This window comes from Hyaena hyaena, unplaced genomic scaffold, assembly GCF_003009895.1.
Source record: "Hyaena hyaena isolate Hyena2069 unplaced genomic scaffold, ASM300989v1 scaffold_14, whole genome shotgun sequence".
In the NCBI taxonomy this organism is placed as follows: domain Eukaryota; kingdom Metazoa; phylum Chordata; class Mammalia; order Carnivora; family Hyaenidae; genus Hyaena; species Hyaena hyaena.
The window spans coordinates 6,843,798-6,915,886 of record NW_024080646.1 but is presented as its reverse complement, the minus strand read 5'-3'; positions in this window follow the sequence as shown (position 1 = coordinate 6,915,886).

Genomic DNA, 72,089 nt, shown 5'->3' with positions numbered 1-72,089 from the left:
CCAAATGCTAGCAAGAATGTGAAGCAAAAATGGTAGAGTCACTTTGGAAGACAGTTGGGACAATTCCTTATAAAACTAAACATACCCTTGCAATATGATCCAGCAATTACACTTTGTTATGCACCTAAAGGAGTTGAAAACTTTTATCTACACAAAAACCTGCACAGAAATGTTTATGGCACCTTTATTCACAACTGCCAGAACTTAGAAGCAATCAAAATATCCCTCAGTAGGTGAATGAATAAACTATGATACACTCAGACAATGAAATATTATTAGGATTATATTAATAATATAATTAATATATTAATATTAATTATTAATAGTATAAGAATAAGTGTTGTGGAGTGCCTGGGTGGTTCAATCTCTTGAGTGTCTGATTCTTGATTTCAGCTCAGGTCATGGTCCCAGGGTCATGGCATCGACCCCCTCATTGGGCTCCACGCTCAGCATGGAGCCTGCCTAAGTTTCTCTCTCTCTCCCTCTGCTGCTCTCCCTAGCTCATGCTCTCTCTCTAAAAAATAAATTAAATTAAAAATAAAAATAAATAAATCAATAAAAAAGAATAAATGTTGTAATTATTAAGATTATTAAGAATATTATTTTTTTTTGACAGTTGACATTTTATTTTATTTTTTTGGTTAGCATTATTATTTTTTTTTTTTTTTACAAATAGTTTATTGTCAAATTAGTTTCTACATAACACTCAGTGCTCATCCCCAAAGTGCCCTCCTCCATGCCCATCCCCCCTTCCCCCCCACATCCATCAGTCCTCAGTTTTTGTCAGCATTCAAGAGTCTCTCATGGTTTGCCTCTCAATGAAATGAGCTACCAAGTCATGAAAAGACATAAAGAAACCTTATCTGCAAACGTGACATATTATATGATGTAAATTATATGACATTTCAAAAAGATTATACACTAAAAAGATCAGTGATTATTAAAGGTAAAATGGAATAAAAGGATGAAAAAACAGAACACAAGAGAATTTTTAGTACAATAAAACTACTGTATACAGTGATATCACAGTGGATACATGTCATTATAAATTTGCACAAATCCTACAACACCAAGAGTGAACACTAATATAAATTTAGGGACATTTTGTGATAATGATGAGTTAACGTAGGTTCATTAATTATACTAAATGTCCTTCTCTGGTGGGGGGTGTTGATAATGGGGAAGGATCAGAGGGAAATGGGAACCCTCTATACCTTTCCCTCAATTTTTGCTGTGAATCTAAAACTGCTTTAAAAAAATAATAACTAGTATGGGGAGTCTGGGTGGTTCAGTCAGTTAAGCGTCTGACTTCAGCTGAGGTCACGATCTCATGGTTCCCGGGTTCAAGCCCAGTGTTGGGCTCTGTGCTGACACCTAGCTCAGAGCCTGGAGCCTGCTTCAGATTCTGTATCTCTCTCTCTCTCTGACCCTCCTCTGCCCACATTGTCTCTCTCTCTCTCTCTTTCAGAAATAAATAAAACATAAAAAAAATTTTTAAATAATAACTAGTAACAAGAAATAAAACCTTATGTATAGAAAAACAACAATAAAAATAACATGGCACTTCTCTTCAGAAATCATAAAAGCAAGAAGTAAGTGAGGTGAAATATTTAAGTGTTGAAAGAAAAAAAACCAGCAACCCAGAATTCTGTAGTCAGTGAAATGATCCTTCAAAAGTGAAGGAGGAAAAGGAGTTTCTCAGACAAACAAACTGGAAGGACTCTGTCACTAATGGACCTGCCTTCCAAGAAATGCTAAAAGGAATTTTTCAGAAAGAAGGGAATTTTATTTTTGAAAGAGAGGTGAGGGATCCAGGGATGGGGAGGGAACACAGGACCCAAAGCAGGCTCTGCACTGACAGCCCTTAGTCTGATGTGGCATTAGAATTCACAAACTGTGAGATCATGCCCTGAGCTAAAGTCAGACACTTAACCGACTGAACTATCCAGGCAATCCAAACACACTTCTGAATAACATGTGGGTCAGTGAAGTCTCAAGAGACAATTAAATATAATTTGAACCACATGAAAATGAAAGTACAATCTATCAAAATTTTTGGCACACAGAGAAAGCAGCACTTAGAGAGAAATACATAGTATTAAATGCATATGTAGAAAAGAAGAAAGATCTAAAATCAGTAATTTCAAACTGTCACCTCAGGAAAGAAGAACAATATAAACCTAATGTAAACAGAAGAAAGAAAATATGAAAAATTGGAGAAGCTCATGAAATTGAAAAGAAGAAAACAATAGAAATTTCCAATGACTATAAGAGCTGGTTCTTCAAAAAGAACAATACATTAGAAACCTCTAGAGAGGTTAATAAACATTAAACAAAATTTTTTTTAAAAGCTTAAGGATACCTGTGTGGTTTAGTTGGTTAAGCGTCCGACTTCAGCTCAGGTTATGATCTTGCAATCTGTGAGTTCAAGCTCCACATCAGGCTCTGTGCTGACAGCTCAGAGCCTGGGTCCTACTTTGAATGCTATGTCTCATTCTCTCTCTGCTCCTCCCCCACTTCTGCTCTGTCTCTGTCTCTCAAAAATAAACGAATGTAAAAATAAAAAAAAACTTAAAAAAAAAGCTTACATAAGAATAAATCAAAAATACAAATAAATAAATACATCTGTTAAATGAATCAAAATTGAATAAATTTCCCCAAAAAACACTAGATCCAGATGATTTCACTGATGAATCTACCGAACATTTAAGGAAAAAAATATACTAGTTCTCTACATTCTCTTTCAGATTTTAGAAGCAGGAAATACTTCTTAACTCAATCTCTGAGACTAGTATCACACTACTACTAAAATCAGATAAAGACATTACAAGAAAGGAAAACTACAAGCCAATATCTCTCATGAACATAGATGCAAAAACAGTCAACAAATTATTAGTAAATAGAATCTAGCACTGTATAAAAAGCATTATACACGACAGCCTAGCAATATTTATCCCAGATATGTAAGACTAATTTAACATTCACAGATCAAGTAATACACTCTATCAGAGCAATAGGCTAAAGATAAAAAAAAAAAAAATCAAATCATCATGTCAATAGATACAAAGAAAGCACTTGAGAAAATCAAATATCCATTCGTGATAAAAACTCTTAGTAAACTAGGAGTAGAGAGCCTCCTTACAAAAATTCCACAGTTAACAATACTTTATACTAAGAAACTCAAAACTTCTGCCCTAAGGTTGGGAACAGGGTAAGGATGCCCGTTCGCCACTCCTATTCAAACATCTGGGAATTCTAGACAATGCAAAATGTATAGAGAGCTCAACAATAAGAAAACAAACAATACAATTTAAAAAAAATAGCCAATGACCTGATGGACAGGTCACCAAAGAAGACATACATATGCAAATTACACAAATGGCAAAGATGCTCACCTTCAAGAATTACTAGGGAAATACAAATTAAACCTAACTGACATACCATTACATACCTATTAGAATGAGTAAATCCATAAAACTGACAACATTAAAGACTGGCTTGGATTGAAGCAAAAACAATTCTCAATCTTTGATGAAAGGAATGCAAAATATTATATCCACTTTGGAAGGCAGTTTGGCAGCTTCTTACAAAGCAAAGCATAGTCTTACCATAAAATTATGCCACTGTGCTCCTAGGTATTTAACCAATTGTTGAAAACTTGTGTTAACACAAAAATCTGCACACAAATGTATATAGCAACTTTTTTCACATGCCAATAACTGGAAGCAATCAAGATGTCCTTCAATAGGTGAACGGATAAACAAATTGTGTACATTCCATACAATGAAATATTATTAGGCAATAAAAAGAATGAGTTATCCGGCCATAAAAAGTATTAAAGAACCATAAGTATATATTACTGTGAAAGAAACCACTCTGGAAAGCTTACCTACTCTATGATTCCAGCTATGACATTCTGAAAAACCAAAATGATAGAGGCAGTAAGGAGATCAGTAGTTGCAAGAACTCAGCAGAGTGGAGAGAGCTAAGTCTGGATAGGGATGGAAAGGTGAAGGATATTTTTAGGACAGTGAAATTGTAGGATATTATAATGGTGAATACCATTTATCAAAATCCATAGAACTAAGGAACACAAAGGTATTGATAGTGGTTCATCGATCATAACAAATGTCCCACAGTAATCCACAATGTTAATTTTAGGGGAATCTATGAGTAGGGGGAAGAGGGAGTTTAAGAGAATTCTATGATCCATATTGTGTAAACCCAAAACTGTTCTAAAAATTGAAGTCTATTAATTTTATTTTTTGAGTTTATTTATTTTGAGAGAGAATGCACAAGCATGGGAAAGGTAGAGAGACGGGGGAGGGAGGGAGGGAGGGAGGGGGAGAGAGAGAGAGAGAGAGAGAGGAAGAGAGAGAGAGAGGGAGGGAGGGAGAGAGAGAGAGAGAGAAAGAAAGAGAGAGAGAGGGATAATCCCATGCAGGTTCCCTGCTGTCAGCACAGAGCCCCACCCCCACATGGGGTGTAATTCCAGGAACTGTGAGATCATGACCTGAGCCAAAATCAAGAATTAGATGCTTAACCAACTAAGCCATCCAGGTGCCCCGAGGTCTATTAACTTTAAAAGGTATACATTCAGGGGCACCTGGGTGGCTGAGTTGGTTGAGCGTCCGACTTCAGCTCAGGTCACCATCTCATGGTTCGTGGGTTTGAGCCCTGTGTTGGGCTCTGTGCTGACAGCTCAGAGCCTGAAGCCTGCCTTGGATTCTGTGTATCCCTCTCTCTCTGCCTTTCCCCTGCTCATGATCTCTCTCTGTCTCTGAAAATTAAATAAATGTTAAAAAAAAGGTATACATTCATTCTAAAGTAATCTCTGATATAAAATGGCCACATATGAATTATAGAGTTCATATTACTTGGAAATTTGTCAATAAATCATTTATACATATAGTTTTCCACATCTGTTTGGATTATTTTTTCTCCTTAAGTAAACCACATATTTAAATGTTCGCATATTTAAATGCTAAACCAAGGAACTAATATAGCACATATTATCTCATAGTTCTGAGGTTTTGGCTAATAAATATTATAAAAGGCAGTTATTAGCTATTTCTCTATTATTATTGATTTAAAGTGAATAACATCATTTCTTACAAAACTTGAAAATCATCTATACTTTTCTAGTACCTAGGTCTTTGAACACAGAAAGATACTGATCAACTCATATGCATAACTGAAGTTGTTGTAGTGTATAATTCTGGCAAACAGAGGAAATTTAGAATACTGGAAACCACTAAAGAACTGAATTTAAAAATATAAGAAAAATAAAAGGAACATAAAAATGTGGATTATTGATGAGAAAGGGCATTAAATCTTCTGTGAGGGCACATGATTTAAGGAAATATCAATTTTAACTATTTTACATAAAATATAACACATATTTTTAATAACCTTGAAAGGAGCAAAAGTAATAAGGGGGGAGGGGAGTTCTTTTTTCCTCTAAAATTTTTGGTTTTACTTCTATCTCAAATTTATAGAAAATCTTCCAGTACAGTACAAAGAAGTTATTTTCTTCAACAAACTGAAGAAGATGCCACATCAGCCCTGAAATAGTGTATACTTCCTATAAACAGGATTTTCACCTTCACAACCATCATACAACTACCAAAAATCAAGAGGTTGATTGATCAAACACTAACATCTAATCCTCAAAATCATATAAGTTTCATCAATTATCCCAATAATGTCCTTAATGACAAAAGTACATAGTTCAAAATCCTGTTTTACCTTTTTGTAATGTCTCTTTAGTCTGTCAGTCTGGAACAGTTTCTCAATCTTCCCTTGATTTTTATGACCATGACACCTGAGAAGATCCCAAACTGGTTGTTTTGTGGGCTGTTTTTTAATTTGGACTTGCCTGCATTGTCCTTATGATTAGACAATGATAATACACTTTTGGCCAAGGATATCACAAAAGAGAGTTGTTCCTCTCCTTTCATCAGATGGCACTTAATTTTAATTTATCCTAGTCTTGATAATGTTCACTTTGATCACGTCATTACAGTGGTGCTGGCCAGGCATTTCCATTGTAAAAGCAAGATTTTCCTTCTTGTAATGAAGTATTTTGTGGGGACATGCTTTGAAACTATGTAAGATTTCTGTCCTCACCAAACTTTCAGTGTATTCATTTATGTCATTATGGGCTTATGGTTTTCTATTCTATTCAATGGGCACTGATTACTATCATTGCTTTTAATCAATTTCATTAAGGAATCATTTATATGTAACAAAATGTGGCCATTTGAAATGAATAGGTTGAGAGGTTTTTAAGAATTTGTGCACCCATATAATCACCAGTACAATCACAACAGGAAAACATCATCACCTAAAAGTATTTCCTGGTACTCCATCTATAGTCAGCCTAGCCCTACTCAACCATTGATCTCTTTTCTGTCAAAAGACACTAAGCTTGCCTCTTCTAGAAGGTTGCATAAGTAGAATCATATATTACATATTCTTTTATGTCTAACTTCTTTCTCTCAGCATAATGCTTCTGAGATTCATCCCATGTTGTTGCATGTATCGGTTGCTCATTCCTTTTTATTGCTGAGTAACACCTGAAGATACAGATATACCACAATTTATCTATTTTCCAATAGATGGCCAACTGGAAGGCTATTTATGGACTATTTTGAATGAAACTGCTATGAACAAGTCTGTATGTGTACATGTTTTATTTTGTAAATGTGTACCAAACTTTTAAAATGGCAAGTTTTTCCAAATGAATTTTTAGTATTGTCATTTTTATAATTAGCCATTGTAGTGACTCTGTGTTATATCTCCTTGTGGTTTACTTCTTATTTCCTGTTAATTAATATTGTTGAGTATCTTTTTATGTGTATTTTTGGCCACTTATAAACCTCTGAAGAGTCTTCTTATACTATTTTGCCCATTTCCTTTTTGGGTTGTAGGCCTTATTATTGTATTTTAAAAGTTCTTTATATATTGTTCTCTATATATATACTCCTTGAAGAATTATGTGTGTATAAATAAAGGATAAATTTTTAGAATGTGGTTGCTGCATCAAAGAACAGACTTCTTAATCTTTTGATAGATATTGATTACTCTCTATACAGACTGTACCACTATATAATTCCCTTAACAATGCAGGAGAGTATAATATCAATATTATAGTTTATATTATTTTTCAAATATTATGGGTATAATCAACTTTATTCATCAGATCTATTTCTAAAAATCAGGATATGATTCATCTGAGGTAGAATTACTTCCATATTATTCATTACAACACAGCTGAAAATAAGTAAACAAACAAGCAAACAAATAAATAAATGTCATGAAGTACTGGAAAGTTTTCAAGAGGAAATGTGTTAATGTAAAACCAAAAATTATTACCACTCTGCCAAATTCCTAGTATCAAGTAAATATTTAAAAACAAAATTAGAAATGAAGTTATAACAAAAATCTAACAGGTCCTAACATAGGAGTTATTGTATTCAATGTAGCTAACATTATATATTATTTGAAAAACTTCTCCGTGTTCAAAATACTGCTAAAAGCATAATACATCACTAGTTAAAAATGAAAATATATTTCAATGTCAAAGGTAAATTTTATGAATGTGCAAAATGGATCATGTTGACAGTATACTTCAAAATATAATTCTTTAATGGGTGTGACGTTTCCATTTGAGATGATAGAAAAGTTCTAGAAATGAATAATTATAATGGCTGCACAACAGTGTGAATGTACTTAATGCCACTGAACTGAACACCTAAAAATGATTAAAATGGTAAGTGTTATATTAAATATATTTTATAACATAAAAATAGAGAAATATATATAACACATGTATTGATTCAAGATCTAAAATATCTATCTAGATTTAAATGATTTCACATCATGTGCAAGCTTTTCATCTTACTAAAATACAAAAGCCACTTTCCCTTAGTCTTGCCTGCAACTCTTAGTTTTAACTCTATTATATCAATGTATTTATTTCATTTTTCATCAGATAACATAGCTTCTGCTCAAAATCCTCCAAAGATCTTAAGCAACAAATAATTTTATGAAGTTATTATCCCAACACTTCCAACTAGTCTATTTTAAACTATGGATTTTTCATATGTGGTATTTCTTAAATAAACACCTATGTCATAAAAACATTTTGTTTGCGCTTTCTTAAAAGCAATGATTCAATTGTTTGTTTGTACACTTCTGAAGTCTTATTCAGAAAGAAGATTCATCACTTTCAAAACAAAAGGTCACTATATGAAACAGTCATTGTTCTGACTAAATAAAGATTTATAAAGACATTATAGATTTTATTTACTGCAATTATATTCAGAGTTATCTCTTGCAGAAAACAAGCTGAAGGTATTATCCCTTCCCAGTATAGCATTAAGTTTTTATCAAGAAATAATTGTATTTTACATAGCATCATTTATCAGTGCTAAAGGTTACAATGTCCAAATAAAAGAGTAATGATAGAAAAAAAAAAAGAGTAATGATAGTAATTGCATTTGTAGGTTTTCAGTCTCCAAAGAGTTTCCATATGCATTGCTTCTCTTGATGAAGACAATCTTGTGACATAATCTCATTGGGTTTTATTCACATATTTTATAGATGGGATAACAAGTTTTATAGAATTCTAACTGATTACTTATTATTTCACACTAAAAGATCTCCATTTTAAGCCAGGATTCTTTGCACCACCCTCACACCATCTTTCCGAGATCTTACGACAGGCAACATTGATCCCCAGGTCATCAATTAACAATATATAAGGCTGGCAGAAAAAGTATGTGGAATGAAGAAAACACCTAAAAGAACACCTTTTACTGTAGGCCACTGACATAATTTTTACACAATAGTAAAGAGCCACAAAGTCATACTTCTGCACACATCATCTCATTTGATCCTTACAACATCCCTGTGAGGTAGCAGATAAGACAGATATTAACATGCCCATTTAATTGGTAAATGGAGAAGTTAAAGTTAGGGAAAGCCAAGGGACTTCCCAAAACTCATATAGTCAAGTATGTTGCATAGCTGAGTTGAGATGCAATGCTCATGGTATCCAGGTTTTCTCAATCCAAACCCTGAGTTATTTTACTTCAATAATGTGGAAGATAAGTAAAAAGAGACTGAAATTTTTTCTGCCTAATGATCCCATAATAATAATAATGAGGATTTCTAATCTCAAATTTTCAAATTTCAGGTCTAGAAAATATATTTTTGTTAAAAATTATTCCCGAGTAGTTCTGCTTATTTTAAAATATTCAGCAGAGTTCAGGAAATCCTTCGTTTACACTGCAGACATCTATAATATCTAAGTTCTCCAGTAGGTTAGTGAATAAAGGATCTTGGTGTTTTTCTATTTCCTTTTTTCTCCTAAAGGATAAAAATGAAGAGTTTTCTCCTGAGAAAAGTGAGAAGCTGAAATATTTTCAGTCAAAAGGAATGCTATTAAAAAGGTAAGATATGTGCAACAGAATTCTGAGACACTGTTCCACATAGCTAGAGATTGAATTCCCCACTCAGTAATTACATAAATCATGTTTATGGGATGTTGCTTTTCACTAAATGAATAAATCATAGTTGCTAAGTGCTGAGTACAACCATGTTCCATGTACAAGTTCTGTGCTCCCTGTTGGAATCTTGTTCTCTTGAACCACACATTGCAGCCTCTCACTGCCAAGTATTTTTATGTCTTCAATAAACTAAACTGAACCAAGCTATTATTACTGAATTGCAAACTATCAGAAGCCAAACGTAGCTGTTGGTGTATCACCCTGGGAAATAAAAAATTATTATGTTCATTTTGTGTGTAACCTAGGCAGTTGCATTTGCAAGCAATCAGCATTTGCAAGGGCTGTTTCATATCTGGAGAGGTTGTGCAGGAAGGCTCATCACAATTTCTATACCTGCATTGGATTCATAAGCTACATACCACAGGATTCACTGTGCAGGAATTAAAGAATCAAAGTCATTTTCCAGGCTAAAAATGATATTGGCTCCAATTACTTAAAATAATCTGTCCTTCATGCACATAAAAGTGGGCATTAGAAACAATTATAATGATGAAATAAAGCAATGGAGGATGGACAAGAGCAGCGTAGATGAATTGCATGAGTGAAAAGCAACAATGGATTTCATGCGATAAGCATTCCATCACCAAGGAGACTATCAAAGAAATACAATTTCCAGAGAAATATTGACTTAAAAACATTTTGCTAAAGAGAAAGAAAATTGTTTTTCTCAACACAATATCTATTGAACAAATAATATGACTAGTATCCAATATCTCTATTCCCATTAAGTGAAAGACAGAAGTAGACATAAAAGCTAGACCTAGATTACAGCAATTATCTACTTAATTATTGGAAGTTTCTTCTAGCCAAAGGGCTAAACCATAGATAAGCTAAGTCTATATCAAAGCTATAACTAAGTAATCCAATATAACACAAGATCCCCAAGCTTTATAAAGTGTTCCAGAAGGTAACTACACAAATTTGGAGGCTTCTTCAAAATTTATCTTACTCTTTAGGGAGAAAATACAATTAATCTTATTAACTATTTAAAGAAAGTAAAGCATTAATCTCCCCTAATATATATTATAAATTATACAATTATAATACATTTTTCCAGTGACTTTTTCTATTGCTTCTGTGATCAAATTCTTCTACTTCAAAAAAGCAATAAACCTCAAGTAATAAAGCTTTATTTTTTCCAAACACAAAAGGGTTTGTATTCAAGCCTGCTGACCCTGTTATTCGAACAATCTGAATCTATCACTTTACAATATTAGATTCTCTCCAAAGGTCTTGTTCAAAATGACTAGTCAAAAGTCAACAAATCTAAAGGAACAGGAAATTTTACTTTCCTTTTATTAAGAAGATAAAATATTCTAACAAGGAAGTAGACAATCACAAAATGGAAAATTGAGTGTCTAGTTCATACCCAAAGAATGCCGGGATTTTCTTATCTGGCTCATGCATTGATACAGAGCCCATAGTGTTATTTCCAAATTATTTAAAATAACAATTCCTTCCTTCCTCACCTTTGGTAGGCAAAATAATAACACTTCAAAATACACATATCTGAATCCCCTGGAACCCAGAAATATGCCATATTACATTAAAAAATGGAATTAAGTCTGCAGATGGAATTAAAGAGTAAGCTGACCTTAAAGATGAAGATTGTCCTGTATTGTCCAAGTGGCCACATGGGTGTCTGAAAGTGAAAAAAGAGGTAGAAGAATTGGTCAACGATATGATGTGAAAAGAACTAGACCAAATGTTGCTGGCTTTGAAGATGGAGTAAAGGATCTGTGAGCCAATGAATACAGATGGCCTTTAGAAACTGGAAAAGGTAAGGAAATGGATTCTCCCTCTGAAACTTCCAAATAGGAACACAGGCTTCCTAACACCTTGATTTTATCCCAATGAGACCTGTGTCAGACTTCTGACCTATAGAACTTTGTATTGTTTTAAGCCACTGAGTTTGTAGTTATTTGCTACAGCACCAAATAGAAAATTAATACACCAACCAAGTTAAGATATTTTGAACATCTCTTTCTTTAAGCTGTTAGAACATTTTAAAATTTTATAACAAAAAATAGTTTTAAGTTATTCTGTCCAATATTGCTTTAGGATCTCTAAGAGATATCTGTACTCCCATGTTCATAGCAGCATTATTGACAATTGCCAAGATACACAAACAGCCTAAGAGCCTATCAATGGATGAGTGGATAAAGAAAATATAGTACACAATGTAATATTACTCAGTCTTAAAACTGAAGAATATCCTTAAAACAAAAGAATTATCATTTGTGATAACATGGATGAGCCTGGAGGACATTATGCTAAGTGAAATAAGCCAGTCACAGAAGAACACATACTAAATAATTCCACTTGCTTGGGAAATCTGAAATAGTCAAACTCATAGAAGCCAACTAGAATGATAGTTGCCAAAGGCTGGAGGGAGGGGGGAATGGGACAGTATTAGTCCAAGGGTACATAGTTTCAGTTCTATAAGATGAATAAGTCCTAGAGATCCACTGCACAGCATAGAGCTATTGTAAACAGTACTATATTGTATACTTAAAATTTTGCTGAGAGTAGATCTTGTGTTCTTACAGAAAGTAATAACAAATCAAGAGCATAGGAGGAAACTTTTGGAGGTGATGATATGTTTGCAATATATATTGTGGTGATAGTTTCATGTGTATATGCTTATCTCTAAATTAATCAACTTGTATATATTACAATTTCCTCTATGTCAGTCATACTTCAATAAAATGGTTTTTTAAAAAAAATACTAAATCTGGGAATTTAAGAGGCTCACTGATATGAGTTAATCCAAGTATCCATCAACTTTTTCCAAAATTACTGATATACTCCACAGATGCTGAAGACTATAACATGAAAGGTGAAATGAGAAGCTGAAGTGCAGAAACTTAAAGAGATGGATACTTTCTCACAAGCAAACCCAAAGCTGAAGGAGGAAAGTGGACTACTTTACATCCTGGAAGATGAACATTCATTCCTTCTGTACTTCTACCTTTGGCTCACTTCTTGTGTTATTCTGAATGTTGTTTACTAACATTTCTTGCCAACAGACTAATTCCTGTCAATAATTAGCTCATGGTTCAAAATCTAAGTTTGCAAGTTCCCATATACAAAAGTGCAGCTGTGTTTGCTCTGTGGATACTGGTCTCTATCTTCTACCTGTAGGGCCTTCTACAGTAGCCCCTGACTCTTGGTATCTCTCCAGGCTCCACTGTCAACACCCCCACCTCTTCTTTTATGCTTTGTGTGGTACCTTCCACATTACAGTTTCATGTATCTGTGAGATTGGTTATAATGTTCTTTTACCTGGAAGGTCCTTCATATGTATAATCAGTGGTTTAGCACAAAATGGTTTAGGCCTTTTCTTTTCTTTTTTCTGTTTGCTAGTTGTTTTGTTTTGTTGCCATGTTTAATGTTCCCTGTTCTACATCAAGTGGTTCTTTGGGATGGCTCTCTATCCAGATCCTTTCATCATATGGTTCCACAATCTTTTGGGGGAAGTGTTGGCAAATTTTTCTTTGTAAAGGGTCAGGTAATAAATATTTGAGGCTTTGCAAACCATGTTATTTCTATTACAACTCCTCTACTCCGACATTATGGCACTAAAGCAGCCATAAATAACATGTAAACAAATAGATGTGGTTATGTTCCAATAAAACGTAATTTACAAAAAGAAGCGATAGGCAAGATTTGACCTCAAAGCCAAAGTTTTCTAACCTATGATCCAGGGACTTGGAGTTCTTTGTTTCCTGTGTGCACTTAACTGGCCAGAACCCAATCCTGTGTTCTCACTTATATACAAGAATGAGTCAGTAAAGGATAGCTGGGAAAGGCTGTTTAACTGTGTCACTATGGAAGAAAAAATGAGCGTGGTACACTATAAAAGTCTTTTCCATATCCTATTCATCCTTTGAGAAATCTTTCTTGAGATCCCCATATGGATGGTATCATAGGCTCCATAAATCCTCCACGCATACCACTATTTCAGTACTCAATCACAGACACTCATTGGTCTATTTGCCTATCTCCCTTACTAAACCATAAGCAGCTATAGCACAAAGATCCTGACCAATTTACATTTGCCTATTCCTAGAATAAGAGACCTGAATAATTTTTAAAGAATGGGAAAATTACCCAAAGTCTGCAGACAAATGAATCGAAAACTAAAAAGCAGAGATTTCCAGTTGGTATTTTCTGTCAGTCATTCATTAATTACATAGTCCTATGTTCAAACACCTGATCAATCTCCTCATACAGTCCCTTAGAACTGTATAAATATGCACATTCTTGTTAACTCCTACCTTTTCCCTTTACAAATATCACTGTAGACCAATCTGCCTCACTTTAACAGTTCTTAATGATTTTTAACTCTGATTTATGCAATCTAAGTGATGCCTCTGCTTAATGAAGCAATTCATGATGTCTTTCAATAGAAAATATTAAGCATTCACAAGTTGTTCATCTCTGTTGTAGCCATGCTGGTTATCAATCATGTATATAGCACTACAGCACATGTCTGGATATATAAAAACCAAGACACTGCCCAAGAGGCTTATTTCTCCCTAGAAATCAGAACCTCTGGCAGAGCATGGTAGGACTTAACTCACTCATTCATTCAACAAAGTTTGCTGGCCATCCATTAAGTGATACCTACTATGTTACATACTAAGGATAAACAATGAACAATATAATCCTTTGTTCTCAGGCGGCTGCCAATATGGGGTCTAGAATCTCTTCCTCCTGAGTGCAGTAAAGGCACTTCACACTTCCTGCTACTACTCCCTCTAAAGAAAAATTGCCCTGATGGGAACTGATGGTAAAAATCTTCAAAGATTCTGTAACATCTCATCACTGTGATATTTGTGTTGCAAAGATGAGGATATTGTGGCCAACCTGCAGAAGTGGAATGGACCGCCACCCTATCCAAACTGTGGTTCAGATATAAAAACTGATAAAGCCATATGTGCACCAAGAGGTTACGAAGACATTTATTACTCACATGATGAGGCTTTCTGGGGGAGAGCAGGGCCAAATAGGCCTGAAAATGGTTTGAGAGGATGAGAGGTAATTGACTTTGGCTTTGGTTGTGATTAGAGGGTACGGTTATCAAGTTCCCATATGTGGCAGGGCCTTTCTTGGTATGAACTTCCCACTCACATCAAAAGAGAGAGTGCCTTTTCTCATCCAGATGTGGGATAAGTTGGAAGGAGGGAGGTGTCAGTCTTGAATGCTGTCAGAAGTAAAGTGTCAAAAATGAAGTCAGTCTTTATTACAAATATTCTCATTAGTTTGGGACTACAGTGATGGCCCTAATACAAATCTTCTGAAAACAAAGCTGTTTTAATAAAGCCAATCTACAGTTATGGGGGGAAAGACTCTTCTATGTCAGCAGGGCATCAGTAAGTAATAATTTTGGCCGTCAAAAAAGAGAAAACTTAGTAGCAGGGATAGAACTTACATGAGGGAAAGGTTCGTAACCTGATGAAGGAAAAAGTGTTCCCTGTGTACATGTGTCAAGGAATATTTCTGGTTCTAAACAAAGCAAGAAGGAATACACACACACACACACACACACACACACACACACACACAACCAGTGAGGATCTAAAAGGAGCAGACGAAAACCTACTCCATCTAGAAGGAAGGAGAGTGGACAGTATGTCCCAGTAAAGCAATGACAAAACCTGCCTCTAAGAAACTATTATGCTTCCAACATTAATGTTACTTCCAGTGATTTAATTCCCAATCATAAAACATCAATGGAGTGCCTGCTTTCACTATTGAAACTTTAAAACATATATGGCTCACACATGTTTGCCATGTGTCTATTGGTCAGCATTATTATTGTATCAATTAGCATAATTTGGATTATAAGGAACAGTATAGCCAACTAAAATAGGATTAAAAAATAAAACCAAGGGACACCTGGGTGACTCAGTCAGTTAAGCAACCAACTTTGTCTCAGGTCATGATCTCATGGTTCATGGTTCGAGCCCCGCATCGGGCTCTGTGCTGACAGCTCAGAGCCTGGAGTCGCTTCCATTTCTGTGTCTCCCTCTCTCTGTGCCCCTTCCCCTCTCATGCTCTGTGTCTGTCTCTCTTAAGAATAAATAAAAAACATTTTTAAAAATTTTAATAAATAAATAAAACCAAGCTTTTGTTTCAGCCCAGATGGAATAGTCTCTCTTCTTATATATAATAAAATCCTATATAACACAACAAAAAAGCATAAGAGGGCTCTGAAAGGTGGAGGGAAAAAGGGACCTCAGGCTTGAGAAATGTCATGGTGGTGAGTTCTCTGGGTTTCCTTAGTGCCCCACATAATCCAGATAGGGTGCTACAGAAGCCTCTGATCCAACACTGCCAACAAGTACAGACAAAAAGGAGCTCCAAGAAATGTCTGTTTCTTTTGCCAGAGGGCTGGGAAAAGAGTAACCTAAAATCAGAAAATGTTTTTGGCAATAGTAGCCCTACTTCAGCCAAACATCAAAAGGAAAACCACACAACTCCTACTCTACAGTTTCAGAGGGACTAATCAGGGAATTGATCATTTCTTTGCTGGTAGAAGCAGGTGTTGATCTAATTTTCCATCAGGATCGTGTCAGTGAGATCCAGTGATAAGCTGACCCTCCGGCTCCACCCACTAGCTATGAGACTTTACAAGGTGATGCAAAACAGAACTAGCTACCATTAGGCTTCACCACCACTCCCATTGACAGTAAGGTCTAGTGGAGCCTATGACATCCACAGGTGATCAAGGCCATGCAAATCAAAATGCGAAGAACTCCCTTTTCCTCCTCTTCTGGAATCAGAGAGGCTCAGAACCACTCAGCATCAATGAAACCGAGTAACGTGGTTCAAGGTGGGATATTTAACCCTCCAGCCTTCTTTCTTCACTGTGAAAGCTGGGTTGCCCGGATGGGAAGTGAGTTATTGCACTACTTTACAGCACCAAAGCAATTAAGTTAACCCTCTGAATCCTGCTTATCAAGTAGCATTGGAGTCCAACCAGGAGCTGATCACACACCTCTACATGCAAGCAATCAGGAGGTTCAAATCAGTCCCCACTTTTTACCGGGACGGAATCAGTAGGGCTGAGGTGGTTGCTGAACTTCTGATCTATCCATCTGCAATGAGATAATGTGAGTCATCACTCCACTATTGTAGGGCTGGTATTGGCAAGGCCTAGCAGAAAGCTGAACAGACAGCCCACCAGCCTCTTGGGGGCTAGATCTCAACAAGAGGACTTCCTGCTACACAGGCTCATAATGTAATATCCACAATGCCCAGGATATAATGAAAAGATCATCATCTTACAAAGAAATATGAACATGAATGAGAAAAGAAAACCTTTTTTTTTTTTCATGTTTATTTAGTTTTGAGAGACAGAAAGAGACTGAGCCTAAACAGGGAAGGTGCAGAGAGAAAGAGACACAGCATCCAAGCAGGCTCCAGGCTCTGAGCTGTCAGCATAGAGCCCTACTTGGGGTTTGAACCCAAAGCAGTGAGATTATGACCTGAGCTGAAGTTAGATGCTTAACCAACTGAGCCATCTGGGTGCCCTGAGAAAAGCAATCTTAAAAAACACCATTACCAAGATGAATCTAATATTGGAATTATCTGGCAAAGATTTTAAAGAGTCCATCGTAGAAATGCTTTAGCAAACAACTAATAATTCTCCTGAAACAAACGGAAAAAAAAAAGAATAATCTCAGCAAAAAAAATAAAAGGTTACCAAAATAACCAAATGGGAATTATAGAATTGAAAATATAGTAACAAAAATTAAAAAGTCACAGGTGCGTTCTATAGTAGATGGAGATGACAGGGGATAGAATCAATGAACTTTAGACCAGATCAGAATTTACCCAATCTAAAAATCAGAGAAATAGCCAAAAATTTTGAATTAACCCTCTTATTATCTCCCATCAAAGTAACTCCAAAAGAAGGATGTTTCTAGATTTGTTTCAGCATCTCAATGATATCAATATATCTGCTTGATTATCCTTAATTTGTAAAACTTTTCTTCAGGCTTTTTGCCTTATAGTCACAAATGGTTGCTGTAGTTCAGTTCCAGGCCTCACATGTAATAACAGGAGAGGTTTTCTTTGGTTTGTTTGGTTTTTGAGTGCTGTTCTTTCTAGGGGAGAAAAGAGTCAGAAGCTCATTATATATGACTAATTTTTGGTAATTTAAACATATATTAATGTTCTAGGTGAAAGAGAGGCTGCAAAATGAAACATCTGGCATTTTAGTTTCTGTGATGGGAGACAATCTCTGACAGTAGTTGAGGTAAAAAGCTGAGGAATGACTTTTAGATGAGAACCAACAAAGTTTAACAAAGAAATAAATTTTTTGTCACTTTTTCAGTTCCTAAAGAATATTTCATAGATTATTCATTCTTCTTCCGTTTCTAATGCAATGAAATTGTCTTAAACCCTACTATGTACCAGCTTCCCTTCCTTCAGCTTCAGTCTACTTCAATCCACAAAATAAGCCATATTTTCAGCAATACCTTTGATTACACCATTGTATTATTCCAAACTCTGCAGTAGTTCATAATTGCCTTTTTAGCCAAACGGGATAATGAATTATGATTTTCTGAAAGCTCTCCATTAAAAAAAAAGTCTCTCTCTGACATTCACAAAGTCTATTACTCAAACTCATCTCATCTCAAGGGTCTTAGACATAATCACACTAAAAAAAAACAAAAATAGCAAAAATTAACTTGACAATATAAAGACTCTGAAACTCTTCTAGTCAGGATGTTTTGTCTGCCATTCCTCATCCCTTAATTTGATGTTACCCTAGGGGGGAATTTTACCACACTTCCACACTCCTACTGACCCAGATGTCCCACCACTTCATCTGGGGTTCCAAAATGCCACAGAGGCTGCCTTTCCCACTGTATAAGTCTGAAGAAGTGAGAAGAGGTTATCTTACTTATCTCTGAAAGGTGATTTCTCCCCTAAGAAATTCAGACTGGTCAAAGCCAATTTCAGTGACTTACTCTGAACTGCACAGAAGTGATATTCTGTGAGCAGCACTTCATAGGTTTACTCGATAAATGACACAAGTTTTCTCTCACCATCTCATTTGTTTAAAAAAATATATCTCTTTTCCTTTCTCCTTCTCTATTCCATTCTCCATTAATTCTAATTATGTATTATATCAAGTATCAGATATAAGTGAAAAACGAATACCACGGACATAAGGAAGAAAAAAAAGGAATTTATCACACAATGATCTATTTCATCACAAATATATGCCACACTTCATTTTTTAAGGTCTCATGCAAACCAGCCCATATGTTCATTTCTTCATCCAACAAATATTTATTAAATATCTACTATGGATTGGCATGTGAATCTATTTCCAGTAAATGAGTCATTTGGAAGGGAAATGTTATTATACCTAAATGTCACTATTGCATGTCAATATTTGTCTGAGTAAATGTAGCCCCAGTACCATCACTGTTGTCATAGAGCTTGGGTACAGAATCAAGATACAGGCTTAGGGATGGAGGCAGGTTCATACCTTGTTCCTTGGTAATCCAAGCCCATATAACTGGGACACTGCAATCCTTTTTGGTAACTCCATAAAGCTTTGAAGAATGTCTTAAATGCATCTAACACAAAACAAATGGAACTAATTTAGATTGAACTTTGTGACAAATAACTTTTAAAAATAAGATTTCTTACTATTCATAGAAAAGATTACATAAAATATCAAATTTGAGTAAAGAAACTAAAATTACAACTCAGACAAGTATCTGGTATTTATGCTTTTGAACATCACAGATAAAATAGCATTTAGGAATTTGAAAATTCTGCTCCGGGATTGTGTGGGACAGCTTGGCGGGACAGAGGTGTGTGTGCAAACTGGGAGAGAGAAAATGGTAGTAGGCATAGGCATGTAAGGGAGAGAACCCCTTCTGTGGAGAGACAAAAGGGAAAGAATAAGAGGCTGTGGAAGTGTAGAACTATATCTGGGCAAGAGAAAAACCTCTCCAGAACATAGACTGGGGAACGAGAAACACAGAGAGAGCCAATTTTACTTTGTAAACAACCTTAGGAGCTGAAGATGGGAGTTTTCAGGGGTATCCGACTTTCTCCAGTCCGAGCCCCTATGTGCACATGCCTTGGGGGGAGGGGAGGCAGCCCCGGGGCACAGTAGCCATCTCAGGGATGCACTGGAAGAGAATAGTACCCTTACTTGAGTACTGTGGGAAAAGGGTTTATTGCCCCTGCCCCAAGGACAAAAGACCCTGCAGGTGCCAGTCAGAGGAGCTTTGTCAGCTGGTGTGAGATCCTCACTATGTAGGATCCTTTAAGACACTGGGGTTTTAATCCCAGCCAAGTGCCTAAGAGGCATGGGAGAATGGAGCAGGGCAAGCTGCACCCCAGTGCTACTCTATGAGGACTGCCTAAATAGCATGGTTTGAGACACCTGGCCCCTGGAAGGAGGGACTAGGATGTTGCCATTTTTCTCCCGACACCAACATGGTGGGGCTTCAGGGAAGAGGACAATGGCCCCCAGTGGAGGCAGGACCACTTACACCAAACACTGCCACTCCATGCCTGGCAAATGCTTATCTACTGGAGTGAGACTGATGCTGAGCTAACCAGATTGCCTCTCCTTGATACCAGCACAGCCACCGGTCCCAGGCACCAACACACAACTATTGTATGTTAGTCTAATTTTTTCCTCTTTTCTTTCCTGCTCTTCTATTTTCCCATCTTTTTCTTTCTATCACCTCTTATTTTTCCCTTTGGAATCATACCTATAGTTTCTGATTTGATTTTTGGTCAAATATATCTATATATATATTTTTTCCCCAGAGTTATTTCAACAAACAAATCAAAGCATACCTGGTGGAAAGTCTAGATAATCCACCACGATGAACAGTGGGATAGATGAGCCAAATTAGCAAAAGCAGAGTGCATGCAACACACTCCAAACATACTTACTGAAGGGCCAGGCCCTGGACAGTGTATGAGCCCTTTTTAACATGGTAGTACTTGCAGGTGCAGGACACCTAACAAGTTATCAACACATAACATAAAAGACAGAAACTTAGCCAAAATGACAATAACAAAGAATTCTCTTCAAAAGAAATTCCAGGAAGAAACGACAGAGATAATTGCTCAAAACAGATATAAATAATATATCTGAACAAGAATTTAGAATAATAGTCATATGACTAATAGCTGGGCTTTTAGCATAGAAGCACAGAAGACAGCAAAGAATCCACTGCAGCAGAGGTCAAACACTTAAGAAATAGTCATGATGAATTGAGAAATGCTGTAAATGAGATGCAAAATAAACTAGATGCAGTGGCAGCAAGGATGGAAGAAGCAGAGGAGAGAAGAAGTGAAACTGAAGATAAAATTATGGAAAATTATAAAGCTAAAAAAAAAGAGGGAAAGAACTACCAGCCCACGAGGGGAGAATTAGGGACCTAAGTGATTCAATGAAACAATATCTATATCATAGGATTTACATAAGAAGAAGAAGAGAGGGAAAGGGTAAGAAGGTTTATTTGAACAAATTATAGCTGAGAACTTCCTTAATTTGGGGAAAGAAACAGACATCCAGGTCCAAGAGGCACAGAGAAGTCCCTTCAAAATAAACAAAAACAGGTTAACACCATGACATATCATAGTGAAACTGACAAAATATAATGATAAAAAGAGAATTCTAAGAGAAACTAGCAACAAACAGGTCTTAACCTACAAGGGTAGACACATAAGAGTAGTAGCAGATTTGTCCACTGAAGCTTGACAGGCCAGAAGGGAGTGTCCGGAAATATTCAATGTGCTGAACAGGCAAAATATGCAGCCAAGAATTCTTTATCCAGGCTGTCATTCCCAATAGAAGGGGAGATAAAGGCTTTCCCAGATAGACAAAAACTAAAGTTGTTCTTGACCACTAAACCAGCCCAATAGGAAACCCCAAGGTAGACTCTGTGAGTGAAAAGCAGCGAAGACTACAAAGAATCAGAGACATCACCACAAGCATGAGACCTACAGATAACACAAGGACATTAAATCCGTACCTTTTGATAATCACTATGAATGTAAATGGACTAAATTCTCCAATCAAAAGACATAGGGTATCAAAATGGATAAAAAAAAAAAAAGATCTATCTATATGCTACCTACTAGAGACTCATTTTAGACCTGAGAACAGCTGCAGATTGAAAGTGAGGGGATGGAGAACTATCTCTCATGCTACATGATGTCAAAAGAAAGTTGGAGGAGCCATGCTTATATCAGATAAACTAGATTTTAAAACAAAGACTGTAACAAATTAAGAAAGGCATTATATCATAAATAAGGGGTCTATCCATTAAGAAGAGTTAACAGTTATTATGCCCCCAATATGAACATACAAATATATAAATCAAATAATCACAAACATGAATAAATGTATAGATAATAGTATCATGATTGTAGGAGACTTTAATATTCCACTGAAAGCAATGGACAAATCATCTAGGCAGAAAATCAATAAGGAAATAATGGCTCTGAATGACATACTGATCAGATGGACACAACAGATATTTTCAGAACTTTACATCCAAAAGCAGCAGAATACATTCTTCTCAAGTGCACATGGAACATTCTCCAAAACAGATCAATATACTGGGTCACAAAACAGCCCTCAATGAATATAAAAGGATTGAGATCATACGATGCATATTTTCAGATCTGAATGCTATGAAACTTGAAATCAACCAAAAGAAAATTTGGAAAGTCCCAAATAAATACATGGAGGATAAAGAACATCCTACTAAAGAATGAAAGGGTCAACCAGGAAATTAAAGAAGAAATTTTTTTTTTAAATTTTTTAATGTTTTATTTATATGTAGGAGAGAGAGAGAGAGCGTGAGCAGGGGAGGGTCAGAGAGAGAGGGAGTCACAGACTGAAACAGGCTCCAGGCTCTGAGCTGGCAGTCAGCACAGAGCCCAACGCGGGGCTCGAACCCACGAACCGCGAGATCATGACCTAAGCGAAAGTCGGACGCTCAACCGACTAAGCCACCCAGGCGCCCCGAAGAAATTTAAAAATATATAGAAACAACTGAAAATGAAAACACAACAGTCCAAACCCTTTGGGATGCAACAAAGGCAGTCTTAAGAGGAAAGTACACTGCAATTCAGGCCTCGCTCAAGAAGTAAGAAAGGTCCCAAATACATAACATAACCTCACACCCAAAGAAACTAGAAAGGCAGCAGCAAAGAAATCTCATACACAGCAGAAGAGAAATAATATAGATTAGAGCAGAATAATATAGAATCCAAAAAAACACAGCAGAAAAAATCAATTAACAGTTGGGTTTTTGAAAGAATAAACAAAATTGATAACCTCCTAACCAGACTTCTCAAAAAGAAAAGAGAGAAGACCCAAATAGATAAAATCATGATTGAAAGGGGAGAGATCACAAACACCACGACCGAAAACAAATAATTATTAGAGAATACTATGAAATATTATATGCCAATAAACTGGACAATCTGGAAGAAATGGACAAATTCCTAGACACCTACACACTACCAAAAGTCAAACAGGAAAAGCAGAAAATCTGAACAGAACCCATAACCAGCAAAGAAATTGACTTGCTTATCAAAAATCTCCCAACAAATAAGAGTCCTGGGTCAGATGGCTTCCCAGCAGAATTCTAACAGACACTGAATGCAGAGTTAATACCTACTTTTCTCAAGCTGTTTCAAAAAAATAGCAAAGTAAAGCCTCCAGACTCATTCTATGAAGCCAGCATTACCTTGATTCCCAAACTAGACAAAAACCGTACTGAAAAGGAGAATTACAGGCCAATATCCCTGATGAACATGGATGAGAAAATTCTCATGATATTAGCAAACCAGATCTAACAATACATTAAAGTTATTTAATTACATAAAATTTAATTATTCACCATAATCAGGTGAGATTCATTCCTGGGCTGCAGGGCTGGTTCAATATCCACAAATCAATCAATGTGATACATCACATTAATATAAAAAATGATAAGAACTATATGATCCTGTCAATAGATGCAGAAAAGCATTTTACAAAATACTGTATCCTTTCTTAATAAAAACCCTCAAGAAAGTCAGGATGGAAAAACATATCTTAATGTCTTAAAAGCCATATGTGAAAAGCCCACAGTTAATATCATCTTCAATGAGGAAAAACTGAGGGTTTTCCCCTGAAATCAGGAACATGATGGGTATGTCCATGCTCACCACTGTTGTTTAACATAATGTTGGAAGTCCTAGCTTCAGTAGTCGACAAGAAAATGAAATAAAAGGCATCCAAACTGGCAAAGAAGAAGTCAAACTTTCATTTGTCAAAGATGACATGGAAACCTTGAAAAACTCCACCAAAAAACTGCTAGAACTAATACATAAGTTAAGTTTAGCAAAGTCACAGGACATAAAATCAATGTATAGAAATCAGTTGCATTTCCATACACCAATAATGAAGCAACAGAAAGAAATATCAAGGAATTGATCCCATTTACAATTCACCAAGAACCATAAAATACCTAGGAACAAACCTAACCAAAGAGATAAAAGTTCTGTATGCTGAAAACTATAGAAAGCTTATTAGAGAAATTAAAGAAGACATGAAGAAATGGAAAAACATCCCATGCTCATGGATTAGAAAAAATATTTTTAAAATGTAGATACTAAAATGTAGATACTCTACACAGTCAAGTCCATCCCTATCAAAAGAGCACCAGCATTTTTCACAGCTAGAATAAGCAAACCTAAAATTTGTATGGAATCACAGTAGACCTCCAAGAGTAATTTTGAAAAAGGAAAGCAAAGCTGGAGGCACCACAATCCCAGATTTTAGCTTGTATTAGAAAGCTGTAATCATCAAGACACTATGGTATTGGCACAAAAACAGACACACAGATCAATGGAATAGAATAGAGAACCCAGAAATGGACCCACAAATATATAGCCAACTAATCTTTAACAAAGCAGGAAAGAATATCTGATGGAAAAAAGACAGTCTCTTTAGCAAATGGTGCTGGGAGAACTGGACAGCAACATACAGAAAAATGTATCTGGACCACTTTCTTACACCATATGCAAAAATAAATTCAAAATGGATGAAATACCTAAATATAAGACAGGAAATGATCAAAATCCTACAGGAGAAAGAGGCAGTAACCTCTCTGACCTTGGCCACAGCAATTTCTTACTTGACATGTCTCTGAAGGCAAAGAAGATAACACAAAAATGAACTATTGGGGCGTCATCAAGATAAAAAGCTTCTGCACAGCAAAGGAAACAATCAACAAACTAAAAGGCAACCGACAGAATGGGAGAAGATATTTGCAAATGATATATCAGATAAAGGGTTAGTATCAAAAATTTATTAAGAACTCAGCAAACTCAACACTCTAAAAACAAATAATCCAGTGAAGAGAAATGGGCAGAAGACATGAATAGACACTTTTCCAAAGAAGACATCCAGATGGCCAACAGACACAATGTCACTCATCATCAGGGAAAAACAAATCAAAACCACACTGAGACACAACCTTTCACCAGTCGGAGTGGCTAAAATTAACAACTCAAGAAACCATCGATGTTGGTGAGGATGTGGAGAAAGGGTAACCCTCTTGCGCTGTTGGTAGGAATTCAAACTGGTACAGCCACTCTGGAAAGCAGTGTGCAGTTCCTCAAAAAGTTAAAAGTAAAATTACTCTATGATCCAGGAATAGCACTACTAGGAATTTATCCAAACGATAGAGGTGCTGATCCGTAGGGGTACATGTACCCCAATGTTTATAGCAATACTATCAACAATAGCCAAATTATGGAAGGAGCCCAAGTGTCCATCAACTGATGAATGGATAAAGAGGCTACAATACACACACACACACACACACACACACACAAACACACACACACCACACAATAGAATACTACTTGGCGATGAAAAAGAATGAAATCTTGTCATTTGCAACAATGTGGATGGAACTGGAGGGTGTTATGCCAACTGAAATAAGTCAGTCAGAAAAAGACAGATACCATGTGATTTTACTCATATGTGGAATTTGAGAAACTTAACAGAAGAGCATAGGGGAAGGGAACGAAAAATAAGATACAGAGAGGGAGGCAAACCATAAGAGACTCTTAAATACAGAGAACAAATTGAAGGTTGATGGGGGTGGGGAAAATGGGTGATGGGCACTGAGGAGGAAACTTGTTGGGATGAGCACTGGGTGTTGTATGCAAGTGATGAATCATGGGAATCTACTCCTGAAGCCAAGACTACACTGTATGTTAGTTAACTTGACAATAAAAAAAAATGTGAAAATTCTGTTCACCAAACTATTGACCAAATATCATATAAGAAAAGAAACATATTCGATTACATTTATTGACCTCTGGCTCAGATTTTAAAGAAAATACTATGAACACTGCCAGTTTGAAACAGCTTTGTCTTGGTGCCCAGAATATAGAATAAAAGAATAATGGGTCTTTTTGATGGTTTTATTCCCCAGAAAAATAGAAGATAGCTTTCTTGTAAGAATGAATTATTATATATGATAAAATCAAATTTTTAAATTCACAAATCCATGTCTAAAAAACTGTAGCTTTTATTTTCTATATCTTCTCTGCTTTGGCATTTCTATGCCCATGACAGTAGCAGGTAAGGGATGCAGTAAAGAGAGGAATTTTAAAAATTGCTAAATAAATGTAATTCAATTTCTTTCAAGTTAACAAAGTCTCTTTCAAGCAAATATTCATTCAAATACAAGTTAAAATATTTTTCAGAGAAATTTTCACATCATCTCATTAGGTTCTCCCATACACCCTCATCCTCTTTGCGTTGGGACCTCAGAGCAAAGGGAAATATGGCAGCCAAGAAGAGATTCATAGTCTTTATTCTGTATTTTGGGGCATAATAGCATCCAGAAAGATGTCTCTTTCCCTTCTGAAGCTCTGGCCATACACAACAGGTATCCACCAAAGCGTGGTCAGTCCTGTTTCTAGGTATCAAACTGCACAGTATGCTGAGATCACTATCCTCAACCATAAACTCCCACCAGGGGCTGCCTTTACTCTATCACTTACACATCATATCACCAGTTCCCCAGTTTCTCACTACATCCTCATTCCCCCACCAGGACAAAGAGGATGCTTAGAATATCCTATAATCCACCTCCAAGTGGTGATAAGTGGAAGCAGAATAATCTCTAGACAAAAAGGGCTCTTCTCACCAGGCTACTTGGAAGGGTGTCAGTAGTCATAAATGAACAACCCCAAACCTATGAGGATATTTTAACTATCCCCATTTACCTTCTATGAGTTTCAAAGGAAAGAGCTTAGAAGAAGAGAAGCTTTCTTCTGCCTCTCTCTCCCTGGATAATTCCACCTGCAATTCAATATTACAAGTGCTTCTCTTCCTTTGCCTACCTAGCAGATACTTCCCTTGAATCACACCCTCCTCCTTCTCTAAGTGGCCTAAAACTATGTTAGAAAGTTTGCAAGAAAGGAAACAGGAGTGCTGAGAACATAAGATACAATAGATAAATTATAACTTGGTTACACCTAAATCAGAACATTGTTGGGGTTCCTGAGTCATTCAGTTGGTTAAGCTTCCAACTCTTGATTTTGGCTCAGTCATGATCTCACAGTTGTGAGATTGAGCCCTGCTTCATGCTCTACATTGGGCATGGGGCCTGCTTAAGATTCTCTCTCTCTCTCTACCTCTCCCTACCAGGAGGTGCTCTCTCTCTCTCAAACAAAACAAAACAAAACAAAACAAAAACCCAAAAAACTTTGTTAGTGAGCATTGAAAGAGTCACAAAAATGCACTCAATAAGTAGAACTATAAGTGTCCTTCAATTTTAGTGGCTTAGTGTTTCAAAGCTGGGTGTGACTATCCTCATTAAGAAATACTTCTCTGAATCCTCTGAAAGTAGAGGTCTCTTCTAGGGTCTTGGACAACTTCGTAAGGTTGTGGATTTGGCATGGCCTTGGGAGTTCACCATACACAAGACCCAAAGGGTGCAGCTTTACTAAGAGAGGTCCAGATGTCAAGAAGTTTTCCAGTAAAGGGGCGCCTGGGTGGCTCAGTCGATTAAGCGTCTGACTTTGGCTCAGGTCATGATCTCACGGTTCATAGGTTCGAGCCCCACGTTGGGCTCTGTGCTGATAACTCAGAGCCTGGAGCCTGCTTCAGATTCTGTATCTCCCTCTCTCTCTGACCCTCCCCTGCTCACACTGTCTCTCTATCTCTCTCAGAAATAAATAAAACATCAAAAAAAATTTTAAAGAAATTTTCCAGTATGATATGGAAATTTAGGTTTGATTGTCAATGATGACTCTACAGTAAACTTGATTATTAAATGGCTATATATGAAATCTCAGAGATTACAATTTATTAATTTTTTTTTAGTTTAAAAATAGAGAAAGTAATATAACAAACTCAGGTTCCTCTAAACCTAAATTCAAAAGCTATTAATATTTTATCTTTTTTTCTCTAAAGTACAGGTAAAGTTTCAATTCTTTCTGTCTGAAGTCTCATTTTTCTCCAACTCCAGAGGATGTTTCTTAAGGAATCTATGTAAGGTAATAATAACATTGCAAAACATACATGTATCAAATCAACTCAATGTACACACAGTGTTATGTGTCAATTATATCTCAAAACAAACAAACAGAAGCAGGAAGAGCCAATGTTCCAATTCAAAAGCAGTCAGACAGGAGGAATTCTCTTTTAGTAGGGGAGAGTCAGCCATTTTGTTTTCTTCAGGTTTCAGCTGATTGGATGAGGCCCTCGCTTTACTCAGTCTACTAATTTAAATGTTAATTGCATCTAAAAATACCCTCACAGAAATACTTGAAATAATGTTTGACCGAGTATCTGAGCTTTCTTAGGTATTTACCTGAAATACATAGAGATGCATGACCACACCAAAAATTCATGTAATTATTTTTACTAACTTGTTCATAGACATCAAAAACAACCAATATCCATCATGCTGGTGAAGAAATAAACAAGCTGTGGTAAAACCATCAATGCACTACTCGGGAATTTTTGAAAAATACAGATATATGCTACAATACAAACAAATCTCAAAACCATTATGCTAAGTGAAAAAGACCACATTCAAAAGGCTACATACTATGATCAACTTACATGATAACCTGGAAAAGGCAAAACTATAGGAACTGAAAGATAAGTGGTTGCAAGGAGCTGGGAATATGAGAAAGAAGTTGACTACAAAGGACTGCAAGGGAACTTTTGAGCTGGTGGGAATATTCTTCATCTTCATTGTGGTAGTAGTCACATGCTATTTGTTTGTCAAATTTCATCAGACATCAACATGTAATCAGGGTGAATTTTCCTTCATGTAAATTATACTTTAGTAAAGCCCGATTAAAATAAATGGTACAATTTGTGAAGAGAAGGAGGTCCAAATCTGTGATGCTATAAGGCTTCTTAAGACTCTTCTTCTCTTGCACCTCCAAAAGACATTTCTGCTCCTCCCTTACCTTCTTTCCCAAACTTGGTACTCCGGCTAAGACTTAAACTCTGGTTCCACATGCCTGCCAAACTCCTTTATTTTGATGTTCATGTAGCCAGTGCTCTGCTTAGACCTGTTCTGAGTATTTCCCCATTCTAACAAAGACCCTCTTCTTCAGGTAGTTTGCTCTGCAATGCTGAGATATCACTATTCTTTGCATTCTTCTATGCAATCTCAGCCATATTCCACTCTGAAGGGGACTCCAAGATAGATTTTCTGACATTCATTTATTTCCAAACTTATGTGAAAACTGGGTTTTATAGAATACACTGTTTTTGCTCCATAGGTTATGTGTGATTTTATTTGTTCTCCTTTGTTGGTTTGGGAAATGTAGAGGGATTTGGGTTATCTTAACTGGTTTCTAATTTTATTGCATTAATTTCATACATGTTGTTCTGCATATTATCTGTTCTTAAGAATTTGTTAAAACCTCTTCTTTGTCTATTCTATCATCAAAGTTGGTAACTTTCCCATATAGTCTTGAAACGAATTCAAATTATTTGGGTGTGGGGGGTAGAGGAACCATATAGTAGGTCATGTTTATTAACTGTTCTGATAAATTCATCTCAAGTTTACTAAATTTAGTCTGGCTAATGGAGACATTTCTGATATATGTGTGTTAAAATAATCCATTAAGAGTGTAGATTTTTCAAATATAATACATGGAGTTTCCAAAATAAAATAACCTATATGAAGTAATTTTGCAAAATGAGCCTAACACACCATTATTATATTAACCACAAAAACAAAATAAAATTTATGACAATGCAAGGCATAAAAATACCAATTAAAAATGTCGTGAAAAGAATTCATGTTGGATAATATAGTCAGTGTGACTTAGAGCATTACTTTTGGTTTAAACCAAAAAGACTGCCATAAAATCTTTGTGTAACAATAGTCAAAAATAGCATAACCTTGATGTCTGAGTTACCAGAAGTCTTTCTCTTGATGTCAGTTCAATTAGAATGAATACTTCTCCCGGGGCATTTCATGGATATATCATTGCTATTTCTCTTCCAACAAAGTCTTATTTGATTTCAATAAATCTCAAATAATCTTTTGGTATAAGACATAAACCTCCCAAGCTTAAGAATATTAAAGCAACTTTTGCTAGATATTCGACAGAATCTCCTGGAAATTGAACTTTGAGGTATTTTAAAATTTTGATTACCAGACTGGAAAATAGTGTGGAAGTTCCTCAAAAAATTAACAACAGAACTCCCCTATGACCCAGCAATAGCACTGCTAGGAATTTACCCAAGGGATACAGAGTGCTAATGCATAGGAGCACATGTACCCCAATGGTCATAGCAGCACTCTCAACAATAGCCAAAACATGGAAAGAGCCTAAGTGTCCATCAACAGACGAATGGATCAAGAAGATGTGGTTTATCTATACAATGGAATACTACATGGCAATGAGAAAGAATGAAATCTGGCCATGTGTAGCAACGTGGATGGAACTTGAGGGTGTTATGCTGAGCGAAATAAGTCAGGCAGAGAAGGACAGATACCATATATTTGCACATATAGGTGGATTAGGAGAAACTTAACAGAGGATCATGGGGGAGGAGAAGGCGAAAAAATAGTTGGGAAGAGGGAGGCAAACCATGAGAGACTCTTGAATGCTGAGAAAAAACTGAGGGCTAATGGGATTGAGGGGAAGGGGAAGGGGGGTGATGGGCATGGAGGAGGGCACTTGTGGAGATGAGCACTGGGTGTTATATGGAAGCCAACTTGACGATAAACTAAGAAAAATAACTTTTGATGACAGATTCTACTCACAAACAGGGTAGCTGGCAATGAAAGATTGTCAGCAGATGATTAGATAAGTTATATATATTAAAGTTCATTGTTTTCATTTGTTTCTTCTATGATAAAAGGTGTCACATTAAGATACAAGGATTTGAAACAAACCTTGCACAGTTACTGCAAGACAGTATTGGGCACCATGACAGTGGAGAAAAGGCCCCCTAGTGTTTTCCTATAATATTGTATTCTATCAACTCATGAACCATTATTAGAGTCGGAAATGAAACATTTTGTCACTTTATTAATGTTCTTTTATCCCCATGTTCACATGGAAAACAAAATCTTTCTTAAATAATAGAAGACAAATCAGCTTTTCTCTAACGAATAAAGGAACTTTCAATATATCCCAAAGGCTACAAATTGACATACTGTATAGAATGCAGGAGGGGCAATTTTTTTTAACTGTGTACCCATTTTCATTTCAAAGCCTTTCCTAACTGATTATCTTGAACAGAGGGCAAGATGGCATTCAGTTATGTTTTTAAGTTCACTCACTCTTAGATAGTTTGTGACTCCAAGAAGTTAGTAGTGGCATTAGCAGTTAAGTTTTCCTATCTAGACAAGGACATTGTGGTCATAAATTATGATTATGTGACTGCTTTAGCATTCTGTCTGAGTGGAATTAGGGTGGTGATCCAGGTCTCAAGTGGCCTGAAAACCACTTTGACAGTCTTCTCAAAGAGCATCAATAGCAAAAGTCAAGATCTGAAGAGAAAGTAATGTGTGTTTACATAAAGAAATACTAGGTAAATTCTGAAAACAAAACAACATGAGAGTACATCTACCAACCTAGTTCAATGGCTATCCTTAATTTCAGCAAGAGGACATTCTCCTATTAGCAGAGCAGATTCTATCAGTGATATCTGCACAATTTCCTAGACTTAGGGGTGAGATGTTAGGAGGAAACAGTTAGAACTAGTTTTCTTTTTTCTGAGAGTTTGAACTGAATTTTTAGATATACATCCTAGGACAAAAAGCCAGTATCAGATATAAATATTCTGTTATTTGTTCTTTCATTAATGACCAGATTCAGAAAGAACAAAGTTGTCCCAAGGAGTTCCTTCTGACATTGCTATTCTTAAGCTTTTCTTCAGCCTTGTTTGGATGGAATGTGGCCTCTCATGCCCTGTAGGCTTCACCTGGACACTTAGAATTTGCTTGATGCTTTGGGAGGTTCAGAGGGTGGCAAGGAGGAATAGCAGCATAAGTAACATATTTGCTATCGCCCTCTGCTGTTTAAAAAAACAACTTTGGTCTCATTCAAGTTTATAAAAAATGTCACTTTTCCCTTATCTAGCTCAAGTTGTAAAATATTAAATAATGAGACTATAAAACTCAACAAAAGAAATGGGGAAAGGCTTTCTTCATGAATGGACATGAAATCTTAAAGGTGAAGTTGGAAATCTTATTCCAAATAGTACATTTTTGTTTTTTTAAATGAGATGCTTTTTCTCATCTCTTGAGAATTAAAAAAGTCATTCCTACCTTGCTATTTCTCCCATTGCCTCTATTTTCATTGTCTATATTTCAATGTCATTTTACATTAACAGAATCAAGCAAGATGAGAATGCCATTCATTATTTGAGCGGATGCCTGCAAATATCAGCAGAGGTGGAAGAGTGAATACGAATATGTCATGTTGATTCTGGATTTCTTTCTTCTAGAGAGTCCATCATTCTTGAGTATAAGATATTTTTGCATATTTAGGAGATATGCAGCAAACAGCTTCATGAGGTAATGGTTATGGTTCTTCTTACTTGGAGACCAAAAGCTTTAACTATCCTTGTTAATTCAAGGCTAGCTCAATTTAGACAAGGAAAGTAGAAAAAATGCCAAGTTTTGGCAAAGTATTCAAATACTTTATCAAAGAATAGATTATCTGTGGTTGGAAGACCAAATATGAAGCTTGGAAGCAGTGAGTGAGGAAGGGAGGTACAACCTGAAGTTCTATAAAGGACTTACATAAAGAAATATAGATGATATAGATATACACATTTAACTTATATATGAAATTCTCACATACATTCTTTGAGAACAAGGGTTATGGATTAATCATTTTTGCATCAGCCTAATTCCTCTATTCCAGGTGATTTCATCCAGTCCCATTGACTTAAATGTCAATGTGCATCATGCCTAGGAATGTTTGGCATTTAAATGTATGACTTCCAAACTTGATTCTCTAACCTGGACCACTTTGTTGAGCTCTGTGCTAGCATGTCTAAGTACTTAACCTGAATATTTAACAGAAATCTGAAAATGAACATAACCACAGCAAAATTTTTTATTTTCCCCTGAAAACCTGCTCCACACAGCATTTTCCATTCCTGTACATGAAACCACTATCCAATTACCGAAGTCCTAAATACGGACTTCATCCTCCTTCTGCCTTTTCTCTTTTATCACTATCATTCAGCTCATCAGCAACTTCTATTGGCTCTATCTTCAAAAAGTTACCCTTATTCACCCACTGATTTCCATGTTCACTATTGCTACCTTTATCCAAGCACCACGATTCCTTGCCTCTTCTATGGCAGCAGCATAATTGCTATCCCAGCTTTCCCTCTTGATCTGCTACAAACTCTTCCAAATAGTTACTTCAAATATAAAGCAAATAATGTCACTACACTGTTTTCTCACTACAGAGAGAAAAAAATCCCAACTCATCACCCTCACCTACAAGGCGCTACATAATCTACCTTGACCAATTCTCCAGGGTCCCACATCAGTGAGTAAGACCACCAAGGTAGGGCTGGCAACACAAGTTAGTGGGGAAGTCAATCTAGGTTTTAAAAACATTGAAAGGCTTTCAATAAAAGAGAATGTGTTTAGGGAAAAAGAGTCCCCCTACTCATTCTTGGCTACTTTTCTAAGAGCTAGAGATTTCCACCTACAACATAATCAATTTGAGAGAGAGAAAAAAATCTAAGAAGGTGTTAGTGAAAAAATGCTAAGCATCCTAAGTTGCAAGTCCTCTTTAGTAGGGAGCATAAGATCATGAGTGGAATTAACTTGGAAATGAATAGCTATCTTGGGACCCCATAGCACACACCCCAACAATCCTTCATCCCAAAATGTTATCTCCAACCTGTGACCATTCTTTTCCAAACTGACCTTCTATAAGAAACTTGTGAAAAGTCCTGCCTCAACATTTCATTTCTCTGTAGCATCCCCTTTATCTTTACAAATCAGTTTAAATATTACTGAAAGTTCATTAAGGCGTTATCGTGGGAGCTCTTTCCAATATTAGCTATTAAATCCTCAGGTTGTAATCAAGTCCTTTGGGTAGTTTATTACCTGAACAATATTGACTGTGGCCTAAAACAGGTAATATTTTACCAAACCCAGACCAATGATGGGAGGTTTTAAGATGGGGTTCCAATGTGCCTTTTTTCACACTTGTTGATGTTGCTTTTCAGAAGTTTCAATGGTGGTTTGAATTTCTCAAGGGTTACACTATGATTTCTCCTATATAGTGCTCTACAGCATCACTGGTTAGCCATTTACAAGAGTATAAGTCACAGCACACTGTCTTTTTTTAAAAAAAATAGCATGTAGTCTCCTAGGATGTCATGACAAACTACCATAAACTAGGTGGCTTAAACAATAGAATTTCTCAGTTCTGGAAGCTAGAAGTCCAAGATCAAGGTGCTAACAGGATTAGTTTCTGGACACATCTTTCTTTCTGGCTTATAGCCCCCCACCTTCCCACTGTATCCTCACATGGCCTCTTCCTTGTGCATGCCTGAAGAGAGAGAGAAAGAGAAGCTCTGCTAACTTCTCCTCTTCTAAGGACATCAGTTCTATTAGGTTACAGCGCCAACCTTATGACCTCATTTAAACTCAATTACCCACCAAACGGCCCCATCTTTAAAGATGGTCACACAAAGGATTATGGCTTCCACATATGAATTTTGGAGGGGACACAATTCAATCCCTAACAAAGAGATTTTGCAAGATTAGGAGAAGCATCTTAACAGAAATGTCCAGTTAAAACCAAATAATCCGAACAAGTATGGACAATCCGAACAATCTGAAGTATGGACTAATAATGGTGTCACAAATCTGCCAATAGGGGACATGTAAACTGAGCTGAACTTTATAGACAGGTAAATCTAGTTAATGCCAGTCAGAGCAAAATATCACAATTTCAGTTTTAAACACAATAATGTGCTACTTTTTTTTACTTGTAGCAAGAATTACTGTCAATCTCCATTCACTGGGCCAGAGAGCCTTGTACTGTTAGCAAAAGGCATGCCCATCATGTAACACACTACCTATACTTGTGAGTTCACTGTGCTGTATTTTTATTGTTCAAATTAACTCTGATTTTAAGTTAGGTATAAATAAAGTATATAAGCATGTAAAGTTTGGGTTTTTTTTTTCTTTCAGAGAGGAAAACATTTAATGCAATATAGGAGTAATTTACTAAATAGTACTTCAGCTTCTTACTAATTAAAGAGTGACTCAGGTCATGCATTTAAGTGCATAGAGCCCCAGATGTCTCATAAGTCAACAACACTACATAAACAATACTATTTTATCCTGAATTAAGCATGTTGAACACCGGCAAAGTTCAAATTTGCTAGAACATGTGCTTTGTAACCTGCACTCCATTTCAAGTATCTTGAGCAAAGAAAGTTTGCTGGCTTACATTTTTTTTCTTTGTTGATTCTCTGGTATAACACAATTGTTCAACCATATTAATAACTTTGACAATATCTAAAACTACCTCATCAATTTGTGAAAGCAGTAGAGCTTTACCAAGCCATAATTCTTTAATTGGAGTCAAATAGCTGTTTCTTTGACACTAAGTGTTGCCCACCTAGATTTTGTAACCTAATTTGCTTAGCTAATGAGAACAGTGTGTCACAGTAGATGGAAATTGGTCTGAAAATTAAAGCAGCAAATGTAACAGAGTTTTCTTTTCCAGGGAGAGTTACTTTGAAATCCAATAAGGACACCACTGATTAAAAAGGAGGTAGTGTAAGTTTCACTAGGACTTCCAACATATATATTCTTGCATATACAAATGATGAGACCAGTACATTAAGCTACTCATAATTGAGGCTCTTCACTTATATAACCACTTTCACTCCCAGATTAATGGCATAGCTGAAAACTGCTATGTCTAAAAAGTCACTATTAAAATAATTCAGGCATCAGGTAAGAATTTAGAGCTGAGCAAAGTATAGGATAGTTGCTTCTAAAATATTCTAAATAGAATATTCAGAATTACACAAAGCTAATGACTAAGACAGTCATTTACAGGTGGAAGCTTATTGAAGCTCCCTGGGGTATTTTGTAAGTAGAATTAGGCCTTAAGTGTCTGTGAAATTATGAACCTTTGCACACATCAATTTGCTTAAGGGTAAATAACTCTCTGAATCTAGATCCAGGCTCTATCACTGCCTCTGGATTATAGTATCAATTTTAACTCATAGCAGAACATTTCAACAAACGCCATCAATGAATACTGAGGCCTTTTATGTGCCAAACATTGCTTATGTGTATGAGCTGACAGCCTAGAGGAGGAATAAGCAAAAAATAAGTAAAATAAAAACAAAAACACACAGACTAAATGATTCCAGATGGTGGGTCATGCAATAAACAATTAAGAAAGTAATAAGTTAGAGAGTAATAGGGTAGGAAGACATGCTATAAATAGAGTGGTCAAAAGACCCCCTTCTGGACATAGGACATTTAAGCTGAGAACTTTTAGTTTAAAAAGAACTTTTAGATAAGAAGGAACCATCCATGTGAAGATGATGGAAGAGTGTTCCATGCTTTTGAAAAATCTGAAATGAATTGGAACATGGCATTCTTGAAGAATAGTAAGAGGACCAGTGTGGTTCAGTGTAGAAGGTAAGAGTGGTAGAAAGGAGTTAAGGTCAGGAAGCTAATTTAATAACAAGTGGCCCAATCCTAATGTCTATAGGACGGGAGGACCCTAGGGAAGGATTTATTTCTAACTTCCTATCCAGGAATAGGGAGAAGCAAAAACAGACCTTCAAGGGTGCTAGAATAGAATGACCCCCTTTGTGTTCCCCTAATATTTTGATTATTCTTCTTTCTAGAGAAGGGGTCAGCAAACTTTTTTTATTTCACAGGCAGCGGCTGGGAAAAGAATAAGTTACAAGAATTTTAGTCTTTATGGGCATTAAAGTATCTGTCTAAAATATTCAATGCTGGTGGCACCTGAGTGGCTCACTTGGTTAAACATCAGACGCTTTGATTTTGACTCCCATCATGGTTTCACGGTTCCTGAGTTTAAGACCCACATCAGGCTCAGCATGGAGCCTGCTTGAGATTCTCTCTCTCCCTCTTTCTCTCCCCCTTTCCTGCTCACTCTCGGTCTCTCAAAATAAATAAATAAATAAACATTAAAAAAAACTATTCAATGCTGCTGTTACATATATGAATGAATGAAAGTAGCTGTGTTCCAATAAAACTTTATTTATAAAAACAGGCAGTGGGCCAGACTTAACCTTCAGGTTTGCTGATCACTATTCTAGAACCTCTAAAGAATTTCACATCTGTGCAGTTCACTTCTGTGTCAAAAATATTATCATTCTAGTGTAGTATCTCTTTAAGAACACCAGGTTATTTTTATTCTACTGATGCTAACTGAAAAAGAAATTCTCTATTAAAGATATGAGCTCCAAACATTTAATACTTAAATTAATTTGCACATCCTCAACTGATACATGTTGTCAAGGAGGCTCCCACACTATGTTTTCATTATCTCACTTTTCCCATCATTCATATAGATTGCTCCATGGTAATTTCATCCTTCATTTCAAAACTCTTGTTACCAGGCAATAGACCATTAATGCAGCACATATATCTTCCTGAAATCTAGATGAAGAACTTAATGAAGCTACAGGACACAAAATAATTGCCAGTAGAATACATTTTCCTAAATCCGTTATGGTATTATTAGCAGTTTAATGGTAGTATACTTCCATATAGGCTGCATACTGAGAAAGTATTAATAAAATTATACCATTTACAGAAATCACTACATCAGGGAAAAATTATGTGTTTGTTGCAGCCAAAACACACAGAAAGGGATCAAATGACACCTTTAAAAATGATGATTGAATCCCAAGCTCAGAATACAGAAAAGTGGATAATTTCATGGATGAGTTTTAGGTCAGACTAGGTCCATCAAATGCTAATGTTTCTTGCTCCAAAATACCACTTTGGCTTAAACCCTTGTTTTCTTTGGGATAGTCCTCCCTTAGATCAGGTCCTCATCTCTCTATACCTGGTATAAAAATGCTTTTTGTTTACCTCTAAGTCTCTTATTTCTAAGTTAGCTTTTTCTCCCCATAAACACCAAAACAATCTCTAATAATATTTTCATCAGTATTCTCCAACTTTGTTTAAAAAATTTAGAGTACATGATCACTTATATCTGGAATCTTAAAAAAAAAAAAAAGAAAGAAAGAAAAAACCCAAACTCATAGATAGAGAGAACTGATTGGTGGTTGTCAGAGGCAGAAGGTAGGGCTAGGGAAAATGGGTGAAGGGGATCAAAAGGTACAAACTGTCAGTTATAAAATAAATAAGTCCTGGAGATGCAACATACAGCACAGCAAGTACAGGCAAAAATACTGTGTTGTATATTTGAAAGTTGCTAAGAGAATAAATCTTAAGAGCTCTCATCATAAGAAAAAAATTGTAACTATGTGAGGTAATGGATGTTAACTAGACTTATTGTGATCATTTCACAATATATACAAATATTGAATCCTTATGTTATACATCTGAAACGAATATAATGTGTCAATTATATCTCAATTTAAAAAGAGACACAGTAGTGTATTTTATTTCCTATAATAATGATTTAAAAATATAATCATCACACTCACCATCTCAAAAAAAAATCTAATTGAGAGTAACCTGGAGATTTTCCCTAACATTTCTTATTCTTTACCATTCCTCTGAAACTAGTTTTAGATGATGTCAATGAGCCAAAATTTGCCTACTGTATTCAAATCCCATCCTTTTTCTAATTCTCTGCTTAGCACAACTTCCCCATAGCCTCTGGTAAACAAATCCTTCCTTGGTCTTCCAGTGGTGAAGCTTTTCCCAACCTCACCAAGCAATAAGTCACTCCTTTTTCTCCTCTGCATAATTATAAATATACTTTCAGTTTAAGATTATTACATTATATTACAATTACGTGTTTATTCATCTGTCTTTCCCCAAATTAACTATTCACTCTTAGAGTACAGGTTTCACATTCATCTTTTCATTCTTTATTGCCTGGTTCATAGTGGGCACTCAGTATGTGAGTATTGAATAAATTAACACAGTAATCAGCAAAAAAGTCTTCAGCTATATCATGGGTTTATGTTCAACTTCACTATCTTGAAGATAAGAATTGCTTCTTCTAATCCAATGAGTGCAATTTCCAGAATTAAAACTGATTAAAGATACACTCCATAGATATTCTAACTCAGTAAGTCTGAAGAACAGACTCAAGAATCAACTCTTGGCATTAGCATCCTAGATAATTTGTGGCAGATGGTCCACAGACACCAATCTGAGAAACTGTGAACTAAAATGTCAGTATATAGCTTGGGTAAATGCCCTCAAGAGAGCACAGGTATAGGTTTAGAGGCATCGTGGCCTTACATTATGGTTGGCTTCATGCATGGATGGATATATGAATTGACATAGCATTTTGATTCAGATTTTACTACTGATTTATCTTTTCAAATGGATTTTATTTTTACTGAAAATGTGTTGGTTGATTTACATTCTGTGAAATACATAATAAGAAAGAGAATAGGGCACTGGAAAACAGTATGGAGGTTCCTCAAAAAATTAACAATAGAACTCCTCTATGACCCAGCAATAGCACTGCCAGGAATTTACCCAAGAGATACGGGAGTGCTGATGCATAGGGGCACATGTACCCCAATGTTCATAGCAGCACTCTCAACAATAGCCAAACATGGAAAGAGCCTAAGTGTCCATCAACGGACGAATGGATCAAGAAGATGTGGTATATTTATAGAATGGAATACTCCATGGCAATGAGAAAGAATGAAATCTGGCCATGTGTAGCAACACGGATGGAACTAGAGGGTGTTATGCTGAGCGAAATAAGTCAGACAGAAAAGGACAGATACCATATGTTTGCACATATAGGTGGATTAGGAGGAAGCTAATGGAGGACCATGAGGGAAAAGAAGGGGAAAAATAGTTGGGGAGAAGGAGGGAGGCAAAACGTGAGAGACTCTTGAATGCTGAGAACAAACCGAGGGCTGATGGGGGTGGGGGAGAGGGGAAGTGGGGTGATGGGCATGGGGGAGGGCGCTTGTTGGGATGAGCACGGGGTGTTATATGGAAGCCAACTTGACAATAAACTAAGAAAAAATTTTTAATAAAAGAAAGAGAAGAGGGCAATATTTGAAGAACTATAATGTCTCAATGGATAACATTAGATTAATTCTTTTTTCTTTTAATTTTTTTTAATGTTTATTTATTTTTGAGAAAGAGAAAGAGAGACAGAATGTGAGTAGGGACGAGCAGAGAAAGAGGGAGACACAGAATCTGAAGCAGGCCCCAGGCTCTGAGCTGTCAGTACAGAGACCAAGGTGGGGCTCAAACTCATGAACCGCAAGATCATGACTTGAACCGAGTCAGATGCTTAACAGACTGAGCCACCTAGGCACCCCAATGTTTGATTAATTCTAATAGGTTAGCGTTGATATTTTAGGAAAAGTTTTTTTTTGTTTTTAATGTTTATTTATTTTTGAGAGAAAAAGAGCAAAGAGGGGCAGAGAGAGGAAAAAGGAGAATCCTAAGCAGAATACTCATTATCAGTTCAGACCCCACATGGGGCTCAAACCCACCAACCCTGTGATCCTGACCTGAGCTGAAATTAAGACTCACATGCTTAACAAACTGAGCCACCCAGTTTCTGTAATCAGAAAAGCTCTGATTACATTATCTGTCTTAGATTCAAAGATCTCCTAAGCTGTGCTCAAATGGGTGTCAGGGCTTTGTATAGACTTTATTTCAAATCCTTGCAAGGGAGGGGTTTTGTTTTGTTTTGTTTGTTTTTTATCCAGCTATTTATTCCTCATGATAATGGAGCATTGTTTTTCTTCCACAGTTTGTTGGCACGCACTACAGCTAGCTCCCTACAGCAGCTTCTAGGAAGAAAATCAATCCCACCACTAGAAACTAAAGTCTCAGAAATTCTTATGTCATGTGAACAATCCAATTTTTTAAAATTGCCAACAAATTCATTGCAAAAACCAGGATCTTCCAAAGCAAGTCTGTATTTTTCTATTTAGATCCAACCAAAGGACCAATTCATTGGAAGAATAATATACTTTTCATTTTAAGGAGAAAATTTTTTGAGACATTTAAGTGTAAAATAACGTTTCTGAAACACATACTTTCTAACATACTTTCTTACTCATTAATATAAATACATAACATTATGCTTTGACCCTTACTTTCAACTGTAAACCCCTTGTGCTGTTATGTAGTATTTTCATTATCAATAAAATTATCACTCTGCTAATTCATGAATTAGAAATTTTATGAATTATTGAAGAGAAAATGTCGACATTTCTATGTGGTGGGGCTTATTATTGATTGATTTAAATATAGTTGATACATTAGTGTTACATTAGTTTCAGGCGTACAACATAGTAATTCAACAACTCTATAAATTATGCTATGCTTACCACAAGTATAGCTGCCATCTGTCCCCATGCAATGCTAATACAATAGCATTGACTATATTCTCTATATGCTATACCTTTCATCTACATGGCCTGTTGATTCCACAACTGGAATCCTGAACCTCCAACTTTTCTTTGCCCATTTTGCCCAACCCCTCAGCCCCTCCCCTCTGGCAACCACCAATTTGTTCTCTACATTTATTAGTCTGTTTCTGCCTTTATTTATTTGCTTTGATTTTTAGGTTCCACATATAAGTGAAGTCATACGGTATTTGTCTTTCCTTGTCTGACTTATTTCACTTAGCATAATACCTTCCAAGTCTATCTTTGTTATAAATGGCAAAATATCATTCTCTTCTATGGCTGAGTAATATTCCTCTCTCTCTCCACACACATACACACACACACATATACATACACACCTATGTATATATATATATATATATATATAAAACACACATATATACATATAGGTGTGTGTGTGTAATATCACCACATATATATCCTATATATCATGTATATATCATTTTATATATAAATATATGTCATATATATGACATATATACTATCTGTAATATAAATATATATAATAAATCTCACACACACACTCACATATCACAATCCATTGATTTTTGGATTCATTCATCTCTTTATCCATTCATGTATCAATGGACACTTGGGTGTTTTCTAAACCTTGGTTATTGTAAATAATGCTGTGATAAACATAGGGATGCACATATCTCTTTGAATTAGTGTTTTTGTTTCCTTTGGGTAAATAATAGTGGAATTACTGGATAATATGGTGTTTCTATTTTTAATTTTTAGAAGAACTTCCATACTGTTTTCCAAAGTGGTTGAACCAATTTACATTCCAACCAACAGTACTTGAGGGTTCCTTTTTCTTGTGGTGGGACTTTTTGATTTTCTGATTTTAAGTTCTAATTTATTGCATTTTACATCACACAATTTTGCTTACATTTATTTTATTTTATGATAGTTGTTGAAGTTTCCTTTGAGGAATATGATATGGTCATTCCTTGTGACTATCCTAAGGTAGTTGAAAATAAGGCATACTATCTACTTTTAAGGGACAAATTTATATATATATATATCAAGTAAATTTGCCTCATAAGTCTATCTTGTACTTTTATTTTTCATACCCTTAGTTTTTTTAATCTTTAGTTATTTTTCTTCACTTGATTTTTTTTTGTCTCTTTAATTTATTATGGACTGAAAAATAGGAGCTAAAATCTATTATGACTGCTCCGTTTCTAATTCTCCTTTAGAACTTCCTAGCATTTCCTTTATAAATGTTGATTTTATATTATTAGGGCCTAATATTCATAACTGTTATTATGAATTGGTGCCCACTGGTGGTATGGTTCCCTTTTTTGGTGTATTTATTTTTTGCCATAAATTATATATAAATAGACTCAATTCTCAATGTTAATTCTTCTGCCATTATTTTCTTCTCATAACTTGGAAAACTAAAGCTCATGTCTCATTATTTCTTACAGAAAAATTCATGAGAACAATATTCTTGCATATTTGATGTACATGTGCTGTCTTTACACTTGAATGAGTTTGTATGAATATAAAATTTGAGGGCCACACTTCTTTTCCTTGAACTTGTAAGACTTGTTCTGTTATCAAATACTGCTATACAACAATTTAAAAGGCTGATTTTTTTTTTATTTTAAGTGACTTGATTTTATTGCTTAGCTTCCTAAATGACTATATCTTTGATGTCTCATTATTGTCTGTTTATTTGCTGGCATAAACTAAACTGCTGTCATAAGTTACACAAACTCACTATGTAAGGGCTCAAAAAGAGTAGAGATTTTTTTCTTGCTAGGGCATCAATATTCCAAGTTAGGATTTCAAGAACTTCTAATCCACATGGTCATTCAGCTCTGGCTTCTTTGATCATTTTGGTCATGGCAGCAGCCTACTGGAAGGAATGAGCATGGGGGAATGTCCATGGAGTGTCATATGGACTATGTTAAAAATGGGACACAAAACTTATGTTCACGTGGCATTGACGAGAATGCAGTCATATGACACAAAAGAGGCCAGAAATGTGTTTAAGTGTTGAAGATGAAAAATTTTTAAAGCTTTAGATGGACATTATCAATTTCAGCCACAATCTATTCCTGAACTACCATACAGCCATGTAAATCCTACTGACCACACATGAAAAACATTCACTACTCCCCAAGGAAAACACCCCAAAATTATTCACTAATTGCATCTAACTCAAAGATTTCTGCATGATTTCTAGCCTTTAAGGACCACTTCTGGTTCCTTAAGGATTAACCATAAACAGAGGAAAACTACAAGTTATCTATCCCCCAGTCTCACAAAGAAAAACACATCCAATATACAATAATGGAGTACAGACAAGATAACCACAATAACAATCTCCATTTAGAAAGAGAAAGAATGCTGCTCAGACCTGCTCTCTCTGAAGACTTTGCTATTTCCCATATGCTCTTTCCCCACCCTCCAGAAGATTCTTTTTTGCCCCTTATCCACGGCCATATCTGAAGTGAGGATTGGGAAGTATGACCCCCTTGGAAACAGTACAGTGAAAGCAATGTGAGCTAGGGTATGTTACATCACAGCCCAGCCCACACCTTTTCTATGGGCTATAATGGCAACCATGTGAACCAGAGCAAAGGATTAATGATAATATTGACCGGGCACATATCAGTAGCCTTTGGTGGAATAAGAAGCCTGAATCCATCAACAACTATGTGGAAAAGTGGTCCTCTTTCTTGAACTTGGAACATTTGACCTTGACCATTAGAAAAGAATTCCTCTGTATTTTGAATGTATTTGTTATAGTAATCTAGCTTTCACTAATTAATATAAAAACTAGTAACAGGAATGGGATAATGCCATAACTCTGACTTAAAATATATAATATTGGTTTAGTGGTTAGACAGTTGGTAATAAAGAAACAGACATAAGCTAAAAAGCTAGAGATCCATGCTGTGTTGGGGAAAACCAATAAATATGCTCATTCCAATGAATAGAACTATGTCACATGGCCACTCCCAAACTAAGCAGAAAAGTATGATCTAGCTCTGTGCTCAGGAGTAGGAAGAGAAGGTTTGGTAGTCAGCAGTCTTTGGCATACCCATTCTGTATTTTCTGTCTTCCTTCCTTCCTTTCCTTCCTTTCCTTCCTTTCCTTCCTTTCCTTCCTTCCTTCCTTCCTTCCTTCCTTCCTTCCTTCCTTCCTTCCTTCCTTTCTTTCTTTCTACTTTTGAGACTTGGTACGCCTATTTACTCTGCAGATTTAATGCTTTTATTCATAAAGAGTATTTTCAGAAATCTTTGTTCTGATCCAATATTTCCATTTTCCTCTTAAGGGCCTCCATTTAAACTTACATTTTATTTGTCTTGAGTATGTTCGATATCTGCACCTACATTCAATCCAAGCCACTCATAAAGGGGCTAAGCTATCAAGAAGTATTCCATGAAAAGAATTATTTTGGAAAATTCATGAAAATTTTCATAGGAATTACTACACAAGTGAATAAAGAAAACTAAGCAGTTGTGGATAATATTATGTACCTGGTAGATTCATATATTGATCCTCAATCTTGACTTGATGCTTTATTATTATTACTTTATACTTAATTTTTCAAAACATGTGATATAGAAAAATAAATCTTCTGAGGCAACATTCTCCAAATGATACAGCATTCTCCTAATCTGTCCACTCTGAGCACAAAAACCTTGGCTACAAAAGGTTAGTATAATAGATCTGCAGTAATAACACCCTATGAAGTCAACAAAAGAGGCATTAAGAACAATTAAATGACTTCCATGAAAAAAAGAACAAAATGGAGACTGAATTAGCAAATAAGCAAATATTTATAAAAACTATGAATGCTACAGTAGGATTGAGATATTAATGTTCTCATAACAATCTACTTATTTTAAATAAGCCACCAAGGCTATGACAACAGGGTCTATTCTGGTTCTCCGGATTTTTCTTTTTTTGCTCACTGTCGACTTTCCCCTATTCCTTTTCTGTATGTCTACCAAATTGTTCTAAGTTGAGAGATGACTTTCCTATGCCAGATTCTTTGTTATTATTATTTATTAAAGTTATTCCATTTCTCAATCTATAAATGCTTAATGTTAGTCTTAAATACCTAGGATTCATTTACTATGCATTTAAGGAAATTAGTTTCCAAAAAAATATTCTTTTACTTTATCTTATTTAATTTTTTATTTAAATTCAAGTTAGTTAACATACGGTGTAGTCTTGGCTTCAGAATAGAACCCAGTGATTCATGTCTTACATATGCCGAAAATGTTCTTTTAAAATGCATTATTGTCCATGATGATGTAAAGTTATCCATCTGAAGGCAAAGAGAAAGGCCTTTCTGTGTGAAATATGGATATCTGAAACTCAGTTTCCTACACTTGCTTTATAGAAAATTCAGGCCTGATTTGAAAGTGAGCTACTTGAGAGTTACCCATGTATATCTTGAGCAGCCTTTATTTATTTAAATTAAAAAATAAAATAATATAAATAAATAACTGAACAAACAAATGCATTATTACTTGGGGCACCTGGGTGGTTCAGCTGGTTAAGTGTCTGATTCTTGATTTCGGCTCAGGTCAAGAGCTCATGGTTCATGAATTTGAGCCCCACATCAGGCTCTGAAAGTGCAGAGCCTTCTTGGGACTCTCTCCCTTTCTCTCTCTGCCCTACATCCACTCTCTCTCTCAAAATAAATAATAAAAATAAACTTTGAAAAAAATTTAAAATGCATATTACTCGTTACTTATTTTCTCAAAAATCATCTATGTTTACTTAATCTGAAGAGCACTCTGTAAGATTTCCCCCAATCTGATCCTTTGTCTTTACAGTGTTATGATGAAATAGATTCTTTTTAATTTACAGTGGCAGAAATACTAATTTCTAGATTGGGTTCTGAGTTCACACTAAAGGAGCTGAAACATCATAGAATACAGGCTGTATCACAGCAATAACAATTCCACCAATTGAAGTAATTGGTGGATTTTACTATTCAACACTTTCAGGTGTACATTCTTTTTACTATATTTTTGACAAGATATTCTTGATATATTCTTGATATCTTGACATTCAAGATATCTTAATAAGATATTCTTCTCTCAAAGTAACAATATCATTTTAACAATGTTGAGATTACATAGATACTAGAATCTTCTTAATTCCCTAAACTGGTATTTCACTGTTTTAATCACCTCCTTCTCACTGCATTGGTCTTGCAGGTGGCCAAACACACAACACCTAACATAGGACAGATGAGAGCAAGCAGGTGTTAGTCACATGTACCCACAGCTCAGGGGAGAAGGACACAATGCAGGGCCATACAGCAGTTGCACTGAGAGAACAACAGGGACTGTGTGAGGTAGATTTTGTATTAAGAGGGTGGAATGGCTCCCCTGGTTCCCACGGAAGGATGCAATTGGCTTGTTTGAATAATTTATGGGTTGTCAGCGAAGTAAAACCCAACAGTCAGAAATAAGCCAGAACTTCGTTTGGTCACTTAGATACAGACTATTGTTTGACCAATAGATCTTATCTACAGAAGAAAAGTGGTGTGGAACTTAGAGTAAGCCCATTGAAAGCCCTTCCAATTTTACCAGACATCAAGGCAACACATAATATTAATTTCAGGTCTTATACCATATTTACCTGTATACATATACAGTAGTAAAAATCACAAATTCTACAAATTTTTCAGGCATAATTTTACTCACTGTGACCCATAAAATTTCTTAGATGTTATCTGTTTTGAGGGAAAACTACTTCCTCCTATCAATTGTACATACCAGTGATAGGGGAATTATTCATTCCTTACAGTCCTGGCAAGGACTCAGTGCCTCAGTGCCTTAACATTCCCTCGGTACCCAAAAAGCAAGCTACTACTTTGTTATCTCAGCATGTCATTCCGGCATTGTTTTTAAAGATGGTTTGTATTTCCTGCATATTATTTGTATACTACACCCATGTAGGCATACACATGCCTTCAATACAGCTCTTTGGATATTCTAAATGGAACATCACCCATTACCGTTTCTTTCTTGTGATAAGATTCACAAGTACTTAAACCTCATGCATTTTAAAAAACTGTTTTCTGAAATAGTTTCCTCTCTGATACAAAAAAAAAATAAGCACCAACATCAGCTCAGGGGTGACTGTTGGGAAGATATTTGAAATCCCACTAGGGTAATCTACCCATAACCAATAAATAAGTGCTTTGAATATGACTGAAAAGTTTGGTTTCCTTATCCAGGATAAACATATCCCAACAATATTGCTTACATTATTCTTATTTCATGATACAAGGGTAAATGTCAGTCTCTTCCAAATAATCACTAAGTCTTCATTTTAAAAAGTCTTAATTGATGCAGCTTTAATTTTACATTGGAATTAAAAAAATATCCTATACAAAGGGCCTGGTTAATTCCCACAGCCCAAGGGAATCTGGCAGAGAATAAAATCATTCACAAATATTTTTAATAGGAAAAAGCTATATTTCTTTACTCAAAATGTAGTTTTATTTGAGCAACACTGGGAGACTCAAGATTTTGGGGGATTACAGGCATATGAACATCATCCATTCTCATTTTGAAGTCCAAACTGCCAAAATAATTCAACCCTAGAATGCTATCAAAAGCCAGTTTGACTCTTCAGTAAATGATTTAGCCACCTTAAATTAGGGACTCTTGGCAAGGGAAGAGAATAGGTATATATATACCCTGATGTATATATCAAGGAATATAATTAGAAGACATCTAGGTAAATACATCTAATATGAGCTTTAAGGGCCAGACCTACAAAGATTATCTATAGCAAGGTGAGCCTGCTCTATAAGCAAAAGTCTATAAAGATTTTCTGACCTCCTAGTTGGTGTAACAGTGAAATACAAAAACATCATAGGGGCACCTGGATGGCTCAGTCTGTTGAGCATCCTACTCTTGATTTCAGCTCAGGTCATCATCCTAGGATTGTGGGATCAAGCCCCACTAAGCTTTCAGCCTGCTTGAGATTCTCTTTACCTCTGCCTCTCTCCCCCATTCACACTCACTCTCTATAAAATAAAAATAAATAAATAAATACAAAACTCTGTAGTCTTAGGTTCCCTAAGAAATAAATTTCTGTGCACTTGTGCTTCATCTGTGCTTCTCTACTTTCTTTTCTCCTGAAACAGCATTTGTTAAAGTATGAAAGTTCATTTAATAGTATGTAACTTTTGATTTATGGTATTTCCCCCTTTCTTGACACATGGTACTGGTACTTCTCATTTCTACCACAAAATAAATCATCCAGATTTCTAAGAGAAGTCTATCCACAGTTGTAAAGTCTCTGATGTACTGGGAAGAGATACAAAATATCTAAATACAAGAAAGTTTTGTAGGGATGAAAAAGCCATTGAATAGCAAACTCACTTAGCCTACAATTACATGATTTCTATATTAAGCCAAAGTTTGCATAGACAGTTTGGTTTCAAGTAGCCTTTGGTCCTTACTTGTTTTCCCTCTTTCTGGCATTTCTCTTTTATCTGTTCCCAGACTCCATGGCCATCATTTTCCATTAAATGAGATGATTTTTATACAAATACCTAGCATGTGGCCAGATTATAGTACTCAATACCATGCCCTTTGCTTGACCAACTATAAGATGAAATCTACTAAATTTATTTACACCAACACATCAATGGCTTTACAATCCCCTTTGTAGTGAATACATTTTGTTGTAAATCTGAGGGGCACCATTTTCCCCTCTTATGCCAACTATACTTCTTTCTTCAAAGAATTTCTCTTTCTCCTTGCCATATGTTCCTGGTGGGGTTACCAATCACAGCTCATCTTCCTTTCTAAGCACAAGAGTAGGCCATGGTCTGTGCTAAACTGACTGGGTTCTCCCTGTCACATATCTGAATCTAAAGCAGAGATTCCAAAGGGCAGATAATCAATAGATGCCAAGTTACTCTCAGTAGTGGAACTCACGGAGAAATTCCACAAGTTCCTATTGTTGATAACCTAAGTCTTCTTAGCTCTCCACCCTTTCTGAGAATTATTCACCTCTGTCTTCAATTCAGTCAACTCTGACCAGTCATCTCACAAAATCACATCTTTTGCTTATGTTGGTCAAAATCAGTTTCACTGTGTATGAACAAGGACACTTAGCACATAGTGCCACCACTGCCACTGACCCCAAACCCAGAGTGGAGGCAGAGAAAAGCTTGCATTTTGTAAGAGAAATCTAAAGGGCAAGATAATCATTCATCCAAATAAATAAGATTCTGATAGTGAAATATCATGTGTCAGAAAGAGATAAAAGTGAACAAAAATTTGAGTTTAGGGATAAAGTGTCTTATACTTATATTCCTTGACTGATACTGTATACCTTATAAACTCTCTAGAATCCAGAAATATTTAAGGTACACCTATTTTAATTTACCTAAACTAATTTTTAAATAAGTGAGGAGATGAAAGGCTTCAGGAACTCCTTAAAAATTAGAAAAACAGAAGCTTAGTTGTGTTCAGAAAGCATAGAAAAGGTTTATGAGTACATGGCTGGTTATCTATCACTACTTCACCCATCTCTGTAGAGGCCAGCAGTGTGATATGAACACTGTGGTTGTAAAAACTATGATTTATGTTTAAACAATACTGTAGTTTTTTACTTAAACATTTTTCATTAACATGTAAAACATAAAATTTTCACAGTAGAGAACAATTATTGTTTAAAACTTGTTTTTATTCATTCCTCTAAAATTAAATAAAACATTCTGTATGCCTCTGTCTTAATAAATAGGTGAGAAAAGACAGACAGACAGATAGATAGATGATATATAAAGTATTTCTTTGTCTTTGATTAAGAATAAAGAAGGGGCGCCTGGGTGGCTCAGTGGGTTAGGCGTCCGACTTCGGCTCAGGTCATGATCTCACGGTTCGTGGGTTTGAGCCCCACGTTGGGCTCTGTGCTGACAGCCAGCTCAGAGCCTGGAGCCTGTTTCAGATTCTGTGTCTCCCTCTCTCTCTGACCCTCCACTGCTCACGCTGTCTCTATCTCTGTCAAAAATAAATAAAACATTTTAAAAAAAGAATAAAGAAAATAAAACTTCTGTTTTGAAAGGCTAACTGAGCAGATATTTAAGTCCCTCCCTTCTACTCAATACTTAGAGAAATTACTGATAAAAATAAAAAACTCAGTTTGATATTACTGACCTATTAAAAATAACAGAATAACAGAATAAAATAAAATGATGCAGGAGTACACCAAGAAATGCTCAGCTGAACCCAGCTCAAATTATGGACCCACAGACTGTGAAGTAAATAAATGGCTATTGACTTAAACCACTACATTTTGGGGTGATTTGTTATACAAAGAAATAACCTTCTCTGATACACCCATGTACAGATGAAACTATTTATATACTTTTTATAAATTCACAATGTAGTTAAATATCACTACATACAAAACTTGCATGGCAGAATTATTAAACACAGATCAAGATAGACACATAAAGATCACGATAATGGTTACAATGGAATGAAAGGGAGAGAATACAAGTAGGAAAGAATAAAGCATCAACTTTAAAATCACCTATAGAATTTGTTTCCAGAAGGAAACATAGGAGAAAATCTTCATGACTCTGGTGCAAAATGTCATAAATGGGACACAAAAACTACAAACCATAAAAAAATAAAATTGGACCTCATCAAATTTTTAAATGTCCTATCTTTGTAAAACATTACTAAGAAAATAAAACACAAGGGACTCTGGAAGAAAATATTTGCAATGCATATATCTGACAAAGGACTTGGATCTAGAATATATTTTTTCAGGAATAAGAAGACAAAAAGCCCCATTTTTCTGATGGGGGAAAAAGATAACAAAAAGTACCTGATGAGATGTCAGCATCGTTAGTCTTTAGGAAATTCAAATTAAAGCTACAATGAAATTTCACCAACCATTAGAATGACTAAAAAAGACTGAAAATAACAAGTCATAAGTGAGGATATGGAGCAACTGAAATTCTGGAGGGAATATAAGCTTGTACAATCACTTTGGAGAAAATATGGCAGCACTTTTTAAACCACACTAACACCACAGGTCCCAGTAATCCTCCTTCTAGTGTTTAGTGCATTATTTAACATATGTCCACATGAAGAATTAATTGTCCTTGAATGTTCACAGTAGTCTTATTTATAATAGTCAAAACCTGGAATGACCCAAACAGCCATCAACAGGAGAATGGATAAAGAAATTATACTTCGTATCCATGGACTGTATACTACCTGCCAATAAAAATAATTTCCTGATAAATGCAATATGGATTAATCTTGAAAACATTACACCGGGCAACAGAAGTCAGATACAAGTAAGTACATACTATATGATTTCATCTAGAAACTCTAGAGTGCAAATCTAGTTATAGAAAACAGATTAGAGGGTGCCTCAAGGGTCTGTGGTAGATTTGACCAGGAGAGGGTTCCAGAAACTTTGGGGGAGGGAGGATTGGACATACATTTTTTTACTGTGTTGGTGGTTACACTGGTAATACATTTACCAAAATTCATCAAACCATGTGATCAAAGTGGGTGCATTTTATTGCATACAAATCATACATCAATAATATTGATTTTAAAAAAATTTAAATATTGTCATGTTTTCTTATTTAAATATTTTTAAAATATTTAAATAGGAAAACATAACAAGTACTGACACTTTTTAATTCTGAATATTGAGTGCTGTATTATTCAGGGTGCTAGCAAGAAAGTAAATGTCACCTAAAATTTAAAGAAAATTTCATGAAGAGAATTTTAAAAGAGGTATGGGCAGAATTAGGAAAACCAACCGGTACACTGTAGGCATTCAGGAACTTGCACCCACAGGCCAAAGCAAGGAGAGGAGTCAGAATTATCCAGATGAACACCATGGGTCTCTAACACAATCTCTCTCATACTTTTGAACACAGAAACAAAGACAATAAAGTAGGTAAGCGAGAACACAGATATTTGGATTTCTTAGTATTATTAGAGAAAATGTACTAGGAAACAATGACCAGAGATGAGGTTAAATAGGTTCTGTGGAATTTTTTTAAGCTGAGGGGAAGGGTGTGGATATGGAGGGCCTCATAAACTAAAATAAGGATTTTGGTCTTCTTCCTGAATTCATTTAAGAGTTTCATGTAGGGGTGCCTGGGTGGCTCAGTCGGTTAAGCGTCCAGCTTTGGCTCAGGTCATGATCTCACAGTTCGTGAATTTGAGACACGCGTTGGGCTCTGTGCTGATAGCTCAGAGCCTGGAGCCTACCTCAGATTCTGTGTCCTCCTCTCTCTGCCCCTCTCCTTCTTGTTCTCTGTCCCTCAAAAATAAACATTAAAATTAAAAAAAAGAGTTTCTGTAAAGGAATGCATGAAAAGAATTTCATTTTTAAATGATTACTCCTCTCTCTGCCCCTGTCCTTCTTGTTCTCTGTCCCTCAAAAATAAACATTAAAATTAAAAAAAAGAGTTTCTGTAAAGGAATGCATAAAAAGAATTTCATTTTTAAATGATTACTCAATTTTTTTTCTTAGATTCTAAAAATGTAATCACCATTAGGCATGGATTTGTTTTTTTACTAAGATTGATTTAGAAATAGCTTATATTGCAGCATTATTGATAATAGCAGAATTATTATATAGAGAGTTCTGTTGAAATATTTGCTAATTGTTTTGTTTTGCTATTTTGTCTAGTTTTTAATTTGGTTTAGGGTAATTATTTTGTAGTAGAGTAGTTTAATTTGGTTAAAACTATTAAGTATTTATTTTCGTGATTTAATCTGCTTCCTATTTGGACATAGCGTTTTCAGCAATATTTTCTTCTTCATCGACTTTTAAAAATTACATCCTTTAATTCATCTAAAATTAATTTTAGTAGGTCATAAAATATATGCTTAAAGTGATTTTCAGCGCAGCAGCCAAGAAGTATTGCCTGCAAGTGCCTTGCACATAAGAGGCCACAGTGATGATGTGTGGAACAAGTCTTCAAGTCTTTGATTGTCAGGACTAATGATGGTAACATTTTGCCCATGCATTTTAATGTTATAGACATCACTTTTATCATTAATTACACTAGAATATTCATACCACAGTGTTACAATAAGATACAGTGCTTTTTTTTCATTAATTTTTAAAATTGAGGTTAATCATGATCAACCTTCTATCTTAAAATAATGAGGTTGGCTATTTTAAAATTTTAATTGATTCATAAGTCACCTATGAAATTTTAGATGCAATTAGTGTGTTGTGTTGTCCTAAATATTGAAAATCATGCTGCTCAGAATGTATCCTAATTTACCTGAAAACAAACACCTTTGCAATTTATATACCAATGCCAATGGTTCCAATCCTATTAATTTTTTTTGGTTTTGTTTTTCCCTCATGTAAGTGTACACTTTAATCCCAATCACCTACTTCATCCAATACCCCTACCTACTTCCCCTCTGGTAACCATCATTTTATTCTCTATAGCTAGGAGTTTGATTCTTGGTTTGTCTCTCTCTCTTATTTTTTTCCTTTGCTCATTTGTTTTGTTTCTTAACTTCCACATATTAGTTACATCATATGGCATTTGTCTTTCTCTTTCTCTGACTGACATATTTTGCTTACCAGTATACTCTCTAGCTCAATATTGTTGTAAAGGGCAAGATTTCATTCTTTTTTATGGCTGAGTAATATTCCAGAGTGTGTGTGTGTCTTCTTTATCTATTCATCAATCAGTGGACACTTGGGCTCCTTCTATATCTTGGCTATTGTAAATAATGCTGCTATAAATGTAGAGGTGCATGTATCCCTTTGAATTAGTGTTTCTGTGTTCTTTGGGCAAATACCCAGCAGTGAGAATTGCTGGATCATAGCATAGGTCTATTTTTAGTTTTTTGAGGAACTTCTATATGGTTTTCCACAGTGGTTACACCAGTCTGCATTCCTACCAACAATGCAGAAGTGTTCTTATTTCTCCACATCTTCACCAACACTTGTTTCTTGTGATTTTTATTTTAACCATTCTGACAGGTGGGATGTGATATCTCATTATAGTTTTTTATTTGCGTTTCCCTGATAATGAGTGATGTTGAGCATCTTTTCATGTGCCTTTGGCCGTCTGGATGTCTTCTTTGGAGACATGTAGGTTCATGACTTCTGCCATTTTTAATTAGGTTATTTGGTTTTCTTGGGTGTTGTGTTGTATAAGTTCTTGATAGATTTTGGATACTAACCCTTTATCAGATATGTCATTTGCAAATATCTTCTCCCATTCAGTAGGTTACCTTTTAGTTTTGTTGATTGTTTCCTTTGCTGTGCAGAAACTTTTAATTTTGATATAATTTCAATAGTTTAATTTTGCTCTTATTTTGTTTTATTTTAAAGCCCAGAGTCCCTATTATCTTTTTCTCAAGAACATGGTTCCTACAGCATCACAAATACTAAAATAACCACAATGGAGACACTTAAGGCAAGGTGACAAAGGGAAGCTGTGTCTCCAGATACTCTGCCACTCTTCATTATTCAAAGGTAGCACACACAAACATGAGCCAGAAAAATGCCTAAAACCCAACTTAGACTGAATGAGAAAATAAACATTTGTTTGCATCATTAATAGGTATATCCCAATTTCTCATCCAATTTGTCTTATCTCTACACCATAAAATGTTTTTTTAAATTTCTGTCTAGAATGATGGGGAACCTCTTGTTCCATCTAACAGAGCAAAGCTGTCAGGAAGGAGGCAGACTAGAAGCATCTGGGAGTACCTGAGTCTACAGAAAGGATTCTACAATCACTGGGCAAGTAAGGTCTGATAAAACAAATCTCTTCATCCCTCTAGCTTTAAATGTCCTTATTTTTGAAAATAAACACTTAGATTTAGTTTATCTAAACTGATCCTAGTTTATCTCTAGGAATTCTAAGGTTCCACATTCAGGAACTCTGGTGTTAGAGAAAAAGATAACAAAGATACTGGACAGTGATTGACCAAGTGCAGAATGCAGCAGAGAGACAAGTGTTAGGAAAATGTGTCTCCAGAAGGGCCAGGCAGAATAGTACATACAGTCCAACAGGTATATATACAGCTAGAGTATCTGGTGTGTAAATGGGCAGTGAAGAAAAGGTAAGAACAGGGAGGTTGATCTTCACCTGAACATCCCTTATAAGGATGTCGAAAGTGTTTCTGTAAGTAAACAAACTAGGTTTAATCAAAGTTCTATAAGTAAATGAACTGGATTTAATCAAAGCCAACCTTTTATCTGATTCCACATCATCCTGAAACACAACTCATTCTCATCACACCTGCTGTCATCATGGGCAGCGATTTCCAACAAGGGTACATACTCTCCTCTTCTCTATAGAGTGTTTCAAGATATTGGTAAAGTCATTTCCCAAAACAATGTAAAATGTAATCAATGTATTTCAGTTTTGAGTAGATAATACATTTATATGTACAATATTTAAACAATACTGACAAATATACAAATGAAAAGTAAGTCTTCCTCCTATGCCTATGCAAATTTCCCTCCCCAAGGCAGCTACAAGGACAAATTTTCTATGCATCTTTCCAGGGGAACTCTAATATACAATAAACACACACACACACACACACACACACACACACACACACACAAGATATATACTTTTTTATACAAATGATACTATATGTACAGATGAGAAAATTGAAAAGTTTTCTCATTTTGCTTTCATTTGCTTGTGATTCCAGTGCATATTTTTACCACAGTATATATAACCAGTTCCTACTTACGAACCTCTGTTTCCAACCTACTGCTATCAACAGACAATGCTACAGTGAATGTGGGCATATTTGTCATTTTGTAGGTTTGAGTAAATCTGAAGGACAAAAGCCTGACTATGGAATTTCAAGGTTAAAGTGACCACATATGTGTAATTTTTAGTACAGACTATTTGGAAGACAACAATAGCAGAGTATAGCTACTTGATTTCTTTCAGTCAGACCTCCTGGGTTCAATTTCTACTTTTGCCACTTACTTTCTCTGTAACTAAGCCAAGTTGTTTCTTTCTAGACTTCAATTTCACCATCTAAAAAAGGAGTAATAATTGTACTTGCTTTGCATGATCATTGTGAGGAACTAGTTAATGAATATATGTAAAACTCTTAGACTAGTGCCTGACACAAAATAGCACTTAAAAATGCTTATTATTATTAGTTTTATTATTAGGCCATAGCATATAGAAATACAAGTTTGCATTATTGAGTTTTTTCATCTTTGACAATCTAATAGCATTTTCCCCTAACTCACCTTGGTTTTAATTTACATTTATCTCCTACTTCAAAAGTACTTAAGTATGTTTTCATACTTGTAATTTCAATTAAAATTTCTTTCTGTGCACTGCTCATGATATTACTCTTGTGTCTATTGTATTATTCATTGTTTTGCTTATTAATGAATATAAAGTCTTTATATATTAAGGGAAATAGCTTTTTGTCAATGATAGGTGTTACAAATTATATTTTTTAAATTTCTTGTTATTTTTATTTTCTTCATGGTTATTTCTGCCATGCAAATGTTATTTTTATTTTTAGCCAAATTTTGGATCATTTTTGTATGGTTTTCAGACTTCAGGTGGCATTTAGAAATACTTTCTTATAGAAAAATTGCTTTTTAAATTTTTAGTATATTTTATCCTAATAGTTTTATGGCCTAATTGTTTGCACTAAGATCTTTGCTTCTTATGAATTGAGGATAGAAGCCAATTTTATCTTTTTTTCCAGATGGCTATGCAATTGTCCCAGTGTCATTTATTAAGTCAGTCATCTTTTCTCAACTGATTTTTCAATAACCACCTTTAACACACACCAGATTTACAAACATATTGATCTCACATGTAGACATTTTATTGTTTTACTGAACATTATTTATACAAGAGCCAATACCAACCTTTAAATCAATATATTATTATGTTTAATATCCTGTAGAACTAACTATACACCCCCTCAGGAAGTAGATTCAAAAATCAATAAAATTTTTTCAGGATTTTCCTAAAATTTAGTATTTATTTACTATAACATAAGAAAATCAAAATCAGTTTGCGTAGTTTATTTTTGAATCTCCAAGTATATTGTGGCTCATCCGGTAGAACATGTAACTCTCATCTCAGGGTCATGAGTTCAAGCCCCACACTGGAGGTATAGAGGTTACTTTAAAAATTAACTAATTAATTAATTAATTAAATCTCCAAGTATAGTTTTTGAGGAGAAAGTTAAACATACAGATATATTTGGAGAGAACAAATATTATAATGATATTGAGTTTTCTCAATATCTAAGAAGAGAAAATGCCTTTTTATTTATCTTCTTTAATACCTCAGTAGTATTCTAAATTTTCATGCATTTATATGTGTTACATTTCTTATTAAGTTTATTGATAGGTATTTAATACTTTTGTGGCTATGGTTAATAGGTGCTCCCCTTCAAATATATTCTATTTTTTTTTATTTTCTACATGAGAAAGGAACTACTTTTTTTTAATGTACTCTGCCACCTCACTGAATTTTCCTATTTCTACTAGATTTTCAGGTGACCAACCTGAGTTTTTAATGCAACATTCCAAACTGCCTGCAAATATTCATTTTGTTTTCTCTTTTGTCACTTTTATACCCCTCTTTTATTTCTCTAGTTTTATTACATTAACTAGATTCCATTAAAGAGCCATGTCATAGTGAACACCCTTCTCTTTTCCTAAAGAAATGGTGTCCTAAAGAAATGGTTTCTAGATGTTCTGGATGCTATTTTTTTTTAATGTGGAACGATATTTCTATTTTTACTATAGTAAAGATATTTTGTGTTAATATATTGCATTGTATCAAGAGTTTCTTGTCAAAAATTGATGAATTACATCAAATGCTTTTTTCAGCTATAAAAATGATTATATGTGGAGTTTTTTGTATCTATTAATTTGGTGAATTATACTAGTATATATTTTAATATTGAGCTATTCTTCTATGTTTCAAATCTGTAACTTAGCATCAATCTTTACTGGCTTTAGGATTCTAATCTCTTGTTCTTGTTCTATATGTGAGGAGTTTTGTGAGGATATTGACCTGGGCAAAAGTTCCCAAAGTGCCACAATATATTTAAAAACACCAATGCTGCTTTTACAGTATTTTAAATGGCATAAACTATCTGCAAGAACAAGTTATTTCAAAAGGACAAGGACATTTTCAGCACATTTCTTACCCTTTATCTAGGAATCAGGAGATGGTTGTAGGCGGCATGAGATTAGGAAAATGGTTGGTCAAGAGAGAAAGAAAACTGAAGCAGAGGAGAAAAATGTTATCAGTAAAACAACAAACATTTTTTTTTCTAGGCATCAATTACCTTCAAACTGAGGTCAAGAATCAAAAGCAGAAACAAGTCAAAACTCTGGGATTTGAAAAAAGAAATAAGACTATAAAGTTTATGTGAGTTATGGAACTCTAGTAAGTTTACAAAACCTTGTTGTAGAAACAAAAGTTAAAAGAAATCATCAGTTTTCTTCAAAATACTAGGTCCATAAAACAATACCTGTTGGAATTGTGAGTTGTTTCCATGTTTCAGAAGACATCACAACTTTTTGTGACACTACTCTTCTTGGGTCCCTCAGAAATATTCTGGTTGACTACTGCTAATGTAAACCAGTTTCATCCTAAAATAACTCCAAAAATAAAAGCTTAAAAACTGAGAGGGAGATAGGGAACACATTTTATTTCTATTTTCTTGGAATTAAGGAAAAGGAATCATTATTGGAGGAGGAGGAAGAATATAAAATAGTACAAAGGAAATGCTATGGGGGCTCCACCAGAGTTACAGTAAAGCTGTTTCTACTACATTCTTTGTTGAATGTATCAGTGTGCAATTCCCACAATCACCATCAAAATCCTAATGCTACTAAAACTGTTGGCAATACCATGCATCTCTAACAAGTGCCCATGGAGTGACACTGTAAGCTTAGTAAGTATTTTAGTTATCCCTCCAACCAATTCCCCATAGTCACCAAAACATACTCACTCTATGTTACTCTTTTCTACCTAAGAAAAACCATAGGATACCAAGGGAAGTACTTTTTTCTCCTATTCAAAAGTGTGCCTATGGAGAATAAAATGCAGTGATATGAAGTGCCAGTTTTCAAAAGCAGGCACCCTGCTGCAAAGGACAATCCAAAAACAGCAGCAATGGGACAGAGCAAAATAAGCCTTGCTTTACTTTTCAGGATTAGATTTGATGTGAGTAAATGAAGACAAGAGAATGCTGTGGAGATGAGGTGGGTATATTACAAATGTTCACTTATTTATTCAATCTATACTTAATATATGCCATATTTATATTCAAAGTATGTATAATATGACATGTATATTGCCTTGGCTAAGGTTGCTGTAACAAAATACCATAGACTAGATGGCTTAAACAACAGACATTTATTTCTCACAGTTCTAGAGGCTGGGAAGTCCAAGATCAAGGTGCCAGCAGAGCTGGTATCTGATTAGAACCCTCTTCGTAGTTTACAAATTGCTACCTTCTTGCTGTATTCTCACATACATGGCAAAGCTCATGGCTCTTCCTCTTTTTATAAGGGCACTAATCTCATCATAAGGCTGCACCTTCATGACCTAATCTGATTTTAATTACTTCCCAAAGGCCTCACTTCCAAATACTATCACATTAGAATTACACATTCAACACATGAATTTGAGGGGAGACACATTCGGTCTCTAGTATATATGAAATATATATATACTCACATTATTCTACATATTAGAAAATGCAAAGAATAAACCATGAAATCCCATCAGTGGTACAAGGCCCTAGCTTCATTGACTACCCCATAAAAGATCCTCAGCTCTCAGTATCCATACAGAATGAAAAAATAAATCCATATCCTTGTTCTGAGTGCAGGAGCTAAGATCTGAAAAAGACTCATTGGCTGATATGAGAAGCTAAAAGTGAATTACCTATGAGTCCATCAGACTTAAGAAATCACACCAACCAGAAATACCCTTGGTTCAGATGCTTAGGCTAAAACTGCCCTTAATCTTCATAGCTCACCTTAATCGCCATAGCTCTAATATCTCCAACATAAATATGAGACTATTTGTTTCAGTTAATCCTACAGTACAGCTACATTCTGCAGAAGAAAGGGGTTTTTTTTTGGGGGGGGGGGTTTGTTTGCAGCCTAGAATATTATGTACCTTGGGAAACAGGTTCTAAATCCCAAACAACTAATTTAAAAAAAAACAACAAACACTAACTTTAAAAGAACTTAAAGGAAAATTAAAGACCTAATTTTAAAGAAATGTGTGAAATCTGCTGGAAGGAGAGCCAAGTGCACTTTAGTTCCAAATGAGTAACAAAGGGTTGACATCCCTCTCAGTGCCTTTTACCCAAAATTTTTTAAATTGAATTTATGGGGCCAGAGAAAATGTGTAAGTCATATATGACACATTAGAAGATAATTTCCTAATGAAAGAGAACAGATGGCAAAACTAAATTATTTGAGACCTTGTATAAATAACTACAAAGCTAACAAATAGTTTGAACAATATATTGGTAAATTCTCATTTTTGAGTCTGAGTAAGAAGAGTGTGTTTTCACTCTGATTCCACAGGTGAGGAAGTTCAGAGAAGTTATGTGATTTTTGCACACAGTCATATGGCTGTGATGGTGTTGGAGTGCACACTTCAGACTCGTGAATCTAAGTTCAGGGTTCTTAGATCTCTATTGCAGCAATGGCCAGAGGGAGGAGAAGAGATCATAAAGAGCTAAGACAATGACAGACTACCCCAAGTAATTTTGGAAGTGAAAGTGAAATTTGATCTTGTTTAAATCAGACCAGAAAAGCAATAGAGAGGACAAGTGAGGTCTTTAATAAATGGAAAAGAGATGACAATCTAAAAGGGATGCTCAGGGGAATGATAGGGGCTCTAGCAAAGTCAAACATAGGAAGCAAATGATAAGGGAGATCTTTAGAGTATCATATGCAACTGGTCATCCATTTTAAATAAATGCTTCATTCCAACTCAACTAAACTTTAAATTTTACTTCCATTACTCTTCCATGTAACACAAAAAAGAAACAAACATTCTAAAAATATCCAAATTAAAAGACAATTGTCAGAATTTGCACTATGAGTCAAATGAACTAAACTAACTGCCCCACCATAAATAATTAGACAAGTGGATATGTGTGTGTGTGTGTATACATATATACATATATATAGAGAGAGAGAGAATAAATTCAATACCCTTTTATGACTGTTTTTGAAAAATCTAATGAAGTATAAATACAAAGTCCTTTCTCAGCCTGGTAAAGACCACCCATAAAAAGCCTTCAGGTGAGGTCATGCTTATAGTTAGTGAAAGACTGAATGCTTTCCTCCAAGAAACAAGGCAAAGATATCCACTCTCACCACTGTCATTCAATTTGTACTAGAGATCCCAACATGTCCAATAAAGAGGTGAAAGAAGGATAAAATAAAAAATAAAAGACATATAAATTGGAAAGGAAGGAAAAAAATGGGCATTATTCACTGACATGATTGTGTACACAGGAAAACCTATATACTCTACCAAAATGCTACTGTATCTAATTAATTAAATCAGAAAAGTCACAGGATTCAGGATAAACATATAAAATCAATTCTGCGTATTTTACTAGTAATGAATAACTAGGAAATGAAAGTTTTAAATATTATTTACAGTATCATCAAAATGCAGACTCTAAAAAGGAATTCAACATATGAACAAGACCTGTACCTTGAAATTACATAATATTATTCAAATAAATTCAAGGAAAGCTAAAATAATGTAAAGATATACTATGTTCATGGACTAAAAAATTCAACGTTGGGGGCTCCTGGGTGGCTCAGTCAGTTAAGTGTCTGACTTCGGGTCAGGTAATGACCTTGCAGTTTGGGAGTTCCAGCCCCGCATCAGGCTCCATGCTGACAGCTCAGAGCCTGGAACCTGCTGCAGGTTCTGTGTCTCCCTCTCTCTCCACCCCTCCCCCAATCATGCTCTGTCTCTCTGTCTCTCAAAAAAAATAAATAAATAAATGTTAAAAAATAATTTTTTTAAAGATTCAATGTTGGTGTGATGTCAGTTCTCCCCATATTGATCTATAAATTTAATGCAATAAAACTGCCAGCAGACTTTATTAATAAACAGCAAAATCTTTCTAAAATAATATGAAAATCAAAAGAAAAAATATGACAGCCAAAATAATTTTGAAATGTAACAGTAAAGTTGGATATTTTACCTTACTTGGATTCAACTTTTAATATAAAGCTATAGTAATCAAGAAAATATGGCATTAGCATAAGAATAGATAAATAACCAATCCTGAATTGGTAATGGCTATGCAGGTATAGAGGTTTATTAAAATGCTTCCAATTTAACATATAAAATGAGCACATATAACTACATTCAAAAAATGAATTTTTAAACAGATAATTGTCATTAATATGTGGACTAAGAAAGGAAACCACTGAAGTGTATGAGCAAAGGATCACAGTGATTACAATGTAGCATTTTAAAATCAATAAATATCTGTTCATGTCTTCTGCCCATTTCTTCACTGGGTTGTTTGTTTTTCGGGCGTGGAGTTTGGTGAGTTCCTTATAGATTCTGGATATTAACCCTTTATGGCTAAAATGAGCAAATCAGAGAGCTCTAGATGCTGGCGAGGATGTGGAGAAACGGGCACCCTCCTGCACTGTTGGTGGGAATGTAAACTGGTACAGCCCCTCTGGAAAACAGTGTGGAGGTTCCTCAGGAAACTAACAATAGAACTCCCTTATGACCCAGCAATAGCACTGCTAGGAATTTACCCAAGGGATACAGAAATGCTGAGGCATAGGAGCACATGTACCCCAATGTTCATAGCAGCACTCTCCACAATAGCTAAAACATGGAAAGAGCCTAAGTGTCCATCAACAGATGAATGGATCAAGAAGATGTGGTTTATCTATACCATGGAATACTACATGGCAATGAGAAACAATGAAATCTGGCCATGTGTAGCAACATGGATGGACCTTGAGGGTGTTATGCTGAGCGAAATAAGTCAGGCAGAGAAGGACAAATACCATATGTTTGCACGTATAGGAGGATTAGGAGGAACTTGACGGAGGAACAAGGGGGAGAAGAAGGGCGGAAATGGTGGGGGAAAGGGAGAGAGGCAAACCATGAGAGACTCTTGAATGCTGACAAAAACTGAGGACTGATGGATGTGGGGGGGAGGGGGGGATGGGCATGGAGGAGGGCACTTTGGGGATGAGCACTGAGTGTTATGTAGAAACTAATTTGACAATAAACTATTTAAAAAAAAAATTAAAAAAAAAAATAAAATAAAATCAATAAATAGAACATGATTAAAATATGTAAATCTGCACAGTTAATGGTCATAATTTTATTAATATAATTGAAGTTGTTTTGTCTGTGAAATTTTTCATGCTGTGTTGCCTTGATGTAGGTTACTTGGACATAAAAATAAAGACACTTGCTATACCTTTCAAGATTCCAGGAGTTTCAACTAACCAAAAACTTCAAATATTTTGTTTCTGTATAAGCCTGAGATTGTAGATTTCAATTTGTCTTTTGAATAAAGATATAAATACTTTTTAAAGATAAACATTATATCTTAATGTAAATGAATTTTAGAATAATACCCTGAAAAGAGATTTTTTCCAAATTAAAAAAAAAAGTCCCGAGTCTGTCATAAGACTCTAGAAACAATGCATTTTTCTTAAACAATATCCAAGAAGAAGATCCCACGGCAGCATGCAATTGCCATCAAAATGAGAGGGGAAATCAACACACTTTTACTGTGTGAATTATTCTGTGATATGATCAATGTAACTTTAACAAAGATATATAGCTTGGAGGAAGACTTAAAATTTCTCTGACATGATGGAAAAGCTTTGCACTACTTAAGTAACTAGAGGTGTTTAAAAATGGAATTAATATTCCCAATTATTATTCCTGATTCAGATACATACAATATAAAGGAGAGCTTCAAATTATCAAATTTATCTAGAGATATTACAGTAAATATAACAGAATTTCTGGAAAAGGAAAAATCATGAAGGCATGAATCTCCAAGGAGAGAGTGTGAGAACTTTAATATATGTTTCCAACAGATATTATCAACCTGTACCCAATTTGAAGAAACAACTTCCATAACTCCATGTGTATAATACTCTTATTGAATGAATTATCCTTGAAAATAAAATTAAGTGAGATGATTTTAAAGAGATGTTAGAGGCCACAGCATAAGTTTTTGAATCTCTCCTATTCCATGAAAAATTATTATAAGAAAAGAATGAATACTAAAATTACCTCTTGCAGACATAATGAAAGCATGCTCAAAAGATATGATCACAGAACAGATGAAAACTCTAATCCACCTGTGTCATAAGAGAGGTGGGGGCTCAGAGACTGACAGCTATCCCAGATCCACACTGATTGAGAAAGGGTACTCCCTCAGAGAAAGGGATACTGGGTTCACAGTTAACATTTTTTTTAAGTTGTCTACTATCTGCAATGGAGTGCTGAGGAATAAACAACCAGTTCTTTAAGAAGGGAAAAAGCTCCTCTTTTGTAGCATTTGCCAATTTCCATTGCCAGTTTCCATGGTGTCAATACTCCCACCACCATACCAAATTTTAAGTTACCAATATGACATTACTGAATGCTGACTTGGGAAGAATTAGTTCTCATGAGCTGATAGGAACCAGTTCCAGCATACTAATACTACATACATGTCAACGCAACGCACATGTGTTCACATTTAGTTTATTTTTGAGATGGGAAATAAAATGGCTACTCATTTCCTCTGAGTTTGGATCTAACCCCAACAAATAAAGAAGATCCTACCCGTTATCCTCATCTTTATCATGTCTTGGCCCTGTGAATCAGTTCTCTAGAATACCGCTAGAAGAGTCTAGTAAGAACAATGAAACCCTCTTCCTATAGGGTAAATATTAAAACCGTGTATACCACATCCACCCATATATGATCTTAGGCAAAATGGATTCTTGGTTGTATAGTTTTCCAAATGTCCATACCATTACAAACCTAATATTTCTTGTTCAACATCCAAATATTTATGGGAAATGGAGTTGGGGAAGAGAACAGAAGATGAAAGAAAGGGAAAATTAGGGAGTAACCAGGATTCTTCTTATGGCTGCTAATAAAGGATGACAAGTGAGCTTGCAGATTTATCAAACCCTAAAAGATATCACATATTTCAAAATAGGAATAGTAGGCGAGCCTAGGTGGCTCAGTCAGTTAAGTGTCCAACTCTTGATTTTGGCTCAGATCATGATTTCACGGTTCATGGGATCGAGCCCCCTGTAGGGGTCTGTGCTGACAGCATGGGGCCTGCTTGGCATTCTCTCTCCCTCTGTCTATCCTTCCCTCATTCTCTCTCTCTCTCTCAAAATAAATAAATAAAATTTAAGTTAAAAATAAATAAATAAATAAAAATAGGTATAGCAGTGTTCCTATGAAGCAAAAATTTTTATGTTGGTCTTTGCTTTATTTCCATAGTAATAAGTACCTAAAAACATGTTCAACATCACTAATCATTGGGGAAATTTAAATCAGAACTACAGAAAGATATCAACTAATATCTGTTAAAAATGGGCATTTTAAGATGAGAGAAAAATGGTGGTGAGGATGTGAAGAAAAGAGAACACTTGTACACATTGGTTGGAATGTAAATTGGTTCAGCCCCTATGGAAAACAATATGGTGTTTCCTTTAAAAATTAAAAATAAATCTATCATATGATCCAGTAATTCCACTTCTGGTTAAATATCTGAATGAAAGGAAAACAAGGCATTGAAAAAATATTAACACCCCCATGTTTACTGCAGCATGATTCACAATAGCTAAGATGTGAAAACAACTAACGTACCCACCAACAACTGAATGGATAAAGAAAACGTGATATATATGTGATAATTCAGCCATGAGAAAAACAAAAAGGATACACTACCATTTCTGACAACATGGATGAAGCACCGTATGTTAAGTGAGAAAAATCAGACAGAGAAAGATGAGTAATGCATGAAATCACTTGTTTGTGGAATCTAAAAAAGCCACATTTGTTAAAACAGAGAGTAAAATGATAATCAGCAGGAAAAGGGTTTTAGGGGATAAACAGATGTTTTGTAAGGGTACAAACTTGCAACAAATAGTAAATAAGTCCTAGGGATCTGATGCACAGTATAGTGAACGTACACAACAATATAAAATTATAATCATCAAACTTGCTGAAAGACTAGAATTTAATTATTCTAACCATTAAACAGAAGGAATAATTACACTACAATGGTAATATTATAATAAATAAATGTATCAAATTTTTTAAAAAGTTGAAAATCCTTTGAAAACTTTACTTTTGTATTTTGCTTCTTATTCTTCATTACCCCAAACTCAAGTAAATAATACATCTCTTTTAAAAAATTATGAATATGTTAATTTCTACCAGGTCTTTAATTTTTTGTTGAGACAGGGGGAGCAGCTGCTCTTGCTCCTGGGAAATTAAGAGGAAATATTCATGGACAAAATTCCTAAAGCAATTATTGTTGGCTTTCCTGGCAGTCTAATAGTAGAGATCAATAGCTGTCTTTATGAAATGCATCTCCGTGGACCAAAGGACACCAGGAGTAAATGGTGGCCGTGTTTGTTTAGTTCTTTACTGATCTCCATCTTTGACAGCTGACAGCACTGAAATTGATTAACACCTGCTCCAAAGGGAAAATATTATTAAATATTCCATTAACCAACAAATAGTTGTTCTTTGACATCAACAAAATAAGGTGCCCATATTGATAGTTTTGGTGAGCAGAAGGCAAGAGATTAGCAATTTTTTCATTTGTTTAACAAATGTCTATTGACTATCTGTCTCATGTGGGGCCATGGGCTGGCTTCTGGGCATATATCACAAAATGAGGCAAACGTTTACCATACTACCACCATGTTAGTGGTGAAGGAGAAGAAGTAATCTAGAATGTATAAAACATATGACTATCACAGTTGATTTAAAAGGAAATATAGAGTGGCGTGTGAGCATGTGAAAGTGTCTGGAAGGGTCTACAGCAAACTGAGGTGGTCAGAAAGGCTTCCTGGAAAAAGTGACATCTAAGACAAAACCTGAGGCTGAATAGGAGGTACTCAGTCAAATGGGAGTCAAGGATAGGGAGTCAAAAATTCTTCAAACTAGAGAGAACAGGATATGTGAAGGCCCAGGGATAAGAGATAATAAGGTGCTTTTGAGGAAGTAACAAAAATACTAATACCTTACATATGTAAAAAGTACAGACATTGGTAAAGTTTTCGTTGGCAAAATCTAATTAAGAAAAACTAATAAAATGGCATTAGGTATGTGTTTTAGGACAATGACTAAAAACTATTAAAGATTGATGTTACTTTGTTAAAGATTTGTATTAGAGCAAAGTTCTTAACAACATAAAAGAAGAAACATCACAAATGTCCATTGACAGAGAACAGACAAATAAAATTTGGTGGCATGTGCATACAACAATGAAAATGTAGATTACAACTACCTGCAACAACATAAGAACAACTCGAAAACACACCATTGAGAGGGGAAAAGCATATCTCAACAAATTATATAAAATGAGATACATTTTTATAAAGCTGAATAAGAAGGGAAGCTAATCGGTATAACTAGCATACAGGTACTTATTATAAAAGTACATTTTTAAGAAGCAATGTAATAGTATAAATTTAGGAAGAATGGTTGCTTTTGTGGTACAGAATGAATGATACAGGTGGCAGGAAGGCAAGGAGATCGTAGAGGAAAGGAATTAATAGATAACTAAAAGTTTCTCTTATTCTAGTTCTTGAATTAAGTGGATTCATAATGTTCCTTATGCAATTATTGACTTGCAACTAACTTATGTAATATAGGCCTCTATTTTTGCAAATGTTACAGATTTTAAAAGACACTAAAGGGGAAAAAGTAAAAAGAAAAACCCCAATCCTTTAATTCCATTCAGTTATTCAGAAAGAATTCCCAGGACATTAGGACATTGCCATCAAATTCATTAATTTGACTCTATCAATAATTTGAATAGGAGCAAAGTTCTTAATCACAGAAAAGTAGAAACATGCCAAATATCCACTGACAAAGGATGGACAGATAAAATTGTGGCATATCCATACCACAATTTAGTAAGCTAAATTAAATTTAATAATATATTACAACCTTTTTCTTGCAACCTTCCACAAAGTGATTCCGCCTTTACCAATGACCTCAGGGCTTGGTTTGTACATGTCCTTTCTTTTCTCACTGTACCATCCACACACCCAGTCACACATCTACAGGGTAAGAAAAATTGCTGGTCTTCAATTAAAGGAGCCTCAAAGGACCTCATATACATAAAACATCACAGATTGGCAAATTTTGGCATTTATTTAGTTGAATATATATTTCTTAGTCTCTATGGAGTCCCAATCTCTGTTTCTAAGTAATACAGATACAATAGTGGACAAACAAGGTAAATTCCTGTTCCCATGGAGCTCATATTTTGGTCAAGAAACATACATGTTTCCAAACAGCCTTGAGTATAAAAGTCTGTGCCTCCCAAGGACGGTCTCAAGAGGAAAGTGCAGAAACTGTTCTAAGTGATAAAATTCACAAAGGGAAGAAAAAGGAGAAGAAGAGCATGAAAGGAGAAGAGAAAGAAGAGAGGACAGCAAGATCCAGGACTACGAATTTAAGAGTTAACAATATTTGAAGCCTGAGAAAGAGAGGCCAGGAGGAGCTCCAGAACCATAGATCCAAATGCCTACTTCTGATCCCCACTGGCTGTCTTTTGTGCATTTCAATTAACATGTCTGAAATTGAAACTGAGACAAATGAGAAGTGATTTAAGAGAAACACCAGAAGATTAGCAGAATGTTTCCAAAAGGAAAAGGTGGTCCGTCATATTCAATGCTAGAGAGAAATTAAAAAGGATAAGGGATCAAATATACAATTGTGTTACCCCAACTATGCTTGGCAAAACCCTGATGGGTAGGAGCACAAAAGGGTTGGAGCCTAGCATGTGACTTCAGAATAAGCTGCATCAGAATTCAAGGAACTGTTTGTATCAAGGACAGCCTGATTCCTTAGGTCAGGGAAGAGTCTTTGAGGCACTTGCCAGCAGGGGCATTGTCTGCACTATCTGTTGGGGCACCTGGATGGTCAGTCTATTAAGTGTCCGACTTCAACTCAGGTCATGATCTCAAGGTGGGTGAGCTGCAGCCCCACATGGGACTCTCTGAGCCCACTTCGGATCCTCTGTCTTCCTCTCTCTCTGGCCCTCCCCTGCTCACACTCGATTTCTCTCAAAAATAAACATTTCTTTTAGAAAACTGCACTATCTGCACTTTAGAATTGTTATTTTAACTTCACAGATAGAACCTTCACTCCCATAAAATAACAAATATGTTCTTGCCTTCCTCTATCATTTAAGGTATGATTAGATGAGGGCTGAGGGAATGGTAGGCAAGTGGGTGAAAATAAATTGGAAAAGATACAACTTGCCCTAACATACAGGCTGTGGGATTATTTAAGAGTTATGTGGGACACATCATACAGATATGATGAAAGCCGGAGCAGACTGCACAGGTGCAGCCAGGCACAAAGAAGGAAATATGCGAAGAGATGGGAGAAAGGGGAGAAAACACCGAAGAAATTACTTTAGGTGACATGATGTCTTTAACTTTAAAATCAGCTTTGATTCCTGTAAATTAATCTCAAAGTGAAAAATTAGGCCACTTTAAAAACTCAAAGATGGGGTGCCTGGGTGGCTTAGTCGGTTAAGCGTCCGACTTTCACTTGGGTCATGATCTCGCAGTTCATCGGTTCGAGCCCTGTGTCAGGCTCTGTGCTGACTGCCAGCTCAGAGCCTGGAGCCTGTTTCAGAGTCTGTGATTCCCTTTCTCTCTTACCCTCCCCTGCTCATGCTGTCTCTCTCGCTCGCTCTCTCTCCTAGAAATAAATACAAACATTTTTTAAAAAATTTTAAAAAAATAAAAAAAATAAAAACTCCAAGATGGCACAGGACACATATTTCTGTTAATTATGCTCTTTAGCAAACAAAGGATTGTTACCTTAGAAATCTCAAAAAATACAATTTGGAGGATTTCAAGTGCACTGTCTTTGGAAATATGACACTTATACTGACTTTTTAGAGCTGAGAATTTTTCCTTAAAATTGGAGTTAATTTGTGCTTCAGGTATCAGCAGCTGAGCACTCTCTGGTCTCAGGAACCTTGGCTGAGAAGGTCAGGTTCTTTAAAACTTCTGCTAAGCCAGCTGTTAACAAGCTAATGAGGCACATCACAGAGCAGGCTCTGGAGTTAAAGTACATACAAACAGCCACTCTTTACTAGAATGGGATATGCTCTGAAGTCTACGTAACCAGCTGCTGAGAAGAGCAGCAAAATTAGGATCGAATCAATATTCTAAACAGGAAAATTCATGGCATTATTTACAATTTACTTTAAGATAGAACACTTTAAACCCCACCTCCCTGGGTAGTACCATACCTGACAATCCAACACCAATGGTTCTGTCAACTCAGTTCTGAAGTATAAATTATTCTTACCTCTCTCTTGGTTCCCAAAAAGATCATGAAAACAAAAAGCACTGGATTTGGTGGGAGGGGGGGAAACCCTGGTTTTAAAAGAAAACTGTATTCATAGACTATCTGGCCCTGGACAAATCACTGAACTTTCAGAAATGTATATTTCCTCACCTTTGAGATACTAGAAACACCTCATATTTCAAAGGACTGCTTTGATGGAAAACATTTATAGTATCTCAAAATCCTAGGGAGAGTTTCACTCTGGTCTGGATGCAGAAAATCACAAAATGCTCTCATTCTCACAAGAACAACTTAAGTCACATAAGTTACAAAATAATGGCTTATTAAAAACACATCAAAGAAATAAGGACTCAAAGAAAATTCAAATGAACGGCACTATAAAAAGTGAGTAACAAAAACAGTGTGGAGGTTCCTCAGGAAACTAACAATAGAACTCCCCCATGACCCAGCAATAGCACTGCTAGGAATTTACCCAAGGGATACAGAAATGCTGATGCATAGGAGCACTTGTACCTCAATGTTCATAGCAGCACTCTCTACAATAGCTAAAACATGGAAAGAGCCTAAGTGTCCATCAACAGATGAATGGATCAAGAAGATGTGGTTTATCTATACCATGGAATACTACATGGCAATGAGAAACAATGAAATCTGGCCATGTGTAGCAACATGGATGGACCTTGAGGGTGTTATGCTGAGCGAAATAAGTCAGGCAGAGAAGGACAAATATCATATGTTTGCACGTATAGGAGGA